This window comes from Lycorma delicatula, chromosome 6, assembly GCF_047948215.1.
Source record: "Lycorma delicatula isolate Av1 chromosome 6, ASM4794821v1, whole genome shotgun sequence".
Classification (NCBI taxonomy): Eukaryota; Metazoa; Arthropoda; class Insecta; order Hemiptera; family Fulgoridae; genus Lycorma; species Lycorma delicatula.
Genome location: NC_134460.1, coordinates 84,722,531 through 84,783,820, shown reverse-complemented (window position 1 = coordinate 84,783,820; position 61,290 = coordinate 84,722,531). Strand labels below are relative to the sequence as shown.

General features: G+C 30.8%; 1 protein-coding gene across 2 annotated transcripts; it reads left to right on the top strand.

Moving 5' to 3' along the window:
- Window positions 1-14,037: 14,037 nt before the first annotated feature.
- On the top strand, window positions 14,038-60,348 carry LOC142326713 (synaptic vesicle glycoprotein 2C-like). 2 transcript variants are annotated; one of them, XR_012756845.1, is made up of 12 exons: window positions 14,038-14,125; window positions 22,088-22,147; window positions 27,969-28,130; window positions 32,806-32,968; window positions 37,374-37,495; window positions 45,387-45,622; window positions 48,436-48,608; window positions 52,354-52,652; window positions 55,589-55,748; window positions 58,476-58,603; window positions 59,833-60,005; window positions 60,179-60,268. XR_012756845.1 is itself a non-coding variant. In XM_075369358.1 (11 exons), exons 1-11 carry the CDS (start codon window positions 14,110-14,112, stop codon window positions 60,250-60,252), a joined length of 1,593 nt encoding a protein of 530 aa, XP_075225473.1. In that variant the 5' UTR covers window positions 14,038-14,109; the 3' UTR covers window positions 60,253-60,348. The 2 variants fall into 2 exon arrangements, 1 of the variants encoding a protein (XP_075225473.1); XM_075369358.1 differs by lacking the exon at window positions 59,833-60,005 and having other exon boundaries at window positions 60,179-60,348.
- The last annotated feature ends 942 nt before the right edge of the window (window positions 60,349-61,290 follow it).

Genomic DNA, 61,290 nt, shown 5'->3' with positions numbered 1-61,290 from the left:
TAACTTCAGACAAAATTGTAGGGTTTGGAGTAAATTTTACCAAAATTTGGGATAATCCAAATATTGAACCACTCACTCAGTGAGTGTTTCAATAATGTAACTAGCAAATGGGCTAAAACTAACCTGCCACCTGTTTCTTGATTGGTGTCATTAACAATCCACAACAGTGGAGTTGACCACTCCAGTGCCATTCTACAAGGCTTTCAATGGCAAGTGTCTTTGCCTTTCATTCATCAGGTTGTGGATTCAAATTAGTCATGCTTGGCATTTTTCAAGTGCTAAACATTCATCTCTTATCAGCATCTATAACTGGTTAGTTACCCTGCAGTGCTTGAAAATGGAAATGAATTATTGCTATCACGATCAGAATTATCACTGCTGTTGCCAGTATTGCTATCATCACCGGCTAGCAAGACTGGCATTTTTTTCACCAGCCATACTACACATTTATCTTCCTTGAAGAGAATATCTGTAAACATGTATGAAATCAAAATCATAAAAACAAATTTAAATGACACTAATCACAATAGTGTTGCATACTGATAAAGTGTATTTATAAGTGTTTAAAAATGAATAATTATTTTTTAAGGTTTAACTAAATTAAAAAAAAAATGTGTAATTTTACTGTTAATCATTCTATGACTAACAGTACTTTACTCTTCATTGATGATAAAAATGAATTAATTAAAGAGTTTATCTAATAAAATATTTAGTTGCAAATAGTGACTACAATGTAGATTTGTAGGTGATTAAAATTAATAAATAAAATTAAATTTAAAGAGAGAAATAATAAAATAAATAAATTTATAAAAATAGATCCAACTTAAGTAATTAAAATAAAGCAAGTCTTTATAAAATACAATGTAGTGCTCAAGACTATAAAATATATTTATGTATGAAAGAAATTATAAATTTAATTAATCCATTTTAAGATAAAACTGCACTTAAAAAATGACAAAATATTAGTTCCAATTTTCACAAACAACATAAAGTATCAGAATTAGATAATTTTATCAAATGACTAGAGTAAAACTGTTCTTTAGAAATAATCTGTTTGCTGTATTTAAAAATTAACATTTTTAATGAGTTTTATTAAATTATAAATCAGCTAATGAAGTAGTAAATAATATAAAAGTGCTTATGGAATATGTAGGAAATAAAAAGCAGAAAGGTGAATTTTTTTGTGAGTAATACATATTATAACAATATTTTAATAGATAAATAAAAATCTCAGATACTGTTCACTGTGACAGTCTGTGGCACAAATTGATTATTTATAAGCTACATAAAACCATGTGTAAGTTAGTACTTAGTCAGTGCAACTTTTATAAGTAAATAATAAAATAATAAAACTATTGTATTTTATTTCTAGATTTAAAAGTAATGCTAGATCAAAAATAAACATTTTTAGAATGTAAGACAGTTAAACATGAAATTTTCTTTAGCATGGGATGAGAAGTACATTAACTGAAAAATGCCAGCACTCATCAGATAGATAAATGAAGAAAATATTAATTCAAATGACCTAAATAGTAAAAAATAAGTATTTTTTTAACATTTAACACTTCAGTATAATAATATTTTTAAGAGTTTTTTAATCAATTACTTGACACATAAATGATAAAACACTTCAAAACACACTCATTTTTTTATATATAAATTATTTAAAGTGTTTTAAGTGGAATGTTAATTTTTACGAGGAATGCATAAAATAAATACTTACATTAATGTAAAAGTGAATTGATTGATTATATTCAATAAAAATGTAAATAATATAAACAGCTTTCTAGCTGACACAAACATATACTATGAACTCATTCATCCATACTAGATAGGATTGGGTGTTGTAAAGCCAGTTATTTTTACACGGATTTGAATACTAGATCGTAGATACCGGTGTTCTTTGGTGGTTGGGTTTCAATTAACCACACATCTCAGGAATGGTCGAACTGAGAATGTACAAGACTACACTTCATTTACACTCATACATATATCATCCTCATTCATCCTCTGAAGAATTATCTAAACGGTAGTTACCGGAGGCTAAACAGGAAAAAGAAAGAAAGATAGGATTGGGTGTAATCTGGATAATTGAAAGTCCAGATAACCTGGAATCATTTAGTTTTTTGTGGTCTAGTAAGTGTGTAAAATAAAAAAAAAGCTTGTTTGAAATTGGTTTTAAAGTATGTATATATAAAAAATTTCAACTTTACATACATTTAGGTTTATTTTTAAAAAAAGACCTAAAAAGTAGGAAATATGCCTATAATACATTTGCAAACACTACTCACATTTCATCAAATAAGAAATGGATGAGTTCAATGTGCTATTGGGGGTGAGCAGTTTATACTTGTATATAAACACACATATCTAAATGATAAATTTAGAATCTGTAGTTTAATTTACTGATAAGTAAAGGAGAAAAATTTAATTTTCCTCTGTCAAAAAAATTAATAAATTAAATTTTAACTATTGCAACATTTAACTAGCTTTTCAACTCAATCTACTGTGAATATGTCAACTTGAAATTAAAAAAAAATGGAACAAAATTATGAAAAAAATGATAGTATTCAAAATATTTATAAAAATAAATTATGTATACATTTAAAATTTCCTGTTGCTGATTCAGTCAGAATGAATTAAATCCAAATAAATGGGGACTACACAGTATAAAAATATAGTTAGTAAAAACAAAAATTGTTGGTGCTCTGCTGGCTAGATAAGATTTTAAACAGGTCTTATTGTTTAAAGTTCTTATTTATCATATGTCATAATAAACTTGTCTCTTACTATCACTTTGAAAATAGTAAAAAGATCATTAAAATATTTTTTTTTTTAATTCATAAAATTATTATATTTTAGAAGTAAATAAAGTTTCCGGTCAGATTTCTGTTAGAGCTATTGGAAAAAAGCCAACAAAAAATGAAAGAACCATGATATTAAGTGAGTGTTGATATTAGAAATTCAATGAATTAGAATTGTTAAGTAGTTTAAAAAGGGAAATGAGTAGGTTAAATTTGGATAAACGAGGAATTAATAAGGTGAAAAGATTAGAAAAATTTTTGTTCAAGAATATTATTTATCATTCATTACACATGAATACTAACATGAAATCAAATAATGTAAAATCAGAGAATAACAGTGAATAAGAAGATTTTACAAAGAGTATGTTAAGATAAATAACACAATAAGAGAATTATTTAATTCAAGTGAATTCAAAACCCTATGTGAAAAAAAAATTAAAAAAATAGGTTTGTTTGCCTATCATTTCAATAAGAAAGAATAAATATTGGGAAATAGATGACTCAATATGTAGGTGATGAGAAACAAAGTCCATCTCTAATATATGTTGTTAACAAGGAAGTAAGGGACTAGAAGAAAATTATAAAAAAATTTAAACATGTTCGCAGAAAAAACGAGGATGTGGAATTTCAAAATTCTGAATAACATGGAAGTTAACAACAGAACCACCATTTATAAAAATTATAAAAGACACATACAGGTAAATTGTAACCAGAAAATTTGGAGTGATATCAGAGATTCTGAAATCAAATAATGAACTATAAAACACACTCTGCAATACACATAGAACATAATCTAATAATCTATCCACATTATCATAATTTAGTTATGATAAAATGTGAATTAAAATTTTAATTAAATTAGGTACAAAGAAAGCAGTTAATAAGATTCAATGAATAACAAAAGGTGTACTATAATATAGAAGTGAATGTAAAAGAAATAAAAGGCAAAAGGTGACAATGGCAAAGAAAGTTATTTACTTTGGAAAAATAGAACTGACAGTGTAGAGCAGAAAAAGAATTTTCATCGATGGCTGTAGAACAGGAAATAATTTCCAAGCAGGTATGTAGCATGCAAAAAGTAACAGAACATTTCAGAGAAATGTGGCCTAAAGATATTAGTAGCACAAATGCAAATAGAAAGCCACTTTTTTTTTTTTTTTTGTCTTCAGTCATTTGACTGGTTTGATGCAGCTCTCCAAGATTCCCTATCTAGTGCTAGTCGTTTCATTTCAGTATACCCTCTACATCCTACATCCCCAACAATTTGTTTTACATACTCCAAACGTGGCCTGCCTACACAATTTTTCCCTTCTACCTGTCCTTCCAATATTAAAGCGACTATTCCAGGATGCCTTAGTATGTGGCCTATAAGTCTGTCTCTTCTTTTAACTATATTCTTCCAAATGCTTCTTTCTTCATCTATTTGCCGCAATACCTCTTCATTTGTCACTTTATCCACCCATCTGATTTTTAACATTCTCCTATAGCACCACATTTCAAAAGCTTCTAATCTTTTCTTCTCAGATACTCCGATTGTCCAAGTTTCACTTCCATATAAAGCGACACTCCAAACATACACTTTCAAAAATCTTTTCCTGACATTTAAATTCATTTTTGATGTAAACAAATTATATTTCTTACTGAAGGCTTGTTTAGCTTGTGCTATTCGGCATTTTATATCGCTCCTGCTTCGTCCATCTTTAGTAATTTTACTTCCCAAATAACAAAATTCTTCTACCTCCATAATCTTTTCTCCTCCTATTTTCACATTCAGGGGTCCATCTTTGTTATTTCTACTACATTTCATTACTTTTGTTTTGTTCTTGTTTATTTTCATGCGATAGTTCTTGCGTAGGACTTCATCTATGCCATTCATTGTTTCTTCTAAATCCTTTTTACTCTCGGCTAGAATTACTATATCATCAGCAAATCGTAGCATCTTTATCTTTTCACCTTGTACTGTTACTCCGAATCTAAATTGTTCTTTAATATCATTAACTGCTAGTTCCATGTAAAGATTAAAAAGTAACGGAGATAGGGAACATCCTTGTCGGACTCCCTTTCTTATTAGGGCTTCTTTCTTATGTTCTTCAATTGTTATTGTTGCTGTTTGGTTCCTGTACATGTTAGCAATTGTTCTTCTATCTCTGTATTTGAACCCTAATTTTTTTAAAATGCTGAACATTTTATTCCAATCTACGTTATCGAAAGCCTTTTCTAGGTCTATAAACGCCAAGTATGTTGGTTTGTTTTTCTTTAATCTTCCTTCTACTATTAATCTGAGGCCTAAAATTGCTTCCCTTGTCCCTATACTTTTCCTGAAACCAAATTGGTCTTCTCCTAACACTTCTTCCACTCTCCTCTCAATTCTTCTGTATAAAATTCTAGTTAAGATTTTTGATGCATGACTAGTTAAACTAATTGTTCTGTATTCTTCACATTTATCTGCCACTGCTTTCTTTGGTATCATAACTATAACACTTTTTTTGAAGTCTGACGGAAATTCCCCTTTTTCATAAATATTACACACCAGTTTGTATAATCTATCAATCGCTTCCTCACCTGCACTGCACAGTAATTCTACAGGTATTCCGTCTATTCCAGGAGCCTTTCTGCCATTTAAATCTTTTAATGCTCTCTTAAATTCAGATCTCAGTATTGTTTCTCCCATTTCATCCTCCTCAACTTCCTCTTCTTCCTCTATAACACCATTTTCTAATTCATTTCCTCCGTATAACTCTTCAATATATTCCACCCATCTATCGACTTTACCTTTCGTATTATATATTGGTGTACCATCTTTGTTTAACACATTATTAGATTTTAATTTATGTACCCCAAAATTTTCCTTAACTTTCCTGTATGCTCCGTCAATTTTACCAATGTTCATTTCTCTTTCCACTTCTGAACACTTTTCTTTAATCCACTCTTCTTTCGCCAGTTTACATTTCCTATTTATAGCATTTCTTAATTGCCGATAGTTCCTTTTACTTTCTTCATCATTAGCATTCTTATATTTTCTACGTTCATCCATCAGCTGCAATATATCGTCTGAAACCCAAGGTTTTCTACCAGTTCTCTTTATTCCGCCTAAGTTTGCTTCAGCTGATTTAAGAATTTCCTTTTTAACATTCTCCCATTCTTCTTCTACATTTTCTACCATATCTTTTTTACTCAGACCTCTTGCGATGTCCTCCTCAAAAATCTTCTTTACCTCCTCTTCCTCAAGCTTCTCTAAATTCCACCGATTCATCTGACAACTTTTCTTCAGGTTTTTAAACCCCAATCTACATTTCATTATCACCAAATTATGGTCGCTATCAATGTCTGCTCCAGGGTAAGTTTTGCAGTCAACGAGTTGATTTCTAAATCTTTGCTTAACCATGATATAATCTATCTGATACCTTCCAGTATCGCCTGGCTTTTTCCAAGTGTATATTCTTCTATTATGATTTTTAAATTGGGTGTTGGAAATTACTAAATTATACTTCGTGCAAAATTCTATAAGTCGGTCCCCTCTTTCATTCCTTTTGCCCAGCCCATATTCACCCACTATATTTCCTTCCTTGCCTTTTCCAATGCTTGCATTCCAATCTCCAACTATTATTAAATTTTCATCTCCCTTTACGTGTTTAATTGCTTCATCAATCTCTTCGTATACACACTCTACCTCATCATCATCATGGGCGCTTGTAGGCATATAAACGTTAACAATCGTTGTCGGTTTAGGTTTTGATTTTATCCTTATTACAATGATTCTATCGCTATGCGTTTTGAAATACTCCACTCTCCTCCCTATCTTCTTGTTCATCACGAAACCTACTCCTGCCTGCCCATTATTTGACGCTGAGTTAATTACTCTAAAATCACCTGACCAAAAGTCGCCTTCCTCTTCCCACCGAACCTCACTAATTCCTACTATATCCACATTCACCCTATCCATTTCCCTTTTTAAATTTTCTAGCCTACCAACCTTTTTTAAGCTTCTAACATTCCACGCTCCGACTCGTAGAATGTTATTTTTTAATTTTCTGGTGACCCCTTCCTTAGTAGTCCCCACCCGGAGATCCGAACGGGGGACTATTTTACCTCCGGAATATTTTACCAAGGAAGGCGCCTCCATTATTGCTATGTGAAAATGCAGAGAGCCACATTTTCTTGGAAAAAAAGCAGCTGTAGTTTTCCATTGCTTTCAGCTGCGCAGTACTCAGAGGACTGAGTGATGTTGATACGGCCGTTTAAGTCATTGTGACTCACGCCCCTAACAACTACTGAAAGAGCTGCTGCCCTCTTTCAGGAATCATTCCTTAGTCTGGCTCTCAACAGATACCTCTCCGATATGGTTGCACCTTCGGTCCAGCTACTCTGTATCCCTGAGCACTCAAGCCCCCTCACCAACGGCAAGGTCTCATGATTCATAGAGGAGGAGAAAGCCACTATTATAAAGAAACTACAGAACTGGTATGTGGTAAGAACACATAGAAGGTCAACTCAAAGAAGAGAAATTAGCGATATTTTATTGCTGCAAAAAATTAAAGCTTGATGATGAGCTCAGAGAACTACATTAAGATCAAAATCTAACAGACCTCTGAATGATTTAAACCAGGATAAGGCAGTAAGGGAGATGATACTACCAGTTACACTGTTTTGGTGAAAAAAGACTGAAAGGGCTATTTATATGAATCTGCGAAATATATGAAACGAGATATTTTCATCTATTCCAATAATTACTGGAACCCTAAAGTAGAAAACTAAATCCAATCATCACTTTTATCCTGCATGCATTCAAAGTGGAAACTGGGTTAATTTATAGCTGAATAGAGGTTAAGTGATAGGGTGCAATACATTAAGCCCAATTCTATTCATTAATAAATAAAAATTATACCCTTTTTATCCATGTTCTTAAGAACATTACATTATTAAATCCAAAAAGGATGTAATTTTAACTTTTAGTTAAGTCTTGGGAGGAAAGTCAAAGAACCATAGCTAGTATTTCTACATCTTGAAAAGTAATTTAATAATGTGGAATGGAATGCATTATTTTTATTTTAAGAAATATAAGAATGAAAAGCAGGGAAAGTGTAACCAGTTATAACGTGTACAAAGAAGCAGACAGCAATGATTTATATTGGGAATAGAAAGTATTGAAAAGAGTTAGTATATACATTTTCTTTTCAATTTTATGTAAATAAGACACTAAAGAATTAAAAGTGTTTTTCTTAACTGTAAACAACCAGAAAAAATGCTTTTTGTAGTGTTTTATTTTCAACAAATCACAACAAAAAAAATCACACTTTACCTGAACGCAAAGAGAAGATTAATTTTACAAAAATACCAATAAAAGCTGACATAAAAAAAAATTTTGTAACAAATACCACACAGAAGCAAGCACCATAGGGGCAAAAAATTGATAAACTTATTCTGAAAAATAAGAGCAAAACCAAATTAAATTAAAAATTTTATTTGAAAGTGATAAATTTAAAAATAAATTACATACAAAATCTACTTTTAAAAACCAAAATGATTCTTTTTCACTACTTTAAATTCTACTACTCTGAAAAAGCACCAAATTAAAAATAATTTTTAAACATTTAAACGAGCCAACTTTGAAATGTCAAAATTTAAAGAATTGAAAACCTTTTTTTTGTGAATATTTTTAATTAAGTGAACTGCTTAGGAAAACAATGTCAAGCATGAAGACTCTCTGGAATGGTAATTTACTTGCTCTGAAAAAATTTCTGAATCTTTGAATGAAAATACTTGAATAATAGAATGATTTCACATCAAACATTATGTTATAACAAACCAATACAATGATAACAATTTTTGCAATGGTAACAAACAATAAATCTACTGTTTATGTAGATCATATAATTGTGTATTTAAAAATCTTTCATTGGTTAAACTCTGTTATATGCCTAGCAGAATTTATATATCTCTATATGCCTAGCAGACATACTATATCTGCTACAAACACATCTCAGCTTTTTAAGTTTCCACTACATAACATTAGTAAATAGTAATGAATCACTGTCATCAGTAGACAGAATGTCAATATCACGTTTTATTTCGGTAGTTCAAGCTTAAGATCAGTCGAGTGGGAGATTTTGTTGCGTGAATTTGTTTTTGTTGCTCCGTATGTTATTTGAGTTTTCATTTGGTTTTTGTGGGTTTTTTACTGGATTGTACATTGGCAAGTGTGGTGGTTAATTAATTGGATGTATTTTTTAATATATCTGAAGATTTTGGATAATGGACAACCTTGTGATTTTTGTATTTTAAAGCTTTATTGCCAGCAGGCAATAAGTTGTTATTAATATTGATATCATTGAAATATTTTTAGAGGTAGATTAATTTTAATTTTAGTGGTAAACAAGAAGGCAGGTTATCTTTTTGATAACAGAGACTATTATTTAGCTTAGATATATAAGCTATTATATAGCTTGCGAATAATGCTACTGTTGTTGGTGATATTATAAATTGTAATTATATCAATTTTTTTTTGTATATACAGTTTTTCTCCCCCCGGCACTGGGTGTGATTTGAGAATGTGAAATGGATAAGGAAGATGTATTTAAACCTTCCAGGGTGCTGGTGAGATCACCGACATGGGGAGATAGTATACCAGTTCGACAACTAAAGGTGGCAGTGAACATTGAGCCTGTTGAGGAGGAAACCAAACAACTGCTTACAAAGAAAGGGGATGGACAGGACATGAAGAGAATGGAGACAGATAGCCCAGAAACCACCATGAAGCTCTTAAAGTGGATGGAGTGAAGGCTCTGGACATTCCTGATCTCGTTGCCCGACTCCAGATGGTATCTAATGAATTTGAGGATGGGGCAGAAAACAATACCAGTATGACACTCAAACGAATACAGAACGAAGTCTCTGGCCAATTTGGTCAGAGATTTCGTAGTGTATAAGAAGGAGAAGCGGTCATGGGCAGATTTTGTCATTCAGACTGATGGATGGGGAGGTTAGTCAGAATAAGGTGTTGCAACTACTGGATGGAGTGCACAACGACGAGCTAGATGATTTAATTATGATGTGATGGCCAAAGCGATGTTATACCCATTCGGTTGAGAAGAAGGAGACCTGTTTTGGTGAACGCGATGGTGATGTGGCGATCATCCTTGACCTCACAAAGTCAAAGGGTGCCTTTGCGGCCTCTCTTTATAAAACGGTCCCTGAGATAGGTTAGAGCCCGGATGACTGGGGGACAGTTGACCGCTGGCCAATTGCTGGCCTTCACAGCCTCCACAAAGGTGCTTCTGGGGGAGAGTTTAGATGGGTCGGACAGGAAGATTTTTGTCCTAGTTTCCTCATTGAATGAGAGGGAGAGGCTCATGCAGTTGAAGAATGGTTTTGAAGGCATTTTCACTAATGCGAGGAGTGATGTGGTATTTGGAGTAGAGGAGGGTATATTTGCACTCCCATGCAGGAAGCTGATGTAGTACTCAGCCAGGAGGAATTCACTGGACCATGTGTATACATATATATAGGGCTCTGCAAAAGGAAGCGGGAAGATCAGAACCTCAGATCTCCACGAAAACGGTAGTTATAAAGGCAACTGAAGCGGATCGGAAATATAATGATGTGCTGAAGGACCTTAATACTGAGTTTAGGGGGGCGGAGTCTTCAGAGGTGCTGTTGGTCCATAAGGGCAGGAATGAGGAGGTTCTAGTTCGAATCAGGGACGAGGGACAGAAGGCTGATAATTTATTCCAGAAAATCCAAGGTGACATGCAGGGGTTATAAGTAGCTTGGAAAAAGAAGGAGAGACTGTGGAGGTCTGTATAAGGAATATCATAGCATTAACCTCGGAGGAGGAAGTTGTAAATGCTGTTGCAGAACTCATTGCATTAGAAGAAGAACACAAGAAGTCCATAAAAATGAAGGCTGCTTATTCTGGTACTCAGGTGGCGACCTTGGAACGCTAGCAAGGTTAAGCTCCGGGCCAACCGAGCCCTGGTGGTGGTGGTAGTGGACTGGCTAAAGGCTAGAGAGCTCAAGGTTGCATCTCGACTAAAATGATCCAGATGACGGGAAGAAGGAGGATCCCTGTTGGATTGGCGGGAATAGAAGTGACCCCTTCAGAAAGCGGTGAAGGTGTCATCGGTGGTCTCTAGGCTGAAGAGGAACATTGGTGGCCCCTGTGCTTTCAGGAGAAGACTGATAGCATCCACAGTGGCTCTGTCATCTTATATGCAACTCTCGTATGGTTTCAATTTCTGAAGGTTAATCGTAATTGTACTAAGGTACACTGCACTTATAGAAGACTTGCACTGCGTGTGGCCATGGCATACTGATCGGTGTCGCTTGAAGCCGTCCTCGTGATATCCGGTATGTCTCCAATTGATATGCTGGTGAAGGAGTGGGCAGATAAATACTAGGGTATGGAGATCACAGATCCCAGGAGCAGGATGTTTGATGGATGGCAGGAGAAGTGGGATGTGGCCACCCCTGGCAAGTGGACGCATCAGCTAATACTGTGTGTCAGGACCTGGCTTAATAGGAGACACGGGGAGGTGGATTTTTGGACGACCCAATGATCCATACTCACGGAGTATGGATAGTTCAATGTCTACCTTCATGCTAGAGGGAGACGGGAGACACCAACAGTGTGTACTGTTATGAAGGAAATGATGTAGAATACACATTTTTAATGTGTCCAAGATGGGCTACACCGTTTGATGGAGTGGTCTCTCCAGAGGAGATCATGAAATATATGTTGGCTTTGCTTGAAAAATGGAACATTTGTATGGTATTGTTTAAAGATGTACTCTCTACGAAGCTTGCAGAAGAGAAGAGATAGTTGGGTGGTTTTCGGGTGGAAAGTGATGATGGAAGGCCAGCCTTCGAGGGGAGCAGTGGGGATCCAACAGGATCGCTGCTGCTGGCTACCCCGGGGGATGCTGTAAGCCATTGCTTGATGTCAGCATTGGATACCAGACAGAGATGGGACACATCGATTGGAGTATACTGTGATGATAGAGGTTATGCAGCATGCATTTTTAATGTGCCCAAGATGGTCTACAGAGCAGCCATTGAAGGAGTGGTCTCCTTGAAAATACGGGTTTTAAAGAGTGGTATTAAAAAAAATTAGAAAAGGGTTAAAATGAATGTTTTTTTTTCTAAGAATTTTAGAAAAACAAAGCCTGAAGTAAATTTTTATTAAAAAAAGATCAAGAACTAGTAGTTAAAAAATAAACCCACCAGGTTGGTTTACTGGTGAACTCATCATTGCAAATCAGCTGATTTTGAAGTCAAGAGTTCAAGGTAATCCTAGTAAAGGCAATAACCTTTAGTAAAGCAACCTTTATTCAGATTAGAAAACTAAATCATGGATACCGGTGTTCTTTGGTGGTAGGGTTTCAATTAACCACACTTCTCAGGTCAGGTCAACGACCTGAGACTGTACAAGACAACACTTCATTTACATTCATACACTATCATCCTCATTCATCCTCTTAAGTAATAAGTTACAATGGTTCTGGAAGCTAAACAGAGAAAAGTAGTTAAAAAATAAGGGTCACCTTGGTTTAATTAATATAGTAAATGTAGAGGTGATAGCTGTCAGTGAAGGAAAGATTAAATAAATAAAGCAAGTACTTAAAAACAAATTTATTTAACAAATGTGTTATATCTAAATAAAAAAACCCTTTCGGCATGCCGGAAGGCGGAGGTAGATTTCACCAGTGCTGAGTAGGGGGATAAAAAAGATTTCGACTTTAAAGTTAAGAAAAACTTCAAATTTACTTAATATGACAATGGTTGCATGAGAAAAAAGTTTCACACGTTAAGCATATGCGACAAGCCCCAACTTACAATTCCAGCAACATTTTGGTCATCCCTTGCCAGGTTGGTCATATCAAAAATTGTTCAGACAAATGTTTTAGGTAATGTTTAGAGGACTAACGACCACTTTAAACCAATTTGATACAATGAATATTAAGGGAGGTATGATAATTTTTTTTGTCATCGAAACCTAATTTTTTCCACCCCCTGGGTCAATGGTTGGAGATATCAAAAACCTTTAATTAGATAAGTTTTAGGCCCTTATCTAAAGAATAGTAAGAACTTTAAATGAATTCTATATTTTAATGAATAAAAAAGTTGTAACGATATTTTTTTTTTTCCGAAAAAGCCCCCATTTCCAGCCCCATAGTGTGATTTTAGCTGTTAATGAACTTGACTGAGATTTTGGTACATGTTATTTTTAAGGAACAATTTGAAAGTGATTGGCGCAAAATTACGGCAGTTATCGTGTCCACAAGAAAGTAAAATATATATATATATATATATATATATATATATATAAACTTTTGAGCTGATAGTGGTTTTGGGGTCTGGGGGATGTGAAACGCGACGATATGTCGAAATTTTCCGGAAGTCAAATCATGGTACCCATTACAATAGGTAGCTTTCTTATGAACTCTACCTAAAAGATTACTGAATAACAAAAAACAAAATGAATAACAGAAGAACATGTGGTATACATTGGTATTGGTACACACATGGTGTACATTGAATCAAAAAAAAAAGTAAATGAAAAGGTGTAAATTAAATTAAATTATAATTGTGACTAACTTCTTTATTAAAAAAAAACAAATTATATGAACTGGGTATGTAGAAAGATACTTTTCCAACAGATCTACAATGTTAGAAAATTATTCTTTTTTTATAATTTAATCTTCAGAATTTGAAAGAAAAGCTAAATATTTTTAAATATAAAATTAGATTTTTCCACTTTAAAAAGATTAGGAATTTTAGGAAAAGAAAAAGCAATTCTGTTGAAAAGTGTGTACCAGCATCTTTAATAAAGACTTAAATTTAGACTACTTTTTGATACATTAATCTTTCTTTTTAAAAAAAAATCAAGGTTATTAAGTTTTAAAAAAAGCAAATTTATCTTAATCTTTTCAATAAATTTTTTCATGTTTTATTTTTATACTTACTTAAATACAACCCAGTTCTTAAATAAAACACTTAGTGAGTTGTAATGAAAATAAACATGACAATTTTGACTACAGTATTCTTACTGGTATGTGACAATGTACATGATGTATGTAGATACATATGAGAGAGAGGGGCATAGAGAGGGTGTGGGAGAGAAAGATATATATACATACACCACTCACACATATGTGTACGTACATATATGTAAGATAAAATATATATATATATATATATATATATATATATATATATATATAAGGTTGCAGAGATGACTGGTACTAACAGTATTGTTTTTAATGTAGTCGTATATTACATAACTTACTTTTAAGAGAATATTATAGATATGGGACTTCAAAATGGTAAGAAAAAACTATTTTAAATTATGTTAAATTAAAATTGCATTACAGAAGGAGAAAATTAGTTGAATTCTCAATTTTTTTACTTATTCTCATATGTTATAACTCAGACTTGTGGGAGTATGTATACACCATGTTGAAAATAATTTCTTAGTACAGGATTTGCTAACTCTTATTTAAAAAAAAATTGTTGTAAATTGCTCTCTTCTTCAGTTACTATTAAGCAGATTTATTTCATACCTTGTCATTCAATTATATATACTTTTAAAATCTTTCTTATTTTGTCAATATTTTATTTAAGTGTAAGAAATTTTTTTTCTACCTTGCATTTTACTTATAAATATTTCCTTTTTGTATCACATTTCATTTTATTCTCCCTTACATTATTCACATTTCATTTAAGAGAAGTATTTTCCTTGTTATATATCACTCTTTATATTTAATACACTAGCATTTTCCTTTTTATTCTGTTTCATTCACCCCCTGTATACTATCTTTACTTATCCTAACATTTAATTTATATTTTCCAGTGAATCTGTATTGTTCAGTATTTTTATTTGCTGTTATTAGAAAATTCTGTGATCTTTGTTTTCTTCCCTTTTACAGTTGCAACACTGTACAAAATTTTTCTTTCAATTTGTTTAGTGCTTCTTATGTATGAAAGAAGAGGAATGGGAATAAAAATGAATCCTTGTCTTACAATCTTCTGAACTGGAGTTCAATTTTCCTCATTCTTAATTCTTATCATAGCTATCCAGTACTTAGAGATCTACCTCAACACTTCTTTTTGTGTATTTCAATTCAGTTTTACAAAAAATTTTAAACATTTAATTCTGTACACATCATGAAATGCTTTCTTTAAATCTATGATTGATGTACATAAATTTCTCTTTGAACATAAAATTCTCTTTAAATTTCCATCAGAAATTAATTTAAGATCAAAATTACTCCCTTATAATCAATCAATCACACACACTTTTTCAATCTGAAGAAGTTGTCATCTAGTAAATTTTCTCTTATTTTCATTCAGTTTGAATATAAAGCCATCCTTTTATGCAAAAGTTGTCAGACTGAAATACAGCAGTTTACAAAGGCATTTGCTTTTTAATATTATAATATATATATATATATATATATATATATATATATATTTACACACACACACAGACAGTGATTCACTTAGTGTTAGCATTTCCAGACCTATGTTGATATGAATGTCTTCATTAATTTTGTAAGTTAAATGAGTTCAGAAAGAGCTATTCACTATGTGAATAACTCTGCACACACCCACATATATATATATATATATATATATATATATATATATATATATATATATATATACACACACAGAGACAGAGAAAGAGAAAGAGAAAGAGAGAGAGAATTGGGGATTCATGGAATTTTATGAAATTGTGATGTAATATGTGTAATTTGAAATTATTGACAATTTCTTTTTCTCTCCAAATTTCAGACAATTTTCCTATGAATTCCTTTATGTATTTTGTCTCTCACAAGCACTTTTCTTACTTCTTAACAGCAAATATTAATCCTTAGCTCTGATAATATAACATTTCAGCTTCATTTTCTTTAAAGTTTCATTTAATTTTCTTTATCCTATCTTCTGTTCTCCTATCCTATCTTCTGTAGTCTTTTATTAATACCGTTTTATTCTCTAATAATTCTAATCTAATTTAATCATTGGGATTTAAACCCAAAAATTTCAGATGAAAGATTGAGATGATATGATTCAATATGATTGTTAGGATTTGGTTTCAAAATCTGTTTCTAGATATTTTATATTCTTACCATTCTTTCTGGCTTAACTTCCCATTCTTCTGGTCCCAACCACTTGTACATAAATATATGGTCCCACGGTAGTCTTGGGCTTGAACCAATCATGACTAAAATAATTTTTTCAATTGTTCTATTTTACAAAATAAATCATCTTTAATGATTAATTTGAAGATTATGCCTTTTTCACATTTCCTGAACATGTTAAACAAAGTTGAAAAATGGTGGATAACTTTAATTTTAACTAATAACACCCAGGCAAGCTATAAACTTAAAGCAAAATTAGTTAATCGCCAGTCTTTTTAAACATGTTAACATATCTACTGTAATACAAAAATTAAGCCGATTATTTCACACAAGAGCGTAAAAGAAACACATTTTTCCTAGTCAGGAGAGTGGAATATCTCCAACGATATACAGGTTGGAGTGTTGTTTCCAGAAATTGAAATGTTACAAAGAGTTGCTTCCTGCAAGTTAAAAAATGTACAGTAAAGATCATGCAGTTACAGTTTCTATTAATTGTTACCCAGATTTTATATATACCCAGAGTTAAATAAAGGTGGATGTAGTTTCAATATTGCTGTTGATATGTAGTAAATGACAATATCAGTTAATACATTTATAAAACTTTTTAAAAGACTCTTAATTCTTTTCTTTATATTATCAGTAGTAAAGTTAAAAAAATACATTCAACCAACTAAATCAGTTCACAAAAAATATTAACTTCAGCTAAAAGAGATTACATTGGTCAAACAGTTAAATCAGACTTAAATTTTGATGGGCAATTCAGATCTTGGCCCTGATCTGAAGAGGAGTTTTTTTGAACTTCTATTATACCTGATCTAAAGTTGTTTTTTGAAAAATGATTGTGCACTAAATCTTTAAACTGACATAAACATTTTTATTTTACGTTCAGTGAAAATTTGATCATACAAAATAGCATTAATAGATAAAGACCAATATTACACATAAGTTTTAAAATATATACAACACTATTTGCTTATTTTTTTATATCATTTATGAAAACAAAGAAAATAATAATAGAAGTTTTTTTTGTTTTTATTGCCCTTCAAAGTGCAAATTCATGAGTCTGAGAGCAAATTTAATGATTAATCAAGAAGTAAAGGTGTATCTATTAAAGATGTAAGACAAAAAATTTGTCAAACAGTTACTTTATATGATACAAAAAAAAATTTAATTTTAGAGTAGTGAAATTATAAAATAAAAAAATTAAAAATATAATTAAGCATTGTAAAATTTCTACATCTACAAATGCTTAATTGTTAAGGATTAATGGGATAGTGTTATCTCAATAATGATAATTTTCTTAATGTAAATAATAATAATTGTTTTTAAAATTACCATATTTAAGTGTATAAACTTTGGAAATAAGAAGCTGAAATTATATTTTCATAAATTTTATGCTTACTTCATTTACTTGAGATAGTATTCACGTGCTGAGTACCTGGTGATTAATCAACTGCTGATTACTTTTTAAAAAAACATTTAATTTCAAGAAAAAGATTTAAAAAATATTAATAATGAGTCGCTATTATTTAGATAGTAATAAAATGTTAATTTTTATTTTTTTACATCCAATATAATTACACTTTATACAGAGCTTAATAATAAAAAGAAATAATGATAGAAGAATTTCTGAAGGTTGCTAAAATTTCATGGCACTTTATAATTTTTATATTAATTTTATAATTTTAATTAAAGGGCAAGATGATAAACTTAATTGTGTATACGAGAATAGAATAATTTTGCAAGTTTTTATTGCTTTACCTGTTTTATCTTTTATAGTACAGCCTACCAGATCCTTTATATAAATTTAGGAGTAAACGTTATACTGCAAATCTTTGTAACCAATTCATTTCATTTTACTCCAGTTATACAGAATATAAGGTATTGTTATTTGGTGATAAAAGGATTAATGTGCATTCTTTTCTAGATGGTTCGGTCACCGTTCATATGTAATAAAGTAATTAGTTTTTTTATTAGCAATATTGTTGCATAACTTTTCGAAAATTGTTCCCATTTTTGTTCGTTTATCCAGTAGTCATTAAATAATATTTATGTATTTATCTTAATCAAATGACAACAGCGTAGTAGCTTACTTATGACTGAATAGCTTACTATGAATGACTAAACAGAAGATTGAACTTTTAGCAAATTTGTCAATTCGCAAAAATTAATAATAAAATAACGGCTTTATCCACTGATATTATTTTCTAAATAAAAATTAACTTCTAATATTAATACGAGGCGTGTTTTTTATGTAGGGGCCATAACTTTTGATATTTTTTTGTTATTACTGAATTATTATTTATTGTAAAAGGGTTTTACAATCAGAGGTTAATGATTATTAATAAATCAACATATTTAAATTTTAAAAAAAGTTAAAAAAGAGATGAAGTCTCTCCTCCCCTTGTAAGATCCAAATATTTAATTAATTAAAATTTTATTTGGCTATAACTCTGGAACCAATGAAAAAAAGTACCACTTATGTTATTTCATTGAAACCTCTCAAAAGGGCTAATTACGGTAGTTAAAAAAGTTCAAAATCCAAATATTTTGGATTTCGGGCTTTATTGGACACTTTTGGTACAACCGATTGTAATCAAAAGGGGAGGTGCACAACTAGATGTTGCAACAGTCCTAAATCCAAAATTTCAATCGTTTTTGAGTTATGCGAGATACATACGTACGTACAGACGTCACGCCGAAACTAGTCAAAATGTATTCAGAGATGATCAAAATCAATATTTCCGTTGAAATCAGAAAAGAAAAATTTTTCGCGATCATAATACTTCCTTTACTTCGTAAAAGGAAGTAAAAATGTACTACAAATTTAGTTGAGTATATCAACCGTTAATTTTCAACAATTTAGTTTGTATTACGTTGAAACAATGCAACTTAACTCCTCATTTCACCTTTTTACTTCAACATACTTGTAATAGTAAAATTTGGTAGTTCTAGTAAAAATTAAGTTATAGTGGTTCAAATTTGTTTTTTGGTGAAAGTTTTATAATTAGTTTCCTCGTTCATTTATTTAGTTTTATTAAATATTAAATCTTCAAATAACAATACCTTGTTTAAGTGAAATAACTCTGTTGATGATGTACGGATATGATGACAGAGTTCAGCCTTTACAAGAGTTTTGTGATTTATTTAATAATAACAAATTTTTCTAATTCAGTAATATTTACAGATAAAGCGACTTTTATGTTAAATGGCCATGTGAATAAGCCAAACTGTCGATATTGGAGTGATAATAATCTTAGATGGATGTAGGAAACTCGTAAACAGCACCCTCAGAAACTGAACGTTTGGGCGGGAATCGTCGGTCATTGTATTGTAGGGCCTTTTATTTTAGATGACAATGTTACAGGAGATGCTTTTTGCAACCTTGTTAACCAATAAGATTTTACCAAATATCCAGGTATATGTTGGACAAGAATTAAATAAGGTATGGTTTCAGCAAGATGAGGCACCACCTCATTATTATCTAAGGTCACGGAAAATTTTAAATGAACAATTTCTAAATCGCTGGGTAGGTTATAGAGGAGCCGTAGTCTTGGAGATCTGGGAACCTGGTAGGTGCCCAGACCTGTCTCTTCTGGATTACGTTTTTTGCGGGTACCTGAAACAATGATTACAAAACAAAATCTGCAGACATTGAAGAATTGAAAAGAGAAATAATTGACGAATCCGCTCGTGTACCACCAGACATAATACAAGAAGTTATAAATGGATATTACTTGAGCTTAGCACACTGCCAAGCTGTAGAGGGAAAGCATTTTGAACATTTATTTTAGAATGGTATGCTTTCAAAATTTATCTCGAAAAAATTTACGAGTTAGTAAATAGTTAGGTAGTATTTAGTTAGTAATTTACGATCGAAAAAACAGTTATTTAAAATGTTTAAATAAATATTGTAATAATATTTAAAGTAAATAATATCAGCCGATACAGCGCTTTAATTTTTTGTTTGTTTTCTTTTTTGCTTGACGATATCACAACATAAGCTAGAAGCTTGTTGTGATAATGGAATTTTGTTGCGTGTGAAAAATGCCATACCTGATCGGGATTCAAACCCACGATCTCCGGATGAATAGCCGAGAGGCTACTACTGCCCCACAGTTGTTGTTGTATTGCTAATTATTCGTTATTTTTTATTATTATAAACGTTATAGCACTGTTTAAAGTTCATTATTGTATCCATTATGAATGTAAAATGTAATAAAATTGTTCATGAAGCGCGTTTTACCTGGTTTTATTATTAACACGATTTTTCCTTCATTGCAACTTTGAATGCTTATAACTCGATAACGAAGGCATTAACAGAAAAACGGGTTTCACCATTGCCTTTCTTGTAAAATTTTAAATCGAAATCTCTGTAATTTGTTCACCTTACTATTAAAATACATTGTTTGATTTAAAATGGCGGATCCAAGATGGCGGACAAAAATTTTAAATCTACCATAATGCAGATGTTTTTTTAACTATGTAGAACCCAATTTCTTTCTTCCTCCACATACCCCTCAGATACGCGTATATGGCTGTTTCCATACTTAAATGTCACCCTGAAATAGCATTTGGTTAAACTCTTCCCTTAACTCTAAATCCAGACTTATACTACATGGCAATTTCCTCTTCAGAAGAGGTAATTGCTATCCATACATTTATTTTCATTGTGCTCTTCTAGCCCTCCCTCACCATAGTATCCAAATATGCGTAATTTTTATTTTTTCTCTTCACTTGTCCTTACCACTAAATCCTCTTTCTAGCATTTTTGTTGTTACTCATGACTGCTTGGGTTTATTTCCTTCATAATAGCCTACTTCTTCCTCTGCTGTTTTTACTAAGGCATTTTTATTCTCATCCAGTTTTCTTTTTTGCATTCATTTATTACCATTGGTAGTTCTCCCATTAATTTCCAATTTCTTCAAATTTTCTAAGTTCTAATTTTCAACTATCTTCGTTTTCTCTACTTTCTTTAAAGCTATTGTCAGTTCCACAATAAGTAGCGCACGATCACTATTGATTGATATTTGCAGCTGTTAATTCATTGGCTTTCTTAACAGCATTTTTATACCTTTCATCTACTAAGATGTAGTCTATTTAGTGTGCTATAATCATTGTCCCCTCACCATGTTGAGGTGACTATCAGAATTTTCCCTTCATTGAACCTCGAATCTTAAAAACATTTCCTAGATTCTCTATCACTTTTAGAGAAAATTGGACTTTATAAAACAATTTTAATGTGTGTATGATCAATAATAATCTACTGATTATCATTTTTATTGTTACTTTCTACCCTATAATTTCTTTTACTCTATTGTCTATACTATTACAATTAATTTTGACAGAATAAATTGCTTTTTTATGCCTATTGCAATATGAAATAAATCTACATAATAATATAAATTATCTTCTGAAAATATGACTTCCACAACACAAACACCCACTCTCAGATAGATAGATTAATAATAAACTTAATTGTATTAAGTTTATGTAACTTTTGTATTCCCAAGAATACAAAACATGCATGAATAAAATAGAACAAAAAAAAATCAAGAATGCTAATGGTACAAATCAAAAAGTTTAAAATTAAAATATAATTAGACTCTTGGACTAGAACTTTCTAGAGGAAAGCTGTAAATTCTATAACCAAACGGTAGTCAGCAGCAGTAATATGAGTCACAAGTTCACATTACCCTTGTGCAGTTTATGCAGAACAACCTACATTTTAATTACGCTTACCGGGAAAAGGGCTTTCCTATTTCCTCTCATAGAGTTCAGTAACATGTATTGTTGGAGATTATCAAGCTAAGCACAATAAAAAGTAAGTAACATTCACAAGTGATAATATCACTCTTCTGTAACTGCAAGGCATTGTTAATAATACAATTTATTACCTAGAATGAATTTCATTACTCTCAAAATGTAAACAATTATGACTGATGCTTTTTGCACCTCACCTGCTTTTATCAACTAGATTAACAACTATTATCAATTAATGGAAAGCTAAATAATATTAATGAGCCCCCTTTTATCATAATACACAAAATACAATGCCTGTACATAAAATGTAGACTGTTAGCAATCTGCAGTTTATTAACTAGTTAACAATTAAATTTTTTACAAGAAATATTTTTGTTTCAGTTGGGGAAGAAAAACACAATGAAAATGCTGTCACTTTTGAAGAAGCCCTTGAATCTGCAGGTATTAATTGATAAAAAAATTTACATATTTTCATTTAAGTTAGTGAGTACATTGTATACTCCTTTCATTTTTACCACTATTAAAATTAGTTACTATTGCAAAGCCTATAAAGCATATTAAGTCAAGAAGTATGTGGTGTTGGCAAGTTTCTTTCTCATCCAGAAGCAAACAAATCAAGAATGGTTGATCAGTAAGTTGAAAAGCATATATGATAAATTTAGTAAACCTCCAACATGTACCGATTAACCATTATCGATTAGCTCCAGTGCTAGGTCCATTGGCATTGTTTGAATAAATTACATATTTTAAAAAATTTTATTAATACAAACAATTAAACAAGGTCATTTTATCTTTTTTTTTTTTCAGAAAAATGATTAGTATTTTTTTATTAATACAAAAAAAGTATTAATAAAAAAATAAGATCTACCCTAAGAACTGAATATAAATAGAATTGATAAAAACTTTGCATAAATAATAAAAAAATTAAGAAATAACAGAGACAAGTACTTCAGGATCTGATATAAATTTAGTATGTTAAAATTAAATGGGATTTTTTTTTATTTATACACATAGTATGTGAACACAGTATTTTGAAAGATAGGATTATACGATTAATAAGAATTAGGCAGAATACAAATGCATACTACAAAATTAGTTTACTAAAATTTAGTTATGTACATAGTAAAAATAGATTATTAGCTGGTTATCAGATTAAAATGCTGATACAAAGATGGGAAGCCATCTTGAATCGTATAAATCTTTTTAATAATAATATTTTTATTATTTTAGTTAGCGTCTAATATTTCCATTAAGTTATTGTACAGTCAATGGACTATCTAATTTAGATTTTACTTTGTACAGTTTTTTCCCTTCTCTCTAGAGAAAGAAATAATCGAATAAATATATGAAAAATGGATAAATAAAGGATAATTAAGATGCTAATAAATATTTTAAAATTCCAAAAAAATTGATATTTAATATGATTGATGATCATAATCTTTTTTTAAGTAAAAATTTATTTCTTAGTCAAATACATAATCATAGTAATGTAAATGTTTTAATGTATAAGTTATCAACCACTTAAAACATTTTAACTGTCAATGACCTCTTCAAATAATTGAGAAAGACAGAAAAAAATTGTGCTCAATTAATATAACATTAAATTAATTATAAACGTTATTATTTTATTTTCGCATAAAATTTTAATGAAAAATAAACTGTAACAACAATATATGTGAGTTTGAAAACAAAATGTTTTCACTTTTAATGTCTGAAAATTAGTATAAAAACACAAGTTTCACTTCCATATAAAGCGACACTCCAAAAATATACTTTTAGAAATCTTTTCCTGACATTTAAATTAACTTTTGATGTAAACAAATTATATTTCTCAGTTATTCTCAAACAACGATATTGGAATATGCGTGCTCGTTTTCAAAAATAAATAAAAAATAAGTTCAAGTTACAGAAATGGTTAATATATTTGCTATATTTTGTCCATAACAGTCTGAATAAAAACTATTAAATAAATCTCATTTGATTTGTTTATTAAGTTGGTAGCTAATATAATTAACCGGTAAAATTTTGGAAATAAAAAAAAACAATAATTTTAGTTGTTTTTTCAAATTCATAATATGACGTATGGCAAAGCTAACTGTTTATCTAGATATGAAAGTAATATTTGTTCAGTTTTAAAGAGAGGTTTGTATTAGAGAGATAGTTTTATAATGAATGATGCATATATTTTAACTGCTTGTGTATGATTATACAGAGAATAATTAAGAGACAGTCAATTAAGACATAGGATTTCGTCTTAATTGCTACAGATTACTAAAGTTATTGCAATAAATAAAAACTATGTAAGGCATATAAATTTCAATTAAATGCTATACTACATGTTATCTTTTGTTTAATTGAACTGATAACAAAAAATTATAACTTGCAATTATTTAATAATAATAAATAAATAAATAATAATAATAATGTGCTTACTCATTACACATAATAGAACAGTTTTTTAAAAAAATAAAAAAGTGTTTTTTTAATAATAAGTGTCTAACTTCATAAATAGAATAAATCAAATTATTTTACGTAATATAATTATGTGGTGTTTCTCTTCACATATAATTATGTGCTGTTTCTGAAACCACATTTTTTATGGATGATCCATCCATAAAATTAATGAGCCGATCCAAAGTGTTTAAGTATGTAATTGGGTATTCTGACTTCCAGTTCACTGTTAATAGATTAAAACAATTTCTGCTTTTCTTTCATGGAGGTTCATTTAAGTAGAATAATATTTTTCATGTCAGGATTTCAAAGTAACCACTAAAAAAATGGTTTAAAAGAAAAATTTGAGAAGAAAGTTTTTAAGAGGAACTTGAAAATAACTAAATTTTTACCATTATGGTATGCTTAATCTTTAAATAATTTAATGGGGGAAAGCAAAGGTAATGTTACATAGAAAATTATATTAATATAGTTCTACTGTAGAAAAACAATAATGTAATATTTATTAACATTATTATTGTATTTTTTTTGTGATCTTTATATATGATTATTGTTAAGAGTTGCTTCACCTGTTCATTAACATGAATGAATGATAAAGATATTAAAAGGAATAGCGTTCCTACAAAATTTTGTGGCCAATATGGCAATACCATTTATTTGTATCAGGATAAATTTTACCAAAAGAAGGGGGTGTGGATGAAAATTATCTATTGAAAGGGTGGAGAAGAAAGGAGAATGATTCTTTTGATGACAAAGCGAGAAGAGAAAGTAGGTAGAGAAGAAGAAAGATAATTGTAGACTTAAGTCAAAATCAAAGTGTTCATGAGGAGCTATAGACCATCTTCTTCCAAGCTAAATTATGCAAATTCTTTAAATATTTTTAAAATTCTCTAAATTCTGTTTTTAAGAGTGCTTGAGTTTGGATTGTTATTAGTATAAATTACAATATAAAAAAGCATTTACATGATTTACATTAAATTCTACTTTTATAATGACAAAAATAAGTTGTTGACATAGAACCTCATCCAAAATAAAAAATATAAGTGTTCACTTTCAATTGAAAAAATTTAACTTTCAAGTGAATAAGTTATAGGAGTTAAATTATGAAATATTTAAATCTATAAATACTGATAAAAGAATGAAAATTTGAAAGATAAAGACAGTGGTAGACATTTTCATTAATTATAAAAATCTCTAAAAAAATTTAAAAATATGTGTCAAATTAAATAATGCTTTATTAATTTTATATGTATTGTATAGATTTTATTAAGTATTTTTTGAATTGCATGATTTTTTAAACCACTTGCTTCAAACAATAAGAAAGTAAATCTGTGTGTCCAAGAAGTACATCATATTTATATCTTTAGACTGGTAGCATTTTTTTTATTTACAGATTGAACTGGAAGGACACCACAAAATATACCATACATACATACATATATATACACGCAGGTGATTCCAAATTGCAAGGGCAATCTCTAAGGAGATGATTTTATAGCCAAAGAAAGAAAAAGTACATTTAAACATACGTCAGAAAACGGTTTGTTAGCAAGTTTCGGCTCGTGAAACATTTAGCCCTGCTTTCTGCTCCCTCTGCGAAATCAAACCGTATTAAAGTTTTTGGGGTACAAATCTAGGGGTAAATTTGGTGCTTCCTTATAGTTTTTTTTTATATAAGAAATCGAATAAAAGTAGTCCCGGACCTATCTCAGTTAGGTTTTAAGAAAAACGGGGTAAAACACAAAAAGGTTTGTCGGAAAATATACTTTTTTAGGTTTGGAATAAAATAACTTTGTTAACTTACCAATAAATACAAATTTCTAGTTAACGTTTTACAGAATAAAAATTATACACTCGGAAAAGTGATACGTTTTCAAACAGAATAATTTATATACAAACGCAAAAAATTATAAAAATAAATTTGAAAGACATCTTTCTAAAACATATTAACAATTTTTATTTTTTCATAGGTTAAGGTTCAACAATTAAGTTCAGTGAATAGAAATTGAATATTCATTTGAGCGGTATTTGTGATATTATTGTCCGGTCAATCATTCACTAAGAGTGATACCACAATTTGTTTTCATTTAGAGTTGACGGACATGTTAATTTATGGTAAAATAAATAAAACTGGATTTGGCTGCAGTGTGTGAATACCGGGAAAATTATCCAGATCGAAGAGGAGAATTTCCGGATCGTTAAACATTTAAGCATCTCCCACCACAAGCAGAAGGTTGTCACATCGCTTTCATGTTTCGCAATCAAGTGTGTGTGGAAAGTTACGGCAGAAAAAATCATACCCATTTCATACAACTGGTGTACAAGAGTTTATTACCAACCGTTTCTGATAAAGGGTGAAATTCTGTCGATGGTTAATAAGAAAATGGGATCATCATCCCGATTTCGTAAGTAATATTCTACATTACCGATGAATCTTGTTTTACAACAAATGACATTGTAAATTATCGAAACACTCGCATTTGGAAAGAGAAAATCCCCATAAAATTGTTACAAATCATTTCCAACGCACTTTTTCGTTTAATATGTGGTGTGGTCTTCTTGGTGATAATTTCATAGGCCTTTTTTTCTTACCGCCAAGGCTCAATGAAGAGCGGTACTTGCATTTTTTGCAAACAAATCTGAAACTCTTGGAAGATATTCGGCTTGCAAATGAAGAATGCAGATATGGCTTTCTAGTGATGGATGCACATCTGCTCACTACTGTCGTGATGTGATGAATCATTTAAATAACTCATTTAGTAAGTAATGGATTGGCCGAAATGGACCAGTAAAATAACAAAAAACAAAACCAACTGGCGAACATCGCGAGGCGAGTTCGAGAAACAGGTATGCTTAAACTACAACGATTCGATGTTGGTCGTGAAAATTAAAAAAAATGAACCGGCAATAAATAATAAATAAATATTTAATTTTTTTTTTAAATTTAGTGTCACCTCGATTTTCCAATCTCACGTCAGCGGACGTTTTCCTTTAGGGTTGGATGAACTGGTTAATCTATTCTGGTCGTACTGGCACACAAGAAGACTGGGGACATCGTATAATAGAAGCTCTCCAACTTTTTCTGCTGAAACATTTTGTTTTCAGAAAACTAAATGTTTCACGGCTGAAACTCGCCGTTTTCTGACTTATGTTTATATGTACTTTTTTTTTATTTTTTTGGCTATAGAATCATCTATCTCCCTAGAGATTGTCGTGCAAATTGGAATCATCTGTAGCACTAAATATGTACTTGTATATATTACAATATTTTTTTTCTGTTTTTTAATTTAAATCTTCTAATTTAATGTTACACATTTTAAGAGAAACTTATATTTGATTTATTTTTTTTAAAGTTTACTTTAAATAATTACTGTAGGTAGTTTTTTAAGAGTGTTTCATGACCACCAGAGACTTATCTTATAAGGCATAACTGTATGTGTATCAGCAGCATGCCAAGCTTACTGAAATATATGTGTTACCTTACAAGAGACTCTGTCACACTGGGACTGGCTGTATATTAAAGATCATTCTTTACCTTGTTCATAATTACTTTATATAATTATTTATTTGTAAAAAATATTATAAATAAATAAATGTAAAAAAAAAGAAATAGTTTGAAAATTAAAATTTTATAGACCAGATCAAAGCCATAAAGCTATTTATGAATCACATTAGTAAATCTAACACATGCACTTAAACATGTTTTTTTTCAATATATAAAAATAATAAAATATATAAACTTCATTATTGAAATAAAATAAACTTATTATGTTAAATAATTTACATTCAAAGTTTTTTTTTTATTTCACAGGAACAGGCAGATTTCAATTCTTTGTAATCATAGTGGGAGGTTTCATGTTACTTTCCTCATATGTAGCAGTGGGTGCTGTTGCATTTATTTTACCTGCAGCACAATGTGATCTCAACATGGATTCAGAAGCGAAGGGAAGATTGGCATCAATTGGATTTTTGGGTTTGTACACAGCTACATGTATATAAAAAAAATTATTAAAACTTAAAAGGATGAGCTTTAGTTAGTCAAGGATATACACAATCTATTCAAAAGTTTCAAAAGCAAGAACAAACATTCAGAAAAGATCCATTTGTATTTAAGCTTCTAAAATCACTCTTCAACATGACACAACGTTTAGATCGGTTATAATGATCTTCAGAAGTTCTAGAAAAATCTTCTTTTTTAGGATGCATGCAACTTTCTTCAAAGGCATCTATAGACTTCTACCGCTCCCTCTTCATGGGTGTCTTGACTTTAAGAAATAGAAAATAGTCTGGAGATGTCATATGTGGCAAATTGGTCCAGCACAGTCACTGTCGTTTGATCAAAAATTGTAGTACATTGTTGGCACGATTGCACCGGTGCATTGTTGTGAAACAGGAATCAACTGATTCTTGATTTTATGGAAATGTAATTGCACACCAGGAATTCAGTTCCGTAAATGTTTCAGGGCATTTGGTAAACAGCATCAGTAATTCACTTGAGGTAAACAACATTCTAATTCATGTACGCATTCCATGTTTTCATCACTACAGTTGTTACCACCCCGCCCTCTTCTTGTCTTCTTATGACATCTGATCATTATGAAAATGACTCTAATGACACATAGCTTCATTGACATGTACACAGACTTTGTAAGTCATCATTGAGTTTGACTGACTTTAATCATCATTGTGAATGAATTTGAATTCATTCTATTTAATATTGTACTTTTTTTTTTTTTTTTTTTTTTTGTCTTCAGTCATTTGACTGGTTTGATGCAGCTCTCCAAGATTCCCTATCTAGTGCTAGTCGTTTCATTTCAGTATACCCTCTACATCCTACATCCCCAACAATTTGTTTTACATACTCCAAACGTGGCCTGCCTACACAATTTTTCCCTTCTACCTGTCCTTCCAATATTAAAGCGACTATTCCAGGATGCCTTAGTATGTGGCCTATAAGTCTGTCTCTTCTTTTAACTATATTTTTCCAAATGCTTCTTTCTTCATCTATTTGCCGCAATACCTCTTCATTTGTCACTTTATCCACCCATCTGATTTTTAACATTCTCCTATAGCACCACATTTCAAAAGCTTCTAATCTTTTCTTCTCAGATACTCCGATTGTCCAAGTTTCACTTCCATATAAAGCGACACTCCAAACATACACTTTCAAAAATCTTTTCCTGAGATTTAAATTAATTTTTGATGTAAACAAATTATATTTCTTACTGAAGGCTCGTTTAGCTTGTGCTATTCGGCATTTTATATCGCTCCTGCTTCGTCCATCTTTAGTAATTTTACTTCCCAAATAACAAAATTCTTCTACCTCCATAATCTTTTCTCCTCCTATTTTCACATTCAGTGGTCCATCTTTGTTATTTCTACTACATTTCATTACTTTTGTTTTGTTCTTATTTATTTTCATGCGATAGTTCTTGCGTAGGACTTCATCTATGCCGTTCATTGTTTCTTCTAAATCCTTTTTACTCTCGGCTAGAATTACTATATCATCAGCAAATCGTAGCATCTTTATCTTTTCACCTTGTACTGTTACTCCGAATCTAAATTGTTCTTTAACATCATTAACTGCTAGTTCCATGTAAAGATTAAAAAGTAACGGAGATAGGGAACATCCTTGTCGGACTCCCTTTCTTATTACGGCTTCTTTCTTATGTTCTTCAATTATTATTGTTGCTGTTTGGTTCCTGTACATGTTAGCAATTGTTCTTCTATCTCTGTATTTGAACCCTAATTTTTTTAAAATGCTGAACATTTTATTCCAATCTACGTTATCGAAAGCCTTTTCTAGGTCTATAAACGCCAAGTATGTTGGTTTGTTTTTCTTTAATCTTCCTTCTACTATTAATCTGAGGCCTAAAATTGCTTCCCTTGTCCCTATACTTTTCCTGAAACCAAATTGGTCTTCTCCTAACACTTCTTCCACTCTCCTCTCAATTCTTCTGTATAAAATTCTAGTTAAGATTTTTGATGCATGACTAGTTAAACTAATTGTTCTATATTCTTCACATTTATCTGCCCCTGCTTTCTTTGGTATCATAACTATAACACTTTTTTTGAAGTCTGACGGAAATTCCCCTTTTTCATAAATATTACACACCAGTTTGTATAATCTATCAATCGCTTCCTCCCCTGCACTGCGCAGTAATTCTACAGGTATTCCGTCTATTCCAGGAGCCTTTCTGCCATTTAAATCTTTTAATGCTCTCTTAAATTCAGATCTCAGTATTGTTTCTCCCATTTCATCCTCCTCAACTTCCTCTTCTTCCTCTATAACACCATTTTCTAATTCATTTCCTCCGTATAACTCTTCAATATATTCCACCCATCTATCGACTTTACCTTTCGTATTATATATTGGTGTACCATCTTTGTTTAACACATTATTACATTTTAATTTATGTACCCCAAAATTTTCCTTAACTTTCCTGTATGCTCCGTCTATTTTACCAATGTTCATTTGTCTTTCCACTTCTGAACACTTTTCTTTAATCCACTCTTCTTTCGCTAGTTTGCACTTCCTATTTATAGCATTTCTTAATTGCCGATAGTTCCTTTTACTTTCTTCATCATTAGCATTCTTATATTCTCTACGTTCATCCATCAGCTGCAATATATCGTCTGAAACCCAAGGTTTTCTACCAGTTCTCTTTATTCCGCCTAAGTTTGCTTCTGCTGATTTAAGAATTTCCTTTTTAACATTCTCCCATTCTTCTTCTACATTTTCTACCTTATCTTTTTTACTCAAAAATCTTCTTTACCTCCTCTTCCTCAAGCTTCTCTAAATTCCACCGATTCATCTGACAACTTTTCTTCAGGTTTTTAAACCCCAATCTACATTTCATTATCACCAAATTATGGTCGCTATCAATGTCTGCTCCAGGGTAAGTTTTGCAGTCAACGAGTTGATTTCTAAATCTTTGCTTAACCATGGTATAATCTATCTGATACCTTGCAGTATCGCCTGGCTTTTTCCAAGTGTATATTCTTCTATTATGATTTTTAAATTGGGTGTTGGCAATTACTAAATTATACTTCGTGCAAAACTCTATAAGTCGGTCCCCTCTTTCATTCCTTCTGCCCAGCCCGTATTCACCCACTATATTTCCTTCCTTGCCTTTTCCAATGCTTGCATTCCAATCTCCAACTATTATTAAATTTTCATCTCCTTTTACGTGTTTAATTGCTTCATCAATCTCTTCGTATACACACTCTACCTCATCATCATCATGGGCGCTTGTAGGCATATAAACGTTAACAATCGTTGTCGGTTTAGGTTTTGATTTTATCCTTATTACAATGATTCTATCGCTATGCGTTTTGAAATACTCCACTCTCCTCCCTATCTTCTTGTTCATCACGAAACCTACTCCTGCCTGCCCATTATTTGACGCTGAGTTAATTACTCTAAAATCACCTGACCAAAAGTCGCCTTCCTCTTCCCACCGAACCTCACTAATTCCTACTATATCCACATTCACCCTATCCATTTCCCTTTTTAAATTTTCTAGCCTACCAACCTTTTTTAAGCTTCTAACATTCCACGCTCCGACTCGTAGAATGTTATTTTTTAATTTTCTGGTGACCCCTTCCTTAGTAGTCCCCACCCGGAGATCCGAACGGGGGACTATTTTACCTCCGGAATATTTTACCAAGGAAGGCGCCTCCATTATTGCTATGTGAAAATGCAGAGAGCCACATTTTCTTGGAAAAAAAGCAGCTGTAGTTTTCCATTGCTTTCAGCTGCGCAGTACTCAGAGGACTGAGTGATGTTGATACGGCCGTTTAAGTCATTGTGACTCACGCCCCTAACAACTACTGAAAGAGCTGCTGCCCTCTTTCAGGAATCATTCCTTAGTCTGGCTCTCAACAGATACCTCTCCGATATGGTTGCACCTTCGGTCCAGCTACTCTGTATCCCTGAGCACTCAAGCCCCCTCACCAACGGCAAGGTCTCATGATTCATAGAGGAGGAATATTGTACTATGACAATAAAATTTTACTTACTTTTGAGATATTTTTAACTATAAAAAAAAAATTACATACTTTCTAAATACAATACTCCTTCAGATGATGTTTTTGGATCTATGTACTTTGTACAACACCTACATTAGGATTGCTGAATTGTGCAGTTCAAAAAACGCTTTGTTGAAACAAATTTTTGTTCCTTCACAAAAAGTTTTTTTTTTTAATTTTTAACCATATTTAGTTATGCTGTCAATAAACTCAATAAATAAATGGTCAAACATATAAATAACTGAAATATACAAAAAAAATAATAATAAAAGAGAAAAACTACATCAATCTATTTGATCAAAGTAAAATTTTTGACTGAATTTTTACTATGAAACCTAAAAACTAAACTAAGAAAGTAGGTAGGAAAAAATCATCAGTACATCATGTGATAAAAAGGTTAAGGCTGGTGTTTTATGAAAGTTGTTTAACATTTTGTGCCCTAGCATGTTTATATTTTCTGATGAAGTAGATAAAAAAAATTGAAGGAGGTATGTCACTGATACTACAAAGTTTATGCATTATATAATAATCTATATGCAAGTACAGAATGTTAATGAAAATTTACTGAACTCTTACAAAATTATTAATAATAATAAAATAATTTCATTTGATTACAGGATTAATAATTAGTTGTCACTTATGGGGATTTCTTTCTGATACTCTTGGAAGGCGGTACATTCTTCTTAGATGTTTAATAGGAGATGGATTACTCTGCATTCTCACAAGTCTCATACCTTATTATTCTATCATTTTAGTTCTGCGACTAATAAATGGCTTTGTGTAAGTGAATTTTAATTATGTTTAAAAAAACACACTGGTTGGGTGATCTTTACTCATCAGCTGTTGTGACAGCTTAATCTCAAAATATTAAAATAAATTTAATATATGGTTACATCTATAACCTGTTATTGATTTGTTTGTGTACCTTTACATATTTCTGCTCATGAAAATAGTCTACATACAATTTTAGTTTTTATTCTCTTTTGGTTTCAAATAGATAAAATTTTTATTACAGCAAATTTCTAATGAATTCTTTTGCATTTTGGTGGCACTACAGCAACAACCAGTTTGGTTGTTTGCCCAGTAAATTAAAAAAAAAAAAAAAAAACAAGAAAAAAACTGTAACAGTGGTTTTTCATAGTAAAGAGGTTTTTTTTCTGGCAATATTCTTTGCACTACCAAAATAACTCCTGTTTCAGTCAATTATTTGTCTAAACCACTACCTTATCACAAACCCCATTGTTTTTGAATTTGCAGATAGATTTACATTTTATTTATCTTTTTATTTTTAAATTCATGTTTCTACGTGTCTAACAATAGAAAATATTTTCTTCATTATAAATTATATAGATCACATCAGAAATGATAGGTATGTATATTATTGAAATAGGAAGAATATGCTCCAAGATTTACCAGAAAGATCAAGGGAAACAATGGAAAAATCTTTAGCAGGACTAAAACATATAAAAATTAATAAATAAAAAATAGAAATAATCATTTTTTATATTAACTCATAAAAATGCCAATTGTATGAGTTGATAACATTGCAAATCTGTAAAGAGAATAAATTTTATGAATCTATGTTTCTGTCCATGAAAACTATTTGAAACTAAACTTTTGTAACAAAAAATCAAACAAAATGTAATGAATACAAAATTTACAAAAAAAGTCAACATTTGTCATTTGAAAGTTTGACAAAGATTTTGAGTTGTATTTGGAATGATTATCTTCAGCAACTGTTGCTGCTGCTGTTCTCACCTTGGCATCACCTAATGTTATTGCTGACTAGTATTTGGCAAACACATATTTACAATGTGGTTGAAAAATATGTTCGATATGAATTATGTCTACTAATTTAGTATTTAACTGTTGTGTATTTGTATACCAGGTGTATGAAAAAGAATTTAAAAATTTCAAGAATGAATATAGTTTTTATTTTGCAGCACTCAATAGTGTTTTATGCAAAATCTTGAAACATATACAATTAAGTTTTAATTTTCACATTCTATGTCAGATGTCAGATAGCAGCTGCGTTATACTGTTGCACAAGCCAAGCTGTTATGAGCCGAGGCTTCAGGACCATGGCTTCACCACAAGAGAAAGCACAGGGAGTGTACTCGTTCATAGAAACAAAATCAGTGACCGTCATTCAAAGAAATTATATGCAAGTCTATCGTAAAAATTTTATGATTGATAAAAGCATACATAAGCAGTGTAAACATATTTGGAAACCAGAAGCATTTTGGAAGGCCATTCGCCAGACAGTTCTAAAATAAGTGGCAAATATAAAAAAAAGAATTCAACTGTTTTTTCAACAAAGTCCAAAATGTTCAATTTGTATTGTTAGCCATCAACTAAACATTTCTTTAAGTACTGTCCATAATGTTTGCAAGTGATTGAAAGGCTTTGTGCTTATAACTTGCAGCTAATTTGTGAAATTAAATCTAAGATAAGCCACAAAAAGTTAAATTTGTAACAACTATATTAGACTTCATTTCTGCTGATTAAATCCTACCTGCAGCCAGTGAAGGTGCTATGGATAGGCCAGGTTGGGTTCCAGTGCCCCAAAATTTTCTTGGCCCATCTTGGTAACAAGGAAAAATTTCACAGGTCACAGTCAAATTGTCTTTAATAAAATTCAACAACACGGAAAAATTTTGACACCTAAAATCAGTTCCTTGAGAAATGAAGAAAGTGGTGGAAAGGGAATCTGTTTTAGTATGTATATAACAATTTATTGCTGCTCAAATAAATTTCAGCCTCTTCTGCTGAAATATCTTCACTAATATGTTATAAACCTTCCATGCAATTATTTATTTAAGCATTTTTTTGTTTTTGAAAAAACTTGCTAAGGCATAGTATTATAAATAATAAAAAATGTTAATTTACTTAAAAACCATCTTTAATCTTTATTCGAATTTAAAACACCCATGTGATTTAGGCATCTGAACTCGAGAAATGCAGGTCACCATAAGCGCATGTACAAGCAGGTCCCACTGTCCCTAAAACAGATTTCCAAACTGCTGATTTCTTCTTTTATTAAGGATCTGATTTTTAAGGGAATATCTTTCATGAACTCTCTTGCCAAGGCATTTATTGTAATTTTTTTGTAAAAAGTTAATGTATGTAATAAATGGGTAGTAACAGAACTAAGCTTGCTTTTGATCAGTTTACTCAGGCATCTTGAATATATTTGAAACGTTTAACAATATAAAATATTAATTAAAAGTGAAAAGAAAAAAAATTATTTTGTTTCTTTTTGCTAATTTTAAAACTATAGACTTCTGATTTTTGGCTCTGTAGATAGGGAGTGCACTCTGTTTTCTAAATGTGATAAAGGGATTTGATAAATCCCTTTATAAAATTTAAAACATTTTTTCATAAATGTTTTAAAAGGGTTCTATAATAACACTCATTTTTAAAATTAGCTGTTAATCCCCTAGGTACCAAGGTACAAGAGGAAATGGAAATGGTTAAATAAAGGGATCCCATCATTATTGACTTAGTTTTCTCCTTTTTTTTTTGAGTAACTTGTATGTATAAATTGCACGGTAAATAATAATTAGTAAAGTCAAAATTAAGACACTTCTGAATGCAGATGATGTGTTTGTATTATTACAGATAGCTAATTTATATGCATACTTAATAGATAGAATCTGTTGGTTAGTAAGTAGAAATCGACAAGTCTTGATTTTAAGAGGTAGTTAAGAATTGGCAGAAATAAAAGATTGAGATTCAGAAATGAGAAAAAAACATTAGAAATCGTAAATGAATATAAATATCTAGGTGTGATGTTCACATTGTCATTATTCTTGGATTACGTTTTTGAGATAAAACTGTGGCCATCAAATATTGAAAAATGGTGTTTGAATACCTTGAATAGGAAGATAAAGTTAAGGTTTATTCGTTGTATTTTTTTTTTTTTGTGTTCATTGTCAGCTAGTGGTGTATTTTGTTTATACAGTTGTTCAAATTGTCCTATATTGCCATGGTACAACAAGATGGTAACATTAATATAACTATGCCAGTAAATTATTTTGTGAGCTTATGAATATCTGTGTTTGTATGTAAATTTGTGTTCTAGAAAGATTTCTGCTAGGATTCTGGAAATAAGGGCCCATAGTAAAGCTATCATATGGTGTACAATGAAATGTCAAGTAATTTTTTTTTTAATGTAAACTATTTTTCAATACATATTGAACTATTCTGGCTGCAAAATTAATAAATGGATCTTCAAACTAAAAACAATGAACACAAAAGTCCTCCCATACAAACAAACAGTAAATATTTGCCAACCATCTCAAATCCACTAACACTAAAAAACAAATAAACTTGAAATTTTGTACATTCAAAAAAGGATCACATTTTAATATTTAAATATCATTGAATATATAAATGCTTAACAGAAACTTTTACTATAAAAATAGACATAATTCAAAGTCTATATATTTTATGAATATGTTTTAAAATGTTAATATTTTAATACATTTAAATATGTTTTCCTATCACAAAAACTTGCCAGCAATAACATCATCTGATGCCAGGGTGAGAACAGCAATCATTGAAGATGCCTACAAGAGTAACAAACCCTTATGATGGAAGTTTTTTTAAAATGTTATTTTATAATTTTTTTTTCCTTTTTCATTTCACATTTATAGCTAAATTAAAAAAAAATTCAATCAGAATAGAATAAATATTTTAAAGATATTAATTGATAATTGGGTATGTATTTAAGTATGCATTAGATTAAGAGTATGCAAAAAAAATTAAGTATATCTAACAAACATAATTTAAAAAGTGATCAAAAAAAGAATAGTTTGTAAATAAAAATAAACTTCATAATTTCAAATTAACCAGCCAAAAAATCATTTCAATTGATAAAATTTATTAAAAATAGAAATACAAGAAAGAAATTAAATATGAATACAAGAAATTCAAATACAAGAAAGGACCTTATAAAAGGTCCTCTCAGATCTTGGCTAAAAAAAGGACTTTTAAAAGGTCCTTCTCCTTCCTTGTAGGCCAATATTTATTATCATGCATTTTTATTTTTATTTATTATGTATTAGTTATCTAATACTTTTCTAACATTTGGGCCAGTGTTTCATAAATAATATTATGTAATCTTTAATTAACCAATAAAATTCATTTAACACTTTGAAAACAAATATTTTATTTATTTCAGATGTTCAGGAGGGGTAATTTCAGTATATGCTTATGTTGGTGAATTCCAACCAGACAGATCTAGAATAAGAGCTTTAATGATCTCATCAATGGTGGCATCTTTTGCATACTTTTCAATACCAGGCAAGAATTTCATGTTAATTATATGTAGATTACACACAAAACATTTATTAGATTTTAGATATAAATAAAATAATAAAAAAGTAACAAACTCCACCTTTCATATAGTTAGTTTTACCACTCAGAAACAAAAATAAAAATATTCACCAGGCAAAAACATGTTAAGCAGAAGAAACCCTATTATATTACATTTTTAAAGAATAATAAAATTTAAACACAAAGAATAATATTTTTTTCTTTTAAAGGGCAACAAACTAGCAAAAGAGCTGTTACTGCCAGAACACAAAAGAAATAATGTTCCATTATAGATTTACTATAAAATTAAACAAAAATATCTGACAAGCAGTTTTTTTAAGTTAAACATAAATTGCACTAAAATTGAAGCAAGAAACTAAGATGTGTGAAAAAATATAATTGTTAAGAAACTGGATCATGTAAAAAGTATTTATGTCATGTACAAACACATTCAATGAAAGTAATTAAACAATTGCGTTAACCCATCCGTCTGAACTAAGATGAAAAAATCACATTTTAACATTAATATATTTAGCAAGGATGTTAAAATTTAAACTTTATTGTTTACTACTAGATTATTACCAAAAAAACCACCTATTTTCTGGACTGTTATATTAGCCACATTAAAGATTAAAATCTTTATTGTACATTCATCAAGGGTGCAATGAATGATGATATGGTAATTATCTAGCGGGAGGTAATGGAGAATCATGTGCCCCATGCGTGGCATAATTCCATTAGCATTCATCCATGACAATTGGTGATAATTTAAAAATATAACCTTTTGTGACAACAAATTAATATATTTTATAATAACTAATTCAAGACATTGTCAGTTGTCATTGAGTCCATCTTCAGTGACTGGTGCTGCTATTTCCCTTAGCATCAGTTGATATTACTGCTGGCAGTATTTTTTAATTAGACAGACATTCTGTATATAGAATGCTCTCAGTGTGTTGGATTTAAAATATGCCTATTAATATATTGATGTTGTGTTTTTGTGTCTTTAATACAAAGTTTGTAATGTTAAATCTGTTAAGATGCGTTTCTTTTTAGTATAAGCCCAGAATATTAAACTTGTTACCATTATTGTAGATTTGTGTCTATAAGACGATTAGCAAATGATTATGTTGATATAGAGGGTTTTGGATAAGTGTTCATTGACCTTTCTTTGATTGTTTAATCAAGAGCGCACACTTTCATACTTCTACATAAAATAAACAAAAATAAAAAAAATATATATCAAACAAATACTTTTACATTTATCAAATAGGATGCAGCTTCAAAGAAACCATAAACACTTGAAAGCCATAAACACATTGGCAACAGTCTTGATACTCTATACATAAACAATAAAAAGATTGTCTCATAAAATATTTGAACATTATGAAACATACGGATATGCATCAGTCATATACAAAGTGAATAGGCACAATTTAAATTCAAATATTTTTTGACCACATTCTTTTTTTGGGGGGGGGGGGATGAAAAACGCCTGTGCGTTATCATCGTCCGGAAGTTTTTTTAATAAATAGGTAAAATAACACTAAAATAATAAAACTAAATAAGGCTTAAAACTAATATAATTTATATAATAACAAATTTAAAACTAAGTTAAAACATAAGTTAAAAATTGAAATAAAACTCAAAACTAATATCACAGATGGAGTCTTTAAAACATAAAAGCTAAAATAATAGAAAAAGGAAACTATATAAAATTTAACTAATTCTGATAGGGAGTGCAAAAGACTCCCTACTCGGATAATAAAATTAAAGGCATAGAGCCAAAAAAATCAAAAACCAAAAAATTGAAAGTAAGGGAAAAAATTATCAAAAACTCTTCTAGCGTAAAAAATATATATGACAATATTAAATTTTTTGCAGTAACCTAGTACTACGCAAAAACAGAAACATCCAGTTCAAAATTTTATTATCATTGCACAAGATACCACGGATGTTTCTGGGTAGATTAAATTTACGACGCAACGCCGCATAACATATGCAGTCTATGAGTAAGTTGTGCACAGTCATAAGGCAGTTGCATCGTGTGCGTAGGGGTGTGTGCCCTCCTGACATTAAGTACTCGTGAGTGACCCTCGTATGTCCTATCCGCAATCGGTAGAGGACTACTTCTTCATGTCGAGTTTTTCTGCATGAGCAGTCCCATGCCAACACAGAATCCTTAATCTGGTGGAGGTTATTATCGACGGCAGTCGTCCAGTCACATTGCCACCTTGCTCTCAGTGATTGTTTTACACGATTAATAAAATCAGAGGTAGTAACTTGGGTAATGAAAGGAGGCTGAATACATGCTTCTTTGGCAGCATAGTCTGCTTGTTCATTACCTGGAATCCCTACGTGGCTAGGGACCCAGCAAAAATTTACTTCTGTGTTGTGATTATTCAATTCAGAGATTGCGATGTAAATTTCAATGACGATAGGATGTTTGGAATAAAAGTTTTCTAACGCCTGGAGGGCACTACACGAGTCACTGCAAATAATAATGTTTCTATATTTAGGGCTAATGATATTTAGAGCCTTATTTATAGCGAGCAGTTCAGCGGTGAACACACTCGTAATACCTGGTAGGCCAAACATATAAGTTCTTTCATTGACAACAAAAGCACAACCAACGGTATCATTTTGTTTCGATCCATCAGTGTATATCACCACGTCTGGGTTCATCTTGGAGAGAACACACTGAAACATTTGCCAGAAGACAGTAGGTAGTGTTGATTGTTTATTGTATGTCATAAGGTCAAAAGTAAAATTTACAAGGTTTATTCTCCATGGAGGATATGAGCACGGATATGATGGAAAGAACAACGGAGTGTCAATATTTATATGCTGCAGCAGACGTCGGGTACGGACACCTACAGGTGCAGTACAGCGTGGACAGTCCTCATACTTTCCAAAATTAGGATTTCTAAGAACTGAGTCAAAAGCCGGGTGATTTGGCTGTCCTTTGAGACGAGCAAAATAAGATAACAAAAGCTGGTCTCGTCTATCCCAAAGTGATGGTTCACCACAGTCTACAAGTAAGCGTGCGACAGGGCTTGATCTAAACACACCTGTGGCAAGCCGAAGAAAAGCGTGATGTACACCATCCAGCATTTAAAGCACAGTTTGACGAGTGGAAGAGTAGGCGACACAGCCATATTCTAAACGGGAACTAACAAGGGAATGGTAAAAACGTAACATACATGACCGATCGGCTCCCCAATTGGTGTTACTAAGGACCCGCAACATATCTAAAAGTTTGAAACATTTTGACCTTAATTCCTTTATATTTTTGACCCAACTAAGACGGCTATCAAAAATCAAATCTAGAAACTTGACGTAAGGAGAGATAGAAATAAGCTTTCTGTTCAGAAAATTTGCAGAATAGAAGGGTTTCGTAGCCGAGAAAAGACTATACATTTCGTTTTGTCGAATGAAAATGTGAAACCAGTCGTCCTGGACCAAGCCTCAACGCGAAATATAATGTTCTGTAGTAGTCACTCTGCTGTAGGTGTTGAACGGCTCGTAATGTAAATAACAAAATCGTCAACAAATAGAGAACATGAGACAGGAGCCACATTCTAAATACAAGCCTACCTAACTAAAAATTACCAACAGTAACAGTAGCTGACACCTTGATGAGAACAGAGAATCAGTCACAGAAAATCGTAGTGAAGACAAATAAGAATGTTTTGAAATATGCTATTAAAACATTGCTTTTATAAAACTAAGTTTAGTTTATGATAATACAAATTTGTATTCTAAAACGTTTTAAAAATGTATTATCATTCATAAATAAATTAGATTAACAACCAGCTGGAAACAAAACAGATATAAATGTTTAGCATGCAGAGGAAAAAATGGAGTAATTATAATTAAAAAAAACAGACAACACAATTGTAGGACCCACACGCACACATATACACACACACACACACACACACACACAAACAACTTAATTAAAAATATTTATCATTTTATGTAAATATAATATTTTTTGTTTATTTAATTCAATGATTCTAACTAAAGCGCGCGCACATACTGTATTTCATTCACGTGAGTGTGGCGGTACTAGTGGCCACTTTAAATACTTTTTTTCAGTTTAAATATTATTCATTTATTTAATTTACCTGTGATGTCACAACATAGCAGACAACTAGGGTAGCTGTGTCAGTGCTACACTAGTGCTCCTGTGATGAGAGGAGCAACTACTGATGCAATATACCCACTTAGATACTAGTTATTTAGAGCATTTTTTGGCGAAGGGGTGTAATCTTGCAAAAAATTCTTTTTTTGCAAATATTGTTATTTTTTAATCGTTAACAGATGTGCTTAAGAAAAATAAGACCTAATTACATGAAATCTTGAAGTACTAAGGATGACCTTGCTCTACAGCCTCACCCCCTTGACCTTTTAATTTGAAAATTTAATGCCCCATATGTAAAGGTAATCTGACCAAGTTTGGTCAAAATTGGTTCAGTAGTTCTGGAGATATAAGGTGATTTAGAGGGCGTCACTGAACATACACACATACATCTGGAAAATTTCCATCTTGCATTTTGGGTTCCTTAGGTGTCAAAACATCAAGATCTGGTGACAACCGCATATGCCCAAATTGCACTGCTCACAATACTTTCCTTTCCTTGCTATAGTGTTAATCGGGAAAGTAAAAATTCAAATATGGTACAATATTATTAAAATAAAAATGTGTTATTAAGAATATGACATACCTCAATAAAAAGTATGAACTGTTTATAAAATGAAACAGCCACCTTTACTTATAATGGTGCTATGAGTTACGTCATGATGTAACATAAAACAAATGACACCTTATTTATTCAAATCTGTTCATAAATAACAAAGTTATGGCAAAGATTCTTGAGGCAAGTCTCTAGATTAAAAAACTAGTTTTCATTTCTTCAAGAAAAAGTAAATAACTTGACAAGATCTCAACTGCAATAATTTTATTAATATTATCATGAAATAAGTTATAATAATTCAATAATATTGAAAATATTACAATAAAATATTGAAATTATAAAAATATGATAATAATAATAAACATTAATACTGAAAAATAATTTGCATTACACATTTTTTGTTTGATGAAGACTTGTTATTAAACAATTTTTTTGTTTTTTTAATTAAAATTCATTTAACAAATTGTTGTGTCAGATAATAAAACATTAATAAAAGAAACTACAGTAGTTGTTCAAAATATAGGCCCACATTCAAATTACATGCATCAAGGCATTATTTTTATGAAAGAGTCTGGCATAACTGCCAGATTCTTTCAAAGATGCCAGGTATCTGACGAATCCTCTCAATCCTATTTAGAATTCTTGTGCACAATTCTTCTATTTATCCATGGAGGTGTCATAGACAAGTGACTTTAAATGACCCATAAGACCCCATATGACCCATAAGGATTGAGGCCGGAAGACCTTGCAGGCTATGCTACTGGGCCTCCTTGACCAATTCATCTGTTTGGATATGCTTTCATTCAGGTGATATCAATCTTGAATCTGTAACGAGCTGGAGCCACATCCAGCATGAACCATATTTTTTTTCTTGGGTTTAGTGGCAAAACGTTGAGTACAAGTGGAAGATCTGCCGTCACAAAATGTAAATGTCTTTTGCCATTGAGTGTTTCACATTAAAAATAGACAAATAAGTGGTCTCTATGTTAAGTACTCCTTAACACCTTTCTTTCCTTAATACCTTTCTCGGCTTCAGTCGTTTATTATATGTTGATGCGTTTCGGAATAACTCTATTGTCAAAATTTATTGTACTCTAGACAATATTGCTGAGAACAATTAGTTTTGACAATGGAGTTATTCCAAAATGCATCAACATATAATAAAAGAATGAAGCTAAGGAAAGTAAACAGTACTCAACATAATTGTCATAGATGTTCTTAATAGAAAATATAATAATAATTATAATCTTAATAACAACAATTTTAAATAAGTGGTCACCCAGAACACCTATAAGTGTAAACTTATAAGCTGATAAGTGTAACCATCTTATAGAAAACTGATATTGGTGATGGTTCTCTTAAATGACATGAGAGTTTTCAATTGACACACATACGCGAGTTAAAAATGGTCAGAATTGTAAATTTGACTTTATCTGGAAAACTAATATTAAAAAAATTTGAGTTAACACATTTTCGGATAAGCCATTGGCATAGCCAAACACGATGCGTATAATTTTAAGGTAAAATAACTTTTGTTCACTGATAGTGATAGGCATTGAGTTGCAAATAAGCTGCTCATGCAAAACCTTCCAAACTGTTGCATTACCAACACTGAACTCAAAGTCTAGCTCTCTAGTACTTTTTTCAGGATGGTTAGGCATTTCATCTAACACATCCTCCTTGAAATTCGGGTGTACATATTGAAAGTGGTCATCTTAATTTACCATGATTTTCAGGTTTTAAGCTTCCTGTGTCTCTGAGTTACTTATAAATGGATGAAAACATTGGATGAGAAGATAATACTTGATTGGGAAAGTGTTTCTGACACAGCCATCTCATCTCAAGGGTGTTGCAATGTGTGAGATCATACATTGAATGTATATCAACCATTTCTAATTTAGTATTAATATGATTTACACTGCCATGGTGAATAAGATAATGGTAAAAAAAAAAACTCATACAGCTCAGATCAATATATTCACTTGGTCAATAACAAAAGACGCACTGGGTATTAGTTTTTTCTATACTTACCACAATGACTTGTTAATTGCTTTAACAAAAATTATTTTTCAATATTAATATTATTTATTATTATAATATTTTATTTTATTGTTATATTTTTAATATTATTATAATTTATTAAATGATAATATTAATTAAATTATTCCAGTTGAGATCGTATTGAGTTACTTAATTTATTCAGGAAGAAATGAAAATGGTGTTTTAATTTAGAATGATTTGCTTCAAGAATTTTGGCTATAACTTGTTATTTGTGAACGGATTTAAATAAATAAGGTATCATTTTCTTTGTTATAAAACGATTAACATTTTTTATAACTAACTAAGATTTAAATAAACCAGCAGTTGAAAATGTATTAACAATATAAAGGTTTACAATGCCGACATTTTGAAATGGAATGAGAAATCAGGTTTATTATGTTTATAAAACTCTAGGTACCCTAGCATCATACGAAATCTCAGTTTGATACAAAAATCATTTCAAAGAAATAAATTTTTGCATTAGAAATATAAAATGGCACAATAGTCTCTAAACTAAACGTTACCGAACATATGTTGATGTAAGAGTTCTTTATTTTGATTGGGGAATCATCCCCTGAATTCTTGAAACGGTTTTCCTTGTGTAGAACACTTCAAATAACACAAATTTACTAAACAAAGGAAAAAAAAGAATATACTTACTGTTTTATTTTTACGTAAAACTAACTTGTGGATGAGGAGGCTTTTCATTCTGATAGTAACTGTTCTAGTTACAAATTGAACTGAAATTATCATATTTAAAAAAGGAGAAAAAAATAATGTTTATCTGATAAATATCAAGAATAAAATGCCACTTAAATTCTGAATTGATTTCTGGATTTAATGTTGAATATTGATCCTTTATTTTTTTATTTTCCATTTTAATACAGAATGCTTAAAAGGATTTTAGTGGTTAACCTTTTCTATGATGTAATTGTATAACATATTTTTATGATTCTTTTTATTATTATTTTTTAATGTGTGAGTTCATAGCCATGAACTATATTGATATAAAACAACTTGACTTTTATAGAGTATTTCTATAAGTAATTATAGATAAAATTCAGGGACAAAATGAAAAAATCTTACATTTAATCTTTACTTCAAGTTTTAAATAATATTACTATTTCCTTCCCTTGCAGTATATGCTTCGCTGATAATACCAGGTGAATGGGCAATAAATTTGTATCCTGGATTAGTATTTAAATCATGGAGACTTTATTATGCTGTATGCAGTCTACCAAGTCTAATAAGTGCTTTAATGATATATTTTTTACCTGAAAGCCCAAAATTTTTAGTAGCTAAAGGAGAAATAGCTAAAGCAATCAAAGTATTTCAAAGAATACATAAAGTGAACAAGAAAGAAGGTGAATTTTTGGTAAGTGTAACATATTTCCTAACCCAATTTATTCAAATTTACAGATATGTTCTTAAAAGATAAAAATACTCTATATCTTTACTTACACAAATAAATTCTACATTTTGTAAGAAAAAGGCGACTTTATTAATAGCATTTCATCAACTAATTTTTTTTTTATAACCCTGAATAAGAAAAAGATTCCCTCTATAGTTGCAATAAAGAAACAATTGCTCATCTTTTAGACACCGCAGAAAAAGGCAGGTGGTGGCTGAAACAATCTGTGTAATAGTTGTCTGAGGAAAAAACAATGAAGAATAAAAGAAAAGGTAATAGAAATACCTCCTTTTTACAGGAATATTAGGGGTAACCCTGGATAAGGGTAACTAAGATGGGTAAAAGAGTACATTCTTATCTAAAAATCAACCAAAAACAAATTAAGTTTAGAGAGCAGAAATTTATAATAACTTGAATAAATAAGTAAGGAAGTAAAGATTAATAAAGTGAGCTTTACAGTTAGCAGACATAATAATTTGATATATATTTGATTTGGGTAATATTTTAATAGTAAGTCTTTCATATCAAAAGGTAAAACACTTTTTTTTTTGTCTTCAGTCATTTGACTGGTTTGATGCAGCTCTCCAAGATTCCCTATCTAGTGCTAGTCGTTTCATTTCAGTATACCTTCTACATCCTACATCCTACATCATCCTACATCAAAGGTAAAACACTAATTAAATAAAAAAGAAGAGTTTGTAAGATGTTTTTATTTGAGCTTCTTAAAGTCAAAATTTAAAAGAATATTATATTTTAGTTTGTACGTGATATATACTTATTTAAAACAAACTACAAGCTGTTTATTAAAGTTCTTATAAATAAATAGTTGAATATCTTAGCCAAATCTATCAATATTGTCAATACAAGTTATTTTAGATCAGTTTCCTAACTAGCTCACAACTAAAACATAATTTATAAGCGTTTATGAATATAATTGTAAAGGCATATGAAAAAGGAATTTCTAAAAGGTGAAATAGGCTCAATATTAATTTAAATAGTTCAAAAAATAAAATAAATGTAAAATCACTTTACCTATAATTAGTCATAATATTGATAATAGTAGAAGTGAATAAGTGCGTTACTCCAGGAATAACAAAAAGAACAGCCTATGGCATTTGACCACAAGTGCCAAAAAAACCAAGAGGGAACGTTAATCAGACCATCATCTCTAAAATACACAAGAAATTTTCTAATTCATTTCCTCCGTATAACTCTTCAATATATTCCACCCATCTATCGACTTTACCTTTCGTATTATATATTGGTGTACTATCTTTGTTTAACACATTATTAGATTTTAATTTATGTACCCCAAAATTATCCTTAACTTTCCTGTATGCTCCGTCTATTTTACCAATGTTCATTTGTCTTTCCACTTCTGAACACTTTTCTTTAATCCACTCTTCTTTCGCCAGTTTGCACTTCCTGTTTATAGTATTTCTTAATTGTCTATAGATCCTTTTACTTTCTTCATCACTAGCATTCTTATATTTTCTATGTTCATTCATCAGTTGCAATATATCGTCTGAAACCCAACGTTTTCTACCAGTTCTCTTTATTCCGCCTAAGTTTGCTTCTGCTGATTTAAGAATTTCCTTTTTAACATTCTCCCATTCTTCTTCTACATTTACTACCTTATCTTTTTTACTCAAAAATCTTCTTTACCTCCTCTTCCTCAAGCTTCTCTAAATTCCACCGATTCATCTGACACCTTTTCTTCAGGTTTTTAAACCCCAATCTACATTTCATTATCACCAAATTATGGTCGCTATCAATGTCTGCTCCAGGGTAAGTTTTACAGTCAACGAGTTGATTTCTAAATCTTTGCTTAACCATGATATAATCTATCTGATACCTTGCAGTATCGCCTGGCTTTTTCCAAGTGTATATTCTTCTATTATGATTTTTAAATTGGGTGTTGGCAATTACTAAATTATACTTCATGCAAAACTCTATAAGTCGGACCCCTCTTTCATTCCTTTTGTACAGCCCGTATTCACCCACTATATTTCCTTCCTTGCCTTTTCCAATGCTTGCATTCCAATCTCCAACTATTATTAAATTTTCATCTCCTTTTACGTGTTTAATTGCTTCATCAATCTCTTCGTATACACACTCTATCTCATCATCATCATGGGAGCTTGTAGGCATATAGACGTTAACAATCGTTGTCGGTTTAGGTTTTGATTTTATCCTTATTACAATGATTCTATCGCTATGCATCTTGAAATACCCCACTCTCCTCCCTATCTTCTTGTTCATCACGAAACCTACTCCTGACTGTCCATTATTTGACGCTGAGTTAATTACTCTAAAATCACCTGACCAAAAGTCGCCTTCCTCTTCCCACCGAACCTCACTAATTCCTACTATATCCACATTTATCCTATCCATTTCCCTTTTTAAATTTTCTAGCCTACCAACCTTTTTTAAGCTTCTAACATTCCACGCTCCGACTCGTAGAATGTTATTTTTTTAATTTTCTGGTGACCCCTTCCTTTGTAGTCCTCACCCAGAGACCCAAACGGGGGACTAGTTTACCTCCAGAATATTTTACCAAGGAAGGCGCCTCCATTATTGCTATGTGAAAATGCAGAGTCTATTTTAGAACTTATTAAATAAACAGAAACAAGGTTTGACAATTTCAAAGGCACTTTCTACAAACATCATTACAATAACTGGTTTAAACTGAACTGATTACACAGACTAATAACTAAAAACTAAACAATATAAAAATCCTATTATGAAAGCGATAATAATTTTTATATTATTTTTAGGCAAACAGTATTAAAATAAATGAAGAGGAGAAAGTGGCTGTACTTAATGATAAAAAAAATAAAGTACTTGCATTCCTTGGACTAATGTGGGATCAAACAGCACCACTATTTAAAGAACCTCACAGAAAAAATATCACTCTCATTTGTTTATCACAGTATTTAACATATTTCAGGTAAGAAATAAAAATATTAAAATGACTTTTCATGCTTAAAAAAAAATCTATTGAAAAATAATCTATTGTCTAATTTTAATGAGTACGACTATCATTTACAGATAAACTTCTGAGTATACTTCAGATCAACTACAGGACCAGATTACTTAACAACCATGTCTAAAGTAACAATATAGTTTATTCTTAAGTTCTGGGAAAAACTAGAAAAATTTACATATTATTAATATTTTATTCTTCACTCAAATACCAAATATAAGGTACAGAATTCATCATTTACAATTACAATTCTAATCATTCAATAATTACATTACAATTAACAACTTTTAATTAAAGTATAGTCAATTAACAGCAATAAGATAGTGATTTGAAATAACAACTTCTTAAACCAAAAACATAATCAACACAAAAAATAATTAGCATGATCAAATCTATTACAGTCCATGATTTGAAATTGTGGATCAACATACCAAAAGTTATTAAAATTGAATACCTCATACTTTAAGTGAATCATAAATTTTATCAGTTGTCACTGTTTTCTGCTCCTTACGGGGCTTGCAATAGAATTTCAAACACTTAAAATAAACTGATTACTCAACATTAAATATTCTTATAAGACACTACAGAAGCTATTGAGGAATATCCTAACTGAATTACTTCCAACAGACAGAAAAAGAGTCATCTGTAGTAAATTTAAAATGGAAAAATGACAGATATTGTCTATGATACAGAGAATTTCTTCCTCAAGTTAACAAAGATTATCTGCATGTTACAAATTCCACAAATGTAAAACATTATGTCATGAAGGTTTTCATTCATACATCTTCAATGAGTAAAACATCTGGAAAACCATGATTACAGTCGAGTATCAATTACTTCCAATGGATATCACAGAATAAGTCAGTTGCCATGCAAATAATTTTCAGTGGTGAATATTTACATATAACAGTATTAACAATCAGATTTAGAATGACAGTAATCCTAATGCTTGGAATATATCATAACATCCTCCAGTGTTAGCAACTTTTACTGTCATTTTTCAATAAATGTTTGGTGTGGTATAATAGAAAATCTTCTGATCAGATCTTCCTCCTCCTTAATAGTCAACTCTTGGGGGATGTGTATGTAAATTTTCTTCAAAATGAGCTTCTTCAGCTTTTAGAGGAGTCCCTCAGATAAGATATTCTTGCTGGAAATGTATTTCCAGCAAGACAGAGCACCACTTCACGTTGAACGCTGTATAACTCTAATCTCATTAAACATTTTTAAATAGGTGGACTTGACCAGCCAGATTTTCTGGTTTGAATCCTTTAGTTATGTTGATATGGAGGACAAATGAAGGCATTAATATATACTAAAAGAACCAACAATGAAAATGAGCTTTTACACAGAATCATAATTTTTGTTTGTAAAAAATGTTCATGGTATCAGCTTGTACAGTTTCGTGCGGAAGAAGGAAAGAAAGCATCTCCTAGTGCTTTCTTTTCTCTTCAACATATACAATTTATGTGGGCTGGTCTTGGATGTCTTTTAAATCAGCTTGGCACAGATGAAAATGTAGAGGTGGGAAGTCTGTGGTTTGTGGAGAATATTGTCCACCCAAATTAACAGTTATAAAAAAATTAACAGATTAATATAGTTAAATTAATAGCGTAGCATACAACACCATCTTGTAGTATTCACATTCATCAATTTGTAACAATATAGAGTTTCTAATAATTTCCTGATAACGTAAAGTAATTTGGCCTAGATAAAAAAAAGAATATCTTCAACTACTATTCATCAAAGGTGACACCCCACACCCCAATTTTCTGATAATGCAAAAAACTTTCATGAAAAATGTGACACAATCCAGTGTTTGGCTGTAAATGCAGTTGGAAAGATGAAACCAAACCTTATCTGAAAAAACTATGCTCAGAACACACAAGACATCTTAGATGAGATGTTTGATATCATCAGTTGAAGTCAGGTTCCCCAAATTTGTCTAATACTTATACGAGGTGCGATAATAATGAGATTGATGTGGAAAAAAATGCTGCTTACCGTTTTAGTCATGTTTAGTGTTGTCTCCTTCAAAGTAGTTCCCCTCTGATTGCACACACTTATTCCAGCGTTTCTGCCATTGATGGTAACATTTCTGGAACTCATCTTATGTAATATCCTCCAAGACCCTCGTCACAGCTTTTTGGACATCTTATGTTGTTTGAAAATGTTGTCCCTTGACCGCCATTTTGACTCTTGGAAATAGAAAAAAGTCGCACGGAGCGATATCTGGTGAATAAGGTGGCTGTGGTAGTACTGAAATTTGTTTTGAGGTTAAAATTGCTGTACTGACAGCAGTATGGGATGGCGCATTATCGTGACGCAGAATCCAATTATCAGCAATGTTGGCACGGTCACGAAGAACTCGTTTAAGAAGTCTTTCTAAAATTTCTTTGTAGAAATATTGGTTAACTGTTTGTCCAGGAGGCACCCACTCTTTATGAACAATTGGAATCGAAGAAGCACACAAGCATGCATTTCACTTTTGACTGATATGCGAGCTTTTTTTGGTCTGGGTGATCCCTTTGAGAACTTTGGCGTTTTGTGTCTGGATCGTATTGAAAAAAACCAACCTTCATCACCAGTGATAACACGGCTCAACAAATCTGGATTGATTTCCGTTTGCTCTAGCAGATCGGCTGCCACATTTTTCCGTGTTTCTCGCTGTTGTTGTGTGAGATTTTTGGGAACCATTTTTGCACAAATCTTTCTCAAACCAAGATCTTCAGTTAATATTAGAAGAACCGTTTCTCGATTGATGTTCTTCTGCAATCATTTTCACGGATAATCTTCGATCAGATCGTACGATTTCACGCACCCTGGTCAAGTTGACATCTGTCCGAGAGGTTGATGGTCGTCCACTGCGGTCTTCTTCTTCAACATTCGTTCTGCCTTCACTAAAAGCTTTATGCCACCGAAAAACTTGAGCTCTTGACATAACCTCCTCTCCAAAAGCCTTCTGAATCTTACCTTAAGTTGTCGTCGCGTTTTCATCCAATTTAACGCAAAAAGAAATGCCGTTGCGCAATATTTTGCGGTTTCATTTCTGTGACGAGAGACACAAACACGTGTTCAATTATTACAGCACAACTCACGACTGAGCAGTTGCATCAATGTGCCGCTTGGACTAGAAGTAGCTTAGAGACCAAGGTGGACCAAGATGGTGTGCCTACGCTAGCTGCAGGGTTGCCACATCTTGCAAAGAAAAATCAGTCTCATTACTTTATTGTCGCACCTCGTATATTAAAACACATTCAGTTTTATAAAGAGTTTACTGAGTAACTATTGTAGACAAATGTAACACCCGATATGTTTTGTAGTGTCTATGTTTATAACCTACTACAGGAAAATTTATTCATGAAGTGAAAAACATTTTATTAAATTTAATATTGAACAATTAAAAAAATGTACCTTGAAATCATTTTGATTATGATATAGTCATATTAATCATATAACATTCCATAATGCTATTTTTTTATGAAAATTGATTATTCTAACACTAATCCCAATCAACAGATAATGTATTATTTGATCTACATCTTTTGAACTCACTTTTACAATCATAGTAAAAGCATTCACTTCATCTAGAACCCTGTAACAGTTCTTAGTTACATGTACATGTAAAGGTAACACATTATTTTTCATTTTAAGTTTTAAAAGCACAAGTTTTACTTCTTTTCTTTAAAAAAATAATAATTTGTTATAGTAATGGTGGTATGTACCTCTGGCTACCAGAAACAATGAACAGGCTAGCAATTTACAAAAATGAAACTTCAAATGAATCAGCAACATTTTGTAAAGTTGTTCAATACAAGTCAAGAGATTTAAGTGTTATCAAAGAAACAATACAACTGAATGATATCAAGGATGAGGAAGAAAAAACATGTTCAGATTCGATTGATTTTTCAGTGTACTGGTATTTAGGATTATTAGGATTAACACAGAGTATAAATCTTGGAGCAATAACAGTTTTATCAAATTTATTCAACAAAAATTATCTTATATGTAAGTAAACACAAAGTATATACTTATTTATAATATAAAATAATTTTAAAAGTTTATTATTACTGAAATAATATTAATTTTATACTTTTCTTTATGAAACTAGTACTATACACAGTTATTAAAAGTAAAATGTTAACAACCAATCAGATTTCAGGGCAAACCAGTTTATTTGGCAAGAAACATACAATACCAATTTAGCTTAGTTCAATCTAGATATATCTGAAATCAGATTTAACTCATCATTTAAACTGCTGTTATTTACATTAATCATGCTTAGGATGTGTTAGTTTGACCTAATCATGGTTTTTATAAATGAGAAGGATTATTGACTTTTATTATATTTTTATCACATGAAGAAAAAAATATTTAATAAGTTTTTGGTGTAACTTATTTATTACTTCATGAAAGTGAAGTAACTTTATCTACTCTGAGGCCCTCCCAACTCCTTTCAATAAATTGAAAGTGTTCGGAAAATACCTTAAGCTGAATTACCTACTTTTGTAATCAAATATAAGAATAACTACTTTTTTGATAACACTGACGGACAAAAAAAAAATTTTTTTAATGTTGCTCTAAGTGTGATACCATTTCTTGAATTGCGTTTTTGTGTACATTACTATCTGTAAATAAAATTTTCTATCACTCTTAATTTTAAATAAATTACGCTTCAAAAAAAAAATTAAAGGGGAATATAGATAAAATCTGTAAAATCTATAATTTTGCACGGCCATACCTGTGTTAGAATGATTTCACTGATGCTTTTCTTTTATAAATAGCCTCAGGCATACCCCAAATTAATATCCAACAGTAATTGGGTAGCAAGTTAGTATTCCATTTCCCTTTATAATGGCTTTCCATCACCAACATGTCTTGGTGGAAACATTCAGTGTTCGTCACTTATGTCTCTGAGGTTGTCCAGGAAAAAGTCCAGATGTGACTGGAGGAAATGTATTTTCAAATTTATAACATCCCATAGCTCTGTATGAAATAAGAAGTTCATTAACAATATCGTGGTAATTGTCGGATTTTTGTTTGCCGAGAAAATTTTTGCAAACCTTTTTAAATGAAGCCCAAGCTGCAATTTCTACATTATTTAATACTGAGTTAAATACATCATTTTTGACCCTTATTTGAGGACCAACAAATATTCCTTTTTAATTTTTTCTTCATTTACATTCGGAAATTTCTGCCTGATGTATGAAAATCCAGGACTATCCTTCATTGCTTTTACAGAATTTTTCAGTAGTCCTACCTTGATATTGTGAGCGGGTAAAAATATTTTTTTTGTGTTCAACTAAGGGCTCAAGAATAATATTTTTCCCATTTGGAGTTAAGGTGTCTCGTTTCTTCCACACTTTGGTAACATAATGTTTATTCTTAGCTCGGCTGTTCTATTTGCAAAGAAAACACATGTACTTAGTATAGCCTAACTGCATGCCTAACAAAATAGCTATAACTTGTTCCAGCTATGTTTTTTAGAATTTATTTTTTTAAGAACGTCTTTCATCACATTGTATGTCTCTTTCAAATTAAACCATAAGCGATCGGTATCAAAAGATATTTGTTACTGTTGTGTAGTAGAACCACTTTTAAACTGTACTTGGACGAATCTATGAAAAGGCACCAATCCTCATTTATGAACTTGTCCCAAGTGCAACATAAGCTCATCAATATTTGTACAATAAACCAAATTATTTTCATCAATAAAATATGAGATAGTTTTTTTTGTCGGCTTCGAAAGCCCAAAATTTTTGTATATTTTTAAAGTAAATTCCAACCTTACAGTCTTGATCCTAACAGTTCAACTTGATTTTTTGATAAATTTAAATCCCTGACCAAGTCATTTAATTCACCTTGTGATGTAAGATGTGGCTTATTGGAAGATAATATCAAAATCATCATTGTCTTCTTCAGTACTGCCTGATTCTTCATCGCTGGTTTCGAAACCTACATTCACAGGTGGCTGAGGAACTGGAATAATTTCACTGTGAGATACAGGCCTGATTGCAGATTGCAATGAAGGATATTTTACAGTATGTCTAGATTTTTAGAAATTCCAGACACACTTGTTAAACAAAAGTAACAATCAGTTACATGATCCTTTGGTTCAGGCCAAACCATAGATACATCAAATGGCAAAGCCTTCTCTGTACATTTCAGCCATCCTCTTAAATATACAGAACAATTAGTGCATACTATATGAGGAGCCCTATCTTGATCAATTTAATTTTATACTGAAAGTACAAATGGTATGATTTTTTAATTAAAGGTGTAATGTTTTTACCATTTGATTTTATGGTAAACTCACCACATACATAACAAAAGGCACCCATTTACACAATTTTGAGGTGTTATTCCACTGTACTGTTAACAAACTTAAGACAGCAATAAGACTGAACAAAATAATTTCATTCCTAAATTCAGTGTTTAATACAATTAACACAGCTGTGATTTCAGCTACATGTTTTGACCTGCACAGACATAATTAATCTTGTCCAGAAAAGTTCACTCTTCAGTATTAGATATGACTTCATAATAAGTGACTATGATATGATTTAATTCTTTGTCTAGTATTGTTTATTTATAGCCTACAAATTATGTTAACAAAAATAAACAATAAAAAATGAGCTAACAAAATACAAAATAGGAGCTTAAAATGCTAATTATACGCTGAAAAATAAAAACAATTCTTTAATTAAAATAAAAAAATTGTTCAAAAATGGTTGGTGATAGAAAGATTTTGAGTTCATATTTGTTTTCAGTATCAAAAAACAGATTAAAATCAAGTATCGCATGTTACGAAACAAAAATTATGTTTATCAGTGTAATGTCACTGAAGTAGTTCTCTTAGACAATCTAAAAAGTTGTTAAGTGATATATTTAATTATTATAATACAAAATAATAAAACTATAATTTTTTTATCTCTTTTTTTCAGTTGGTTTCACACTTGCAGCATTAATATCATCAATAGCTGTACTTGAAATAAATATAACAGATTTTGTAGCTTATAATGTAAGCCTTCTAATTATATTTACAGGAGCAGTAATTCCAATTATCAATAGTGTTGTCGTTGAAATGTTTCCTACAAATCTCAGGTATAATTGTTATTTAAGCCACTTCATTATAATTGTTATTTAAGCCAAAAAATGTTCAGTTAGTTCTCAGTTTTAAGAAAAGATAGACTTAAAATTAAATATAGGTTGTGTGGAATATTTTACGGAAAGACTTATGTGTCCATATTATTTACAGCTGTTGTAGGCTTAAAAGTCTATCTACTATTTTGGGCGTACCAACTTCATGACCAAAATGTTGCAGTATGAGTGGAGAAAGTAACACACATAATGTGTAAATGTTGGGCAGAAAATTCCCATGAACTCTTACAATGTGAAATGGACTCCCCAAAATTAAATGTTTTCTGTGTAATATCCTGACCACAAGTTTACGGGTCGTTCTTTACTGCTGAAGCAAGTGTAACAGGAGCTGCATATATGGCTCTTTCCTGTTCTGCAAGTTGGACTAGAGAATTTTATTTGTCAACAAGATGGTGGAGTCCCTCACTGGCATAAGTCTATAGGGGATCGGTTAAATGGTGTTTTCCACGACCACTAATCCACGTCACCATGTGCTCGGTGACAAAGATTCTTTGTCTAGCTACCAAGTTCACCTGATTTTACACCATGTGATGTTTTCCTTTGGAGTTTTAAAAAGGATCTTGTGTATGTACTGATCTACATGATTTGAGTCACAATATTGAAGCAGCTGTAATTTCCATTACTTCAGACTTACTGGTGAAAGCACGGGATGAACTTTCTATTGGTTGAATGTGTGTCGGCGTGGCAAAAGGTGCTTACATTGAACACTTGTAGGGAAAACTATAGAAGTTAATCTTTCATTTTATTTGTGATTTATCACTGTAAATAAAGGTTAAGAGATATTAAATAGCTTAAAAACTCCTTTTTGTTTACAAAACAAAAACTTTTTGTACATTCTGTATTTAAAATCATAGTAGTTAAAAAACATACTGACACCTCTCCATTACTAGCAACTTATTGTATGTAGTAAGTACAATGCAGGAATATCAAATCAACTTTGAAAGTGCGTGAGCAACTGAAAATTAATAAAATTTCAATATTAAACTCTTAAAACCAAATGCAACATGTAGTATAGCTTATTGACATTGGATTGAACATTATACAGATGTACTACATGAAACCAATGGAAGCACCTCCTCAGTATCATTTACTATTTATTTCTTTAACATGATTCTACATCTTTGCAGTTCCTTGTTTTTAATGAAAACTGTTCATTCAATAATTTCATATTCATGATTAAGGAACAAGTCTCGCTGAATTCTTATGAAGGAGAGTCGTAGAACAAATTCATAGATATTGTATTTCATACAGAATAATACCACAAGAATATAAACAAGCTTCCCTTGTAAATAAATCATCTTCCTTCTAGATGATTCCTTCTTAGTGGGAATTGCTCATTCCCACTAAGATTGAACAATTTTCAACATACTAGGCTGTATCTTCAGAATTCAGTTTGTTTACATGAGAATAAAGTAGTTTGGTGAATAGAAGATGTTAGTCATTTGATACTGAATTCATTAATTTCAGCTCTATAATGTTATTGAATTAATAAAGTGAGAATTGAAGACAATACAAAACTGAAGTTTTGATCATAGTTGACAGAAAAAAGTCAATGGAATAAAAATAATCTGTCTGTATTATTAGTAATGTTATAAGTATTATTTCAGACATATATTGGGCATTACTAAAAACTATAAAGAAGCAGTTCCATTACATCCAGATGTGTTTAATTTTTTATTTAAAAGATTTTTAACTACAAAATATTATATAAATACAGTAAGTATAGGTTATAGTGACATCGGATAGTGACCAAAAACTTCTCTCTTGGTTGGTTTGGTACGCTGTTAATGCATAAATGTAATATGTACATTGTTTTTAATGACATCGTTTCTAGTAACATATCGGTTATTATGACTTATTTTTCCTTCTGCAGTGCAACATTTTGTTGGTTATAATGACATGATCACAAAATCATAAACATTGTAGCTACAGAAATATTTTGACGGTTAAAATGATTCCAATTTCCTTTTATCTTATATATGTACTATAGTTCTTATTTTTTTTATCTTCTTCCTGTACCAGATTATTGTAAACAGAAGCAGTCACACATTCAGTTATCATTAATCTTTTGCTGTGAGATTATCATATCATATGTATTTTATTTTACATATCCTGTGTAATTCATTCAATGGTGACTTAATTATGACTTCGTGAAAAACATTTACGATAGAGGAAATGATGCACCTGGCGGTTACAGAATGGCGAAACTAATAACATTCTTGGGACATTGCCCAAGAATTAGGCGTAAGTATTCGACAATATTGGTGATGTGGAAGAACCGTAAAATTAAGAAAAAGTTTGAAACAAATTCTATGAAATTAAAAAAACTAGTAGCTAGTCAACATAATAATATAGACCAAACACTGTTGAAATGATTTAAATACTAGAGGAAAAAAAAATTATCAGACTGTTTCTACATTTAATGTTCAGCTTAGCCTAGCCAGGAACCTTACTGTAAAATTTCATCAGAAAATGAGTTTGGGCATAAACTGCATTATAAAAATAAAAAATAAAAAAAAAATTTACAATAGGGTCTGACATCACTAGGTTAATAAATAACTTGATTATATTACTGTATTAAAATAAAAAATAAATATCTTATTGATTAATTTTAATTAATTTGTTTGTAAATAATTTAAGTTTACAAGATGAAGTTTTACTATTTTTCAGAGCAATGGCTGGGTGTTTAACTCTAATGTCTTGTAGGCTTGGCACTGTAACAACAAATGTAATAGCAGGTTCACTAATCGATACAAAATGCAACATGTTTCTTTATTTTTTTATTGGAGCAATGGGAGGTAAGAACAAACTCTTCAAGTAATTTTTAGAAGCAAAACATACATTTTCAGGTTGTCTACCATAAAAGTCCTTTAAACTTAAAGTATGCATAATTGTTAAAAAAAAATAAAATTATTTTTGGTTAAATTTTGTTATTAGTTTATGATTGAAAATCACAGTTGAATAAGTGGTAATTATGAATAAGTAATTAAGTGGTTATATGACATTGAGTATACTTTTAATTATCTTTATCATATTTTGTGGCTGGATTACAGTGTAAAATTAATGTACCCATAATCAACAATGTTCAGAACCAGATCCTCTTTGGGTTCCACTTCCTTCCCTTTAACCTTCTTCCTTGGGCAAATGACATAGAATTTGGGTCAACCACTTTGGTTCCAACTGTGGGACTATACTGGTACCTTTGGCAGCCAACAGGGCAGCTGCTTCTTTACTGGAGGTTAGTGATGTATCAATCTTGCATACCTGTGGAATTATCCAAGAACTCTGTTTTATATTCAGGGCTTGCACATAAAGTCAAGTATTAGCTACTCATTGAATAAAACCAGACCTTCTATTCCTGATCCTAAACAACCAATCAATAAGAAAAGAATCCAGCAGACTGATTAAAATTCAGATGTGGAATAAATTTTTAATCTGTTGACAAGATTAAAAACATATTTCTGTAGAAAAAAAAAATTGGTAAAGTTATTAAGTGATAATAGAGACATATAGTACAAAATAATGTGGAATGTGAAACTTGCAACAGGAAGAGTCAAATTATTTTATAATTATATCTTTGTACATCTATCCAATGTATCTATCTAGATTGTACATCTATCACTTTAAAAGATTTGTAACATTTTTATTGCAGCATTAGTGATAACCAGAACAATTGAGTTTGATATGAACAATAACTTTATAATTTATTTTTCTTTAATTACAACAATGTTAATTTACTTGGTATTCTATTTAATTAAGAAGCTTTTCTTTTCTTATGAGTTCAATCACATAACAGCTCAAATAAGATTAAAACAGCTTAATAAGATAAGAGTAAAAATTTGTAAAATTTGAATATTTTGTTGTACATCATTAACATGCCAAACCCACCAAAATGGTGATGCTCATTCCTAAAAGGTAGTACCTTCATTCTACCCATGAACTGGTTGTTTAATGAACATCATTGCTCTCTGGAGTAAGAAACTCCGGCTGGTGGTTTTGTATCTGAGATATTTTATATGTGTTTCAGCCACAAGAACGCTGGTGAGGCAGTTAATGTAAAGCAATAACTTAGTTGGGCATCCTAGTGGAGGCCAAACTGATAACTGTATATGTTACCACAGTTAGAGGGCCAATAAGACAACCTCTGGTAAAGCCCATCAGGGCTAGGAACAGGAAGGAGTTGTATGGCAACGTCACAAGGTAAGTCTCTTCCCCTGTTGGGTTTAGGCCCTTTTTGTAGTAAAATAATCCACTTTATATATTTTCTCACTTCAGTAGAGAATTAATTATATTAAAAATGTAACTTAGTAATAAACTACATATTCGGCTACAGATCATTAAACTAAATGCTGATGTTTATATTTATGTTTTAGTTTGCCTGGTGTCTGTTAGTATACTACTGATTGATTCATTGAGATCAGAAAAACAAAATACTTCAGCTGCTTAAGAATAAATAAGTTTCCAGAATTGATGATAACTCTAGAAAACTACAAGTTCTTAAAATCTGTAAATAACATTGTACAATTTTGTAAATAAATTAATAATTAAATATGTTTGTATCTTGTTTAGTTATTAGATAAATATATATGTATATATATATATATATATTATTTTTCTAAAATCAATCTTTTCAAGACCTATATCACCTCTATGCTAATAATATAAATTCAAATATTTATAATTCAACTTATTCCATCCAAGTATAGATATAAGACAACTTTTACTTTATTTGTATATTTATGTAATTTTTCACGGAATTCCACATCATCAGTCGTGTATGATATTTATAAAATTACATAACATTAACATAATCTTTTAATCCTTTAAAATTAAAGGATTAAAAGATTAAAATTGCGATTACTTATACAAGAGTATTGTGATTAAATAAAATAAAAACAAACATTCAATTACACGGAAGCCAAATATGGCTTCTTCTTTTTCCTGTTTAGCCTACAGTAATTACCGTTCAGAAACATGTATATGGGTAGTCAAATAATACAGTACTGTACTTGTCGAGATAATATCCGCGTTGGTGTAGTAGCTTGGTTAGGGTAATTATTCTATGTATTTACCGCTAGTTCACTGGTTCAAATAATAAATAAATATAGAAATTTATCACTTCATAATTAGATATGATCTTTAATATTTGAATGAATACTACAAGATTAAATAAATATAAAAGATAAATGTATATAAATGCCTTTTAATGATTTCTTAAATGATACATTGTTCAGAATATATATAATACATATTATATTTTGTAAGTTTCAACAGTTGATTCCACGAAGGGTGATGGAAGAAGGCTGGAAGGCTGCCTGAATGTAATGTGGAGCCGGCTTATATAGTGTATATGGAGCCGCTGAATCGTCAGAAGCCGAGTGCATATGAAAGGAGTTGTGTGAACTGTACAGAGCCGCTGAATCGTAAGGAGCCGAGTGTGAACTAATAGATAGGCTTTTCAATTTTAAAGTTCTTAAATAAATTT

Coding starts and splice junctions, on each gene's coding strand:
- LOC142326713 (XM_075369358.1), top strand. Junction 22,148..27,968: donor AGAAGCCCTTGAATCTGCAG/GTATTAATTGAT, acceptor TTTATTTCACAG/GAACAGGCAGATTTCAATTC. Junction 58,604..60,178: donor TTTTATTGGAGCAATGGGAG/GTAAGAACAAAC, acceptor TTTATGTTTTAG/TTTGCCTGGTGTCTGTTAGT.